Source organism: Sapajus apella, unplaced genomic scaffold, assembly GCF_009761245.1.
Source record: "Sapajus apella isolate SASKATOON/1434 unplaced genomic scaffold, GSC_monkey_1.0 scaffold9, whole genome shotgun sequence".
In the NCBI taxonomy this organism is placed as follows: domain Eukaryota; kingdom Metazoa; phylum Chordata; class Mammalia; order Primates; family Cebidae; genus Sapajus; species Sapajus apella.
Window position 1 is genome coordinate 31,335,437 of NW_022436949.1, and position 72,089 is coordinate 31,407,525.

Consider the following 72,089-nt stretch of genomic DNA (forward strand, 5'->3'; position numbering starts at 1 on the left):
GCTTATTCAACATTTATAATTCAAATAAAAATCTATTTCCACATCTACCACTTCTAATAAAATTATTCCTACTCATGTTGAACATTATCTTTCAGAACATCCCTGTACTAAATGACCCTCTTTTAAAAAAAGTTTTGGTACATCATTCTATCCTTCTTATACCACTGTTCCTTCTATCACAATATTGTTTGTTTTGCTGTAATCCTTTTCTCTTCCCTTTGCTTTTTAAAAATATCTTCCAGTTGTCTCCCTTAACGCTCCCATGTGTAGGAATCCTCCCCCTGCCACATCCAACACTATCTTCCTTTTCCCACAATATATGCTCTCAGAGATGCAGTTGCTGGTTGCACACTATGCTTTCCTGGAAAAAGAAGTACTCACAGTCCCTGAACTTGTGAGTCTCCTTACCTTGCTGTTCTGTATCCCTTGGGTCATGGAAGCAATGACTCACAAATTCTGCATGGATACCAAGGCCTCCTTGATACCAGATGGAACAAACCTGTACCTTCTGGTATGTCCCCCTCCCCACTTTTGTTTTCAAGTCTGTTCAATTCTGACTGCCTCTGGAAATTCTTCAAGATATTCAAACCGATAATCTTGTTTTTTCCTTTTTGACATGGAGTCCAGAGTCTCGCTCTTGTGGCCCAGGTTGGAGTGCAGTGGTGCAATCTCAGCTCACTGCAACCTCCACCTCCTGGGTTCACGCTATTCTCCTGTCTCAGCCTTCTGAGTAGCTGGGATTACAGGTGCCGGCCACCATGCCAGGCTAATTTTTGTACTTTTAGTAGACACAGGGTTTCTCCATCTTGGCCAGACTGTCTCAAACTCCTGATCTGATGTGATCCACCCATTTCAGCCTCCCAAAGTGCTGGGAATACAGGCGTAAGCCACCGCGCCCAAACAGTATATACCTTTTATGGGAAAGTGGTTGGCCTCCACTCAGTTTAGTATTTTATCAGATTCCATGGTGTTGAAATGTAAGCTTTTAGCCAAGCTTGTGGCTACCTGGGGAGTCTCTTGAGATTACTTGAATGAGTTCTTAATATTTTGTGGACAGTATTGAACCCAGGAATGTGACAAAACTCAGTGAAGAGATGCTGCTTTTCATCCCTTCTGCTTTCATCCCTTAAACGAGACTTTTCTGATAAACGACCAGACCCAAATGACACAACTGGCCAAACCTTAGGCAGCTATCGGTGCTAGATGTCCTGGCTAATCAGCCCCACCTGAACACTTTTACAGATTCTTGGGCTACTGCATGAAAGTTACCTCCATTAAGGTTATGAATTCTGGCAATCTCCTGCCTTATAGAAATCCAAAATATAAATCAACTTAACAAACAACACAACATAGGCTAAATATACTAAAGCCAAGATAGAAGATCTCACCCAAACACATTTATCCATTTCAGAGTTCTAAATATTATTAATGTGACCAAGGCACTCATTTCACTTATCAAAATACACAATGCAGAGATCTTAATAAGACATTCAATGGGAACTTTCACCTTCCTTACCTGCCTCAGGATGCAGGCATTGTAGAGCATTTCACTTATCGAAATACGCAATGCTGACATCTTAATAAGGCATTCAATGGGAACATTCATCTTCTTTACCCACCTCAGGATAAAGGCATCATAGAGCATCATAATGGCTGATTTAAACATTTCCAAATTCAACTAACTGCAATACGGCATGTTACAGTCAGCAGTCAAAAAGCAGGGTTGAAGCATAATAAAGAATCTGTAACCATGTTTTCATAGTTGACTGCTATCAGTTTTCTATTTTGTACTTCCTTCTTTCCCTTGCTCCGCACACATGTACAAGCTGATGATAAAGCCTAGCTTCTCTGTCCTTTGCTGCCGATGAAAGAATCACATCATCTTAGCCCCTCCCCATGCAGAGGAACTCTTACCCCGAGGTGTACCCCTCTTCATAACAAAAATCTTAAGCCATTCTTCTTTCTTTGCTCTGTCAAGACATTTTGAGATACCTTCCCGTTCCTTTAGACATCAGTTATATACACAGAAAACCTTTTCCTATCCTCCTGGTGTGAGCATGTAGCAACATCAGTCTCAACATCTGAACTGAATTTTTGATGTAAGAGTATCCATCCTGCCTTTCAAGCAGGGCAGAACAGAGTACTAACAGAATGCTATGTATATTAGATAAGTTAAAATATGTGAAGCACTTAGGACAATGTCTGGCCTATAGCCAATGTTCACCCTACCATGTAAGTTGTTTTATTAGTAAATGCCATGCACCACTCCTCTCCCTCCCAGTGTTTTGACATCTTAAACACTATATTAAGGTAAATATGGTTTCTGGCAAGAAGCATAAGCATTTAAAAAATGATTCCTTAACTTTGGAAGCAGTCAATCACTCCTGGGAGAATATTAAGATATATGATTGAAACTACAGTAGCAGCAATAAAACAGTCACGTATCTTTCATATAGTATCCTAACCCCACTGGAAAAGCATTAATGTAAATTATGTACATATGCAGATTTGTGGCCCATTATGTACAGCTCAGCCTTCTAATTCCAGTTTTCCAGCTTTGCCATTCCAAATTTCTGACATAAGTCCTGACTATCTGACACATTATAGGAACTGGAACAGATATTGACCTCAGAGCAATTATTCTTTTAGCCATAAAGCAAATAATGTAGAGAATTTCTAGTTTTACTTACTGTGAGAATGTCCCTGCTCTCACATTCTTTAGTGCCAGTGCTAAATAAGGCTGTAATAACAGAGAAGCTCACTTTGCCACAGTGCTGACATATCCAGCTGAATTACCTATAAACTGACTCAATATGCTTTTTTCTTTATTTATTTCTTTCTTTTCTCTAAAATGATCAGGTGAAGCAGATAATTTAGATTGGTTTGCACAAGATTCCTTCTAACTCTCTTCCAGTATGCTAGGATTCTGGACATGATTTATATTCTGCTAAGCAGTTTCACTGGTACATGACTTGAATTTGTAATTGAGTCATGGAGACAGTGAGGAAGGCAAAATGCATCAATTTTGCTGATATGAATCAGGTCACGGTGGATGTGACTCTGGGACCAGAAGCAGTGATGACATCTTATCTCAATAGGCAGCTTTTATATACTACAACTTTTTACACAAAGTAGGCTCCTCTGTTTGATAGCTTCATTCTGTAGTGTGGCAATGGGGCAATGGAAGAATTTCCTGAATATTTAATTTAGTACATAACATTGCCCCCCAGATCTCCTAATATTAGATTAATAGCTTACTTCATAGTAACAATTATATCTCCTTAAAATTAGCTAGAGTGAATTGTCTTTTCAGTAGTGACAGATCTGCCTGTCAGAGTAATTGTACAGTGCTGTTGCAAGCTACAGATACATGAGAAATGAAATTCTGGGATTTCATGTCAGAGATGAATGATTTTGAAAAAAGCAAGAATTTTGTTAACACTGGTATATGGCTACTGGTAGTCATTACCATGTATTGATGTGTTAGGCACATAGGTACTTACATTATCACCGTGGTTACCTTAAATAAAGAGTATAAAAAAGGCAATACTTTAGCAAAGTGTACGGTCCCTGCAATAAGCTATTTCTTTAATAAAATAAAAAATATGGGGGTCTGTGGAATGAATTGGTGATCTGTAACACACACCATTTAAGGGAAGAAAATTACAAACTAATAATTTAAATTTTCAGGTTAAAAATTTTCACTCGTTCTGGAAGTTTCCGTAATTTCTTTCAATCATTTAACCATCCATAAGTCTCATGTTACAAAAATATCAGATACAGAATCTGCCTTTTCAAATCACTGTTTAAAGCCTAAATTAATTTTGTAGCTTCATAATAAATGTGACGTGGCCATCAAGGTATTAATTGGAACAAGATTGAACATGGAAAATTGGAATAGGGTTTTCAGTGAAAATTGGGAACACTTTGAATAAAGCAAATTAAAAAATCCTTCTAAACCTTTTTTTGACAACAGAAACTGATCTGTTTCCCTTGTCTAATATACCTGTTACAATTTTATTTGAAACAACACATATCTTTATCTAAATCCAAGAGTATTACCTTGCTGTAGGAATTCTATACCCTCTGCCATGGTTGCATTGAGACAAATATCCTAATCTATGATGAGAGTTAGATAAGAGTATGTCCCAGGGGAACAGAACAAGGTCTGGCACCAAAGTAGAAGACAGAGGCTCAGGCTAAGGAGGAAATAAGTCAAACTTAGATAAAACTATTTTTATATGGAAGTACTTAAAATTACTCTTTAAACATGTCAATTCAAGAGTGGGAATGTTTCAAATTGTTTGCTAAAGTGAATGATTAGAGTGTGTATTTCATACCTATGCTAAATGAAGTTGAGATGTCAGATATTATTTGTTGAAAATTAGGAGAAATCTAAGACTTAAGAAGATAGAAGTAGCGAAGGACTTTTACCATATACAAATCAACAACTTACCTCAAAATATCTGTGAATGTGTCAGATGACATCCCCTTGCACTATGTAATGACAAATGCGTTGTTGTGAAGAAAAGTAGTGTCTATGAAGAGTTCTCTAGTTATTTCTTCTTTAAGTCACAGATGAAAGTGGAGAATTCTGCCATTAAAATAGTTCTAAAAATTTCAGAAAGAATAATGGAAAAACATTGTGTCAGAGGCCAAATGACAACACTTAATTATGAGTGGCAAAGTAGCCTATATGGTTAGACTTTGTTTCCCTACCCAAATCTCATCCTGAATTATAATGCCATAATCCCCATTTGTTAAGGGAAAAAACAGGTGGAGGTAACTGAATCATGGCAGCAGTTTACCCCATGTTGTTTTCATAATAATGAGTGAGTTCTCAAGAGATCTAATGGTCTTATAAAGGGCTCTTCCATTTTCATCTGGCACTTTTTCTTGCCACCTTGTGAAGAAGTTACCTTGTTTCCCCTTCATCTTCTGCCATGATTATCAGTTTCCTGAGGCCTCCCCAGCCATGCTGAACTGTGAGTCAATTAAACTTCTTTCCCTTATATATTATCCAGTCTCAGGCAGTTGTTTATAGCAGTATGAAAACAAAATAATACAGTAAATTGGTACAAAGAGTAAGGTGCTGTTATAAAGATACCTAAAAAGGTCAAAGTGACTTTGGAACTGGAACAGGAAGAGGTTGGGAACAGTCTGGAGGCTCAGAAGAAGACAGTGAAAAAGTTTGGAACTTCCTGGAGACCTGTTTAATGGCTTTGACCAAAATGCTGATAGTGATATGGGCAATGAATCCAGACTGAGGTGGTCGGAAATGAAGATGATGAACTTGTTGGGAACTTGAGCAAAGGTTACTTTTGCTATGCTTTCGCAAACAGACTGTGGCATTTTGCCCCTGCCCTGGAGATCTGTGGAATTTTGAACTTGAGAGAGATGATTTAGGGTGTCTGGTGGAAGAAATTTTGAAGCAGCAAAGCATCCAAGATGTAACTTGGGGGCTCCTTAGAAGCATTCAGTTTTATGTATTCGCAAGGAGATGGTTTGGAATTGGAACTTTTGCTCAAAAAGGAAGCAGAGCACAAATGCTTGGAAAATTTTCAATCTGCAATTAAATAGAAAAGAAAAACCTATTTTCTGAGGAAAAATTCAAGCAGGCTACAGAAATTTGCATAAGTAACAAGGAGCCAAAACCTCTTTCCTTTTAAATTATCCAGTCTCATGCAGTTCCTTATAGCAGAAAAAACAAAAAAACCAAAACAAACAAACAAACAAACAAATAAAACACTAAACTAAAACAGTGGTCCTGGACCACTTAACAGAAAGAAGAACTAGATTGGTAATCAGAATGTTTTAATTAGATGGCTTCTTTTTGGTAACAAACTGATAATAGAGACCCTGGAAATGAAATATACAGTATGTTTTATTGGCATCATAGAAAATAACATCAAGTTGTATAAAAAAGTCCTCACTTGAGTCTACAGGGAAATATTAACACTTAAGATAATTAATTCTATAGATGCTTATAATATCTCCTTTGTAAACCCAAAATAAAATAATGAAAAATACATTAAAAATAATATCCTGGAAGAAAAATAAACAACAAGAGATATGATAATAGCAACAAAATTTGAAACTTGGTTAGTAGATGATTAAGAGAGTATTATAATAGTAGTGGATAAAGCTGCAAGCCCAATTTACAATAAAGAATCCTCAGAAGGCTCCAGAAACAACACAGACAGTTATGTCTGCCACTGGTCTAAGGGAACTGTGTTAAGTAAGGAGACTTCAATGACTTTTTATTAAAAAGCACTTAGATTCATGTGTTCCCTTTTCAATTTATGATACTGGATGATTATATCCCACTATAGCATTCTGGAAAGTTACTTTCAAAGTTATGATTCATCACATAAAAGGGAACTTCCATAAGATTATCAGTAAACTTATCAGCAAAAACACTACAGGCCAGAAGGGAGTGGAATAATACATTCAAAAAGCTGTTAGAAAAAATATAAACCTGTCAAAACAGAATACTGTATCTGACAAAACTCTCCTTAAAAAAAAACAGAAATAAAAACTTAGACTTTTCTACATAATCAAGCCAAAAGTGTTTGTTACCATGTTACCTTTTCTAGAAAAAATGTTAAAGGGAGTCTTTCAAGTTGCAATGAAAGTCCAGTGGACAGTGACACAAAGTCATATGAAATATAAAATTCTCTGGGAAAAGTAACCAAATGAAGAAATACAGTAATCTGTACTATAGTAATTTTGGTTTATATAATATAAAAAGCAACGCATTTAAAATGAGAAATTTATGAAAATGGGTATATAATATATAAAGACGTAATTTTGACATGAATAACATAGCATGTGGGCGTCCAGCTATAAGAAAGAAGAGTTTTTGTATGTGATTGAAGTTAATTTGTTCTCAGTTTAAAATACATTGGTATAACTTTAAGATATTGTATGAAATTGCTATTGTAACCACAAAGAAAATAGCTTTAAATATACATAAGATGACATGAAAAGGATATCAAAGTACAGAACTACAATAAAATCAATGAAATCATAAAGGATTACAGTAAGAGAGAAAAGGAGGTACAAAAAGCTTATAAGATCTACAGAAAACAATTAACAAAGTGGCAAGGGTAAGTCTTTCTTTAACGGTAATTAATTTAAATTTAATTAGATTAGACTCCCCAAACAAAAATTGTGGATTGTCTGAATGGATTTTATAAAATGAAAACAAAAACAGTATTCAAGTGTAAGTTGTCTACAACAGACTCATTTTGGATCTAAGAACACACATAGGTTGCAAGCAAAAAGATGGGAAAAATCAATCTATTTATATGATAAACAAAATATACCAGGAACAGCTATATCAGACAAAAATACACTTATAAACATTTTTATAACAGACAAAATGATATATAATGATAAAAGGGTCAATACACCAGTAAGATGTAACAATTATGAATATTTATATACTAAATATATAAAACGAAATATATAAGTATATACTAAATATATAAACCTAAATATATAAAACTCTTTTGACAAAACTGAAGTTGGAGAGCAACAGCAACATACTAATAGTAGGAGATTTTAATATTACAATTTCAATAGCAGATAAATACAACAGACAGAAGACAATGAAAAAAACAGGGGAATTGAACAATACTACAGTCAAATTGGACATAACACAGATACATAAAACACTCCTCCAAACACTACCAAAACAGACATTCTTCTCAAGTGCCTGTGGAACAACCTTTAGGAGAGATCATATGTTAGGCCACAACGCAAGTCTTCACAAATTCAAAAGAAATTGAAATCATATAAAATACCTTTGAAAATAATTATAAAATAAAACTAAAAATCAATATCATAAATAAAATTGGAAAATCCACAAATATGTAGAAATTAAACAACATACTCATCAATGACCAAAAAGTCAAAGAAAAAGACACAAGGAAAGTTGTAAAATATTTCAATTGTTATATCTTCTTGATGAATTAGCCAAATGAGAATGAAAATGCAACATATCAAATTATGGAATGAAGTAAAAATAGTACTAAGAGGAAAGTTTATGATTGTAAATGTATACAAAAAGGGAAAAAGCTAATATCAATAACCTAAATTTATTTCTTAAGAAACTAGAAAAAGAGGAATAAACTAAACCCAAAAGTTCCAAAAAGCAGAAGGAAGGGAACAATAAAGATCAGAGGCTGACAAAATTGAGAGTAGAAAAACAAAAATTCTGTGAAGCTAAGTTTCTCAAATAAAAGAAATTCAGAAATGAAAGAGGAGACAATAGGGCAGATGCCACCAAAATAAAAAGGATAATCAGAGAATGTTACGAACAATTGTATGCCAATAAATTGAAGAGCCTAAAAGAAATGAGTATATTCCTAGAAATGGTCAATCTAACATGACTGAATCAAGAAGAAATAAAAAATCTGGACAGACCAATAATGTGTAAGGATATTAAATCAGTGACCAAATTTTATCAAACATTTAAGGAAGAATTAACACAAATTCTCTTCAAACTCTTTAAACAGAAACACTATCAAGTTCATTATGTAAGGTCAGAATTATCTTGATACCAAAGCCCAAGACTCTACAAGCAAAGAAACCTAGAGACCAATATCCCTTAGAAATATGGATGAAAAATCCTCAATAAAATGTTAGCAAGCCAAATTTGGGAGCATATTACATGGATTATATACCATGACCAAGTGGGATTTATTCCTGGAATGCATACATATTTCAAGATGCAAAACTCAATCACTGTAATACACATAAACATAATGAAGAAAAAGAATCCATATCATCATAATCTCAATTAATGCAGAAAAAGCATTTGACAAAATTCAGCACCCTTTCATGATAAAAACCACCTAGGAATAGATGGAAACTATTTCAACAGGATGAAGGTCATTTATGAAAAGCCTGCAACTGTCATACTCAATGGGAAAGACTGAAGGATTTTCCTCTAAGATTAAGCACAAGGCAAGAATTCCCACTCTGCCATTTTTATTCAACATACTATGGGAAATTCTAGCCATAAAATTAGACAAGACAAAGAAATAAAAGGCATCTAAACTAGAAAGGAAGAAGTAAAATTATTTTTGTTCATAGACAGCACAATCTTACAAATAGAAAATTAGAAAGACTCACCCCTCCCCAACAATAACAACAGCAGCAACAACAAAACCTGTTAGAACCAATAAACAAATTTAGCAACATTGCCAGGTACAAAATCAACATGAAGAAATCAGTTGCATTTCTGTACATGAATAGTCATCAATCAGTAAAGGAAATTAATAAAACTATTTCATTTGTAAACCTAACCAAGAAGGTAAAAGACTTGTGTAATGAAGTCTACAAAATATTGTTAAAAGAAATTACAGAAACCACAAATATATAAAGAGACATACCACGTTGATGGCTTAGAAGGCTTAATGTAGTTAAGATGTCCATAGTATCCAAAATAATCCACAGAATCAATACAACTTCTATCAATTTCTCAACAACATTATTTTTGCAAAAATGGAAAAAGTTAACCAAAAATTTATTTGGAATTTTATGGGACACAAATTAGCTAAAACAATAAAAAGAATAACTAAGCTGGAATACTCATATTTCCTGATTTCAAAACATTACAAATCTGCAGTCATCAAAAAGGTATTGTGCTGGCATAAAGACAAATATACCAATAGAATAAAATAGAAAGCCCAGAAATAAAGCCACTTGTATGTGGTAAAATGATTTGACAAAGATACCAAGACTATTCAATAGGGAAAGGAAAATCTCTTGAAGAATTAGTGTTGGAAAAACTGTATACTACATGTAAAAGAATGAAGTTTGACTCTTCCCTCACATGATATACAAAATTTAATTCAAAATAAATTAAAGCCCTAAATATCCAAAATAAAACTATAAAACTTCTAGGGGAAATGCCTCATAACACTAGACTTGGCAGTGATTTCTCAGATATAACACCAAAAGCTCTGGCAATAAAAACAAAAATAGACAAATGGACCTCCATTAAACTTGAAGACTTTTGTGTATCAAAATGCAGAATTAACAGAATGAAAATAATCTCTGGAATGAGAGAAAATATTTATGAATCATACATCTGCTCAGGCACTAATATTCAGAATTTGTTAGAAACAACATCTCGACAATAAAAAAAAGTCAAATAACCCAATTAAAAATGGTGGTTCAAAAACTTGAATAGGCATTTCTCCAAAGATGATATGCAAATGACCAACAAGTATATGAGAAAATGTTCAACATCATTAATCATCAGAGAAATGCAAACCAAAATCACAATGAGATAGCATTTCATATCCATTAGGATGGCTACTATCAAAATGAAAAACAAAAACCAAACCAAACAAACAAACAAAAAAAAATCCAGAAAACTTTGGCAAGAATGTGGAGAAATTAGTACACTCATGTACTCTTGGTGGGATTGCCCAATGGTGCAACTGCTATGACAAACAACATGGAGTTTTCTCAAAATATTTAAAATAGAACTACTATATGAAACAGCAATCTTACCTCTGGGTATATAGCCAAAACTTTTTTTGAAAGCATAGTCTCAAAGTATATTTGTACACCCATATTAAATATAATACTTGTAACAATAGCCAAGTGATAGAAGCAACTCAAATGTTGATTAACAGATGGCTGGATAAACAAAATGTGGTATATACATATAAGAGAATATTATCAAGCCTTAAAAAGAAAGGAAATCTTGTCACATTCTACAACATGGATGGACATTAAAAATGTTATACTAAGTGAATTAAGTCAATTGCAAAAAGACAAATACTGTATGATTCCACATATATGAGATATCTAAAGTAGTCAAATATACAGAGACAGAAAGTAGAATGGTGTTTACCAGTGACTGGGGGAAGAGGGGAAAGCTGAGTTGTTTATTCTTAATGGGGATAAAGTGTCAGGTTTGCAAGATAAAATAATTGTAGACATGGATTTCACAATAATTTGCATATACTTAACACTACTGAACTGTGCACTTCAAAAAGTCAAAATGATAAATTTTATATTACATATCATTTAACCAAACAAAAATTTCTGAAGTGAAATTCTTTACAATTTATGATTTTAAACTCATCTTTACTATCAATCAATCAGCTGAGAGTGTAGAATAAAGGCTTGTTATACATGATCACACGCAGATTAACTCAAACAAATCCTTTCAGAACAAGCTCCTGAAACATTTATTTTCCAAGACAAGCATGAAACAGAGTACAGAAGACCCCCAAATGGAACCTCTAATACAGCAGTTAAAAAATAGAAATTCCCAGGCTGATAGAGAAGGTATATGTCATTATGATAGCTGTGTACTAAGATTAAAGAGGTCCAAAACTTTCTAATCAAAACCCGAGTATGACTCACAATATGTTTCTAGTTTCAGCAACAATGGGCTATGATGAACGGTTCTAAGATGGAGATTTGAAGTAGTCCAGATTTCTTTGAACATCTAGAATGACAAAGAAAAACTAATAAATAAAAAGTGAGCAAATTTATTTTGAAGGAAAATGAGCTTGTCATGGTAGAAAAGTAAGGTAAAATAGGGTTAAATACTGAAAAAACACTGAATTCATAGGGAAGACAATAAATCTGCAATCACCTTTCCCAAAATAAAATGCTTTTAAGAGTGGTAGGAGGAACCTGAACATGAATTCACATGATCAATTTACATACTTACTGTATTAAAAGAAAATAAACTTTGTGGTAGCACTTTTGTATGACTAGAATAAAAACAGTAAGAAGAGAAGCAGACACTCCAAATCAAACAATGTATAATATGACAGAATTATCTGGGCTTTGGCCAAATAGAACAAGAAAACAGTATGTTGATCATTTTGTGAGCTGGATTTTGAAAATGATTTCTTTTATCACACTCAAGACCAGGCTGTATACTGACTTCACAAACATCAGCAGGAACTAAGGTGCTAACATATGGCTATTTTCTTTTTTAATATGCAACCTACAGAGTTTTGCTGTTTTTTGCTATTTTCAAGAATGTTTTCTAAAAATATATACTTATCCTATACCTCAAAGTGGAATAAAGGTGACGGTGAGTTTTGTAAAGAAGAAAAAGAGCAAACAACTTGATAAGAATGTAAAAAACAGTGACTTAGAGTCATTATTTTGTTTGATATTTGCTGTAAGAAAATAGTAGCTAATACTAAATTCAACTGATTGTAACAGATCCCATGGATTAGTTGCATAGAGGCTATTTCGAGAGTCGTCTCCCTTACATTTTTTCTTTTAACACCGTTCTTTTTGCCCTTATTTTAACAAGACAGAGGGCATATTGTGAGCTCTTTCCAATTCCTAAGCTCCAGCAGGAAGCTTGCTTGCAGCTGGAATTTGTAATGTGCTGATGCATCCCAGGACTTTCTTCAGTTACATGTGGCACTTCAAAGGATATTCAGAAAGACCAATAGAGAGGATCCTGGGACAGCATCAGAATGGCAAAGAGATCAACATGTGAGGTGCTGCCTTTGAAGAAACACATGTAGCAGTAGACATCAGAGCTTTGGTACATGTGGTATATTTTACTTGAAGAGTCAACTTAATGTACAAAGAGGAACATGGGAAGAATTAGAGTCCCAAAGAGCCTACTTCATTTAGATGGAAAATAATTTTCTTTGTTATTTAAACATATACAGCAGAACCCCTTATGATATTTACATTTAGGAAATAAAGCACAAAAAATAAAGACAAAAAGAGGAGAAAAAGAAAGTGATTCTGGAAAAACAGCTGAGAGCATATACTCTTCACTTTTAATAAATAAGCTCTTTTCATTCCAAAATACAGCAGTGCCTATAATACCAAAACTAGGTTTATTATTTTCATGAAAAGAAAACATTGTATCATAGCCTGTATTCTCTATAATGCCTATCTAATTTTCTGGTAATTATTTAATGGGGAAAAGGTGCGTTAATTCTCTTGGGTCACTAACCAGAATTTTACCCACTATAACTAAATCTTTACACATGGGCATCTTATTCCTGACACTTAGTAAACAGACCATGTGTGTAGAAGACCATAACACCAAATCTGCTCGAAAAGAGATGTGTTCAAACCAGTTGCCTGGCTTTGGACAATTAGGTAAGTCATTGATTTTTATCAGTAGATTTGTTTAGATTACATAGCATAAACAGTGCTGTTGGAGAAATTTTAGCTCAATCTGCATGATAATTCATAAACTGCAAAGTTTTAGTGAAGCACAAAGGATGGACTATGAACTTTAGTAATATATGGGAAAGTTGATTAAAATAAATCTTCATTATTGTGTTGACTAGAAAAATTACTTATTGTTTTCAATTTATAATTAAGTTTACTAGCAATGTTAAGTGTCTTCCAATATGGACACTAAAAATCAAAATGGATTCATCTTGAGAAAATCAGCAATATTAACCAACAAATCTTATAGGAAAGGTTAAATTGGTGGTAACTGGAACAAGCAGTACAGTATCAATTTTTTTTTCTGTCACTAGTCTCTAGAAATATATTTAAATTTATCAGAAGATGCTACTCACTCCAATGAAAAGAATATAAATAAAATATTCATTAAATATATTGTGATTACAAAGCTGCCTAATAAAAAATGAGACAATGATGAAACAGCTAAAATACCAAGAAAGAAGAGAATGCCCCAAGACTGAAGAGATCCCTTGACCTCTTAGCAACTTGAAGACCTTGGTTATCATTGGATAAAGGCCTGTATCAAAATGTAACATTTAGTAATTGCCTAGTTCAGGCTCAACTCCTTAAAGTTGCAGATAACATCCAAAGCTTAATTTCTGTTTTCAGTTTTAAAAAAAATGAAATACATGACATAGACATATTAACACAGACAGTACATTAATGTATATTTAATAATAAAACATATATTTATCTTCCCACTATCTACCTTAAAATATAATACATCCCCTTATCACTCAAGCTGCTCCTGAGTTACTCATCTGTATCTCATTTTCCCTTCAAGAAGTAACTATTATTCTCAATTTGGTGTTCTTGTTTAACTTTGGTATGTTTTGTAGACTTGTTATAAATGCATTTATCCCTAAACAATGCAACGTTACTTTTAAGTTTGCCACAAATATCATATATTTGTTTTCTGATGACTCCATTTTCTCTATCCTGTTGCCTAACAATTCCTCAGAAAAATAGTCTCACATGTTGTTATATACAAGTGTATATGTGTTGTATGCATTTGTGTGTCTATTCCTTTTTCAGATCTTAATCTTATGGTACATTTCTTTCTCAGTTATGAATAGCCTTCCTATTTTCTAGCCGACACATATTTCAGAACCTCTAGAATTAAACCAATTACTACTACTATAAACACATATTTTGAATCACAGTTTTTGAGAACATACTTTTGTGTGACAAGTGAGAAAACTGAGGTAGAACTGTAATAAACAGTTTGTAAAAATGATGCAGATACTGAGTCTTCATATTTTGGATATATTGATTCAGGTCTCTTTATGACTATCATCACTTCTGTATTACCATCAGCTTTTATTTACTGTTCTTTCTACAATGAGATTAGAATTTGGGAAGATAAGACACAGAGACAAATATGTCGAGACAATAATATTCCTCTATCAATTTAAAACCTATTCTACACTTTTTCTCTGCTTTATATAAAATGTTCACTGGGCATCTGGAGTGAATTTGCATATGATATATTATACTTGAGAAAATAATGCCATCAGAAGAGGAATCCTCTCATTTTATGCAAATTAAATTATCAGTCTTACCTGAAATTACATCTAGACTTCCTCTCCACAGATACAGGGCAAGAATGATCTTTTATTTCTGACACAGGATTTTTTTGGTGACCCTTCGCCAGCCAGAGACATCAGTGGCCGGCAATGTCCCTGCCTGGGCCTCACTCAGCCCTCAGCTCACCACAGGAGGCACCCCGCCCACTTGGCCAACAGCATGCACTCCAGCCCAGATCCTATGCTTACCACAGAATCTGTACTCAGCCAGCAGCTGGGCCAGGCATGCCCCAACCTGCCTTTGCCCTGTGTGCCAGCATCTGGATGATGGGATCATGTGGTGGCTGAACAGGGATGCCAACACTCCAAAGCCCCAAGGGAGGTGTTACAGCATGTTAACAGCCCTTTCAGTCCACCATTTGCAACCTGGCCAATGGAGGTATGTTAATAGCTCTTTCAGTCCTATGGCCCCCAATTTGGCCAGCGGGTCTGGGGCTGGCCTAGCCCCAGTAGACCTTCCCATTGCATGGAATGGCTGCCCAGCATCAATGGAGGGCCAACGGCTACAGTGTTACTGCCTTTTTCATACCTGCATTAAATGAGTTGTGAGTTCTTGTCCCTCGTCCAAGAAGAATAAGGTTATGCTGATAGCTGAAGGGTGAGCAGGGTGCAAAGTTTTATTAAGCAACAACTCTCAGTGGAGAGCAGGCATGGAGAGGGCAACCCCCTACTCCACCTGAAGTTGGGTAGCTGCCCCCATTGCCTGAAGGCAGGCAGTCCCTAAGTGTGGATGAGTCCAGGACTTTTATAGGCTCAGAATGGAGGAATCGATGCCGATTTACTGGTTTGTGAGTAAGCAAAAAATGGCTAAAACAAAAGCACCACTCAAAGGTGGGCATGACAGTGTACAAAAACAATTAAGGAAGGGTACGTATAGGTAAAATGGGTGAAAGGTGGGGATCAATCAGAGGAAAATGCACCAAATGGGAAGAGAGGTTCTCAAGCTGGTTTGTGGATTTATCTGAGACTTGTAGCTTGGCTTTCAGGCTTTAAACTGTCTTTGGTTTGAAGGTGGGGTTTCACAGGGGGTCCGCCCCTATCTGCCTAGGGTTTGCCTGCCTCCTGCTGCTATCAGTTCTAAGACCAGTCCCCCACTATAGACAAAACGTATTTGCAAATATATATACACGCAATGGCTTATACACACACACACACACACACACACACACACACACACACACAAAATGACTTAATTAATTAATTAATATGGTCTTTCTGTTTTGCCCAGGCAATAGCGCAATAGTACAATCACAGCTCACTGAAGCCTCGACCTCCTTGTCTCAAGTGATACAACCACCTCAGCCTCTTGATTAGCTCTCAATATAGGCACACACGCACCACCACACTCAGATATTTTTTTTTTCTTTTGGAGAGACGGAGTTTTACCATGTTTCTTAGGTTGGTATAGAATTCCTGGGCTCAAATTATCCACCTGCCATGGCCTCCCAAAGTGCTGGGGTTACAGGTATTAGCCATCATGCCCAGCCCAATTAATTTTTAATTTTAATGTATTAAGGCACATTTTAAAAGGAGCTTATTAACAACAAAAAATAAATTATAGAAAAATAACTATATAATGAATAATTAAAATCTAGCAAGATTAAAACTACTTAGATATCATATAAATAAATCATTCTAGTAATGTTTTACATAAACCTGAGAAATACTTTACATTTGTCATTATTAAAAAAAAATAATTCTGCATGATATGTGCCTAAAATGAGAAGAGATAGGATTAAAGTCACTGATTTTTTTCTAGATGTGTATATTTGTGTACACATCAGTACATGAGCATATATTTAATTTGTTTCTAATTTTGAAAGTAATTACATAGTAGGCAAAAAAGCATATTTTTCTATAGATAAAATTAGACTTAAACTTTTCCTATAGATGTATTATAATGAGAAAGGCATATTTAGTTAGGAAACAAATCAGTCTACTGCTAATCTATAAATGCTTTTGACATTTGTTTATTAATGAGGTAGAATTTAATAAATACTTTTCTAAGAAAAAAATTCACTGAAAATAAAATAGACACTTTATTGATTTGTATGGTATAAAATGCTTTAAACCCCTTAGTGAAAAACATTCAGTGACATCTAAACTTTGTACAGTCCTCCCTCACACACCATACACTGGTAATTGTCCCATGTAGCTTGAAATTTTGGTAGTCTTGAAAACCTTTAGTTATTTCCAAAAAATCAGCATCACTTTTAGATCTTTGGAATAGTTTTTCTTTCAAGTTAATAATACGTTCTAGGGCTGTGAATTGAGAATACATTTTAAAAAATAGGTTTTGCTCAAGTACAGGGATCAAACCACATTTAACATTTATTATCCCTTACAGATACGTTTCTGCACTACTCAAACTCTCAAGGAAATATTTCTCAAACATGATTCCTATCACAGTATCTGACATTTTTCTGAAATAGTTGTAAAGGAATCAGTTGGAGAATATAAAATTCATTTAAGGAAAGTGTTCTGCACTTTATTCCTACAAACATCTTAACTCACAACATCTCAACATGGATGAATATGCCACTTTTCTAATAACAGTCTTCACATTACTAGAGATATATTAGACAGACAGACAGACAAACAGATAGACAGACAGGCAGACAGACAGATAGATATATAGACAGGTCAACAGAGAGATAGATGATAGATAGAGATGATAGATAGATAGATAGATAGATAGATAGACAGACAGATAGGTAAAATGTAGACGGAACATGAAACGTGAGAAACTCTAGACTGAAATATTGAATTATCATTAGATAGCCTTACTATTTGGTACTCTAGAAGTAATCCATCACAGGATAATATACTATATTAGGATTTTGAGTGACACCATTATTGGAGAACAAACCTGTATCCTGAGCATAGATAAATGTTTCAGAGACATAGTTTTAGAAAAGTTCACATGAAAATTGAGTTGCTGGAAATTGATTCCTTTCAGTGGAAAACCTGTCAATGCTATAATTCTTTGTGGTAATCTTTTAACTACCCAGAGGAACATGAGTTCCCCAATGTACAGAAACATACTGAAACCCATCTTTTTGCCACTGTAAGAAATTTCACTTTATCAGATCTCTATGTGTCTTCTGCATCATCAGTCCCTTTTCTATTCTGGCTCCTATTGATCAGCACAAATAGATCTTCTAGTATAGGAATATAACAAGTCTTCCTCAACTTCCAAATCAGAAAACCTGAGAAGATCTAAAAAGGAAAAAAAAGCTTTCAAACCTGATCTGAATTAACGCAAAGTCACTTACAGTCTTTATCTTACTTGGCATGAATATCTTTACATTTTGTTGCTGAAATATTAATATGTTTTATTAAAGTGTTACTTTAGACTCATTAAAGGTGTTTCATGGTACACAGTTTATAAAGCATATTTCCAACTTGACTCGTGACCAATTGAAGTTTTTGAATTATATCTGGCCCACGGATTTCAGAAAAGTCTTGTGAACTTGTATTGCTGAAAAAGTAAACAAACTAAAATACATCTTTTGAGCCCTTAGAACACTCCATATTGAATTACGTTCTCCATTATTCAATTATGATTTTTTTCCCCCTGCATTCTCTCTCTGCTTCTTAATTTTATTTATGCAAGTGTCTGCATTTTGGTTTCTTTTCCCTCATGTCTTTTTGGGCAAAAGTTGTTGTTTGTTTTATTTTCATATATGTATGTAATACACATATATAAAAATAAAGTGTACAAACATGTACATACATGTATGTACATGTTATGTCTACACACATGCACATACATATGTATGCAAACATGGGTGTATATTATACAGATGTATATACATGTGTATACACACATACACACATGTGTTGTGTAATATATACACACATATAACATATTGTGTGTATATATACATGTACTATATATACACACTATATATTTTACACAATATTGTGTATTATATACACACACAACATATATAAACACAACATATACAGCGTATTATATATACATACTATATATACACACACAACATATATGTAAATGTGTTGTGTGTCTATATAATACACACAGGTATATATATACCTCTGTGTGTGTGTGTGTGTGTGTGTGTGTGTGTGTGTGTATATACACATACATAGCTATGGGTATATTATATATATACACACACATTTATATATATGTTGTGTGTATATACATAATACACATATATGTGTATGTACATATGTGTGTATATTACACACATAGATATACAAACAACATATATATGCATATAATATACATATGTATATATACACAACATGTGTGTACATGTTATTACACACATATATACATAACACATATGTATGTACACATGTGTATATTATGCACATTATATACACACAACACATGTGTATGTACACATGTGTGTACATTATGCTCTTTGTATGTTGTGTGTATATTACACACGTGTGTTGTGTGTATATTACACACATAAATATATATGTGCATATGTATGTACATATGTGAATATATGCCACAATTTCTCTATTCTTGCTATAATTATTCTAATACATTTTCACATTTTGAATACAATCAACATGCTCAAAGGTCTCACCTGACAGTTCAAGCTTGTGCTTTCGACTTCTAATACAGTTTTCAAATTTAACAGTTCCAAACCGACCCTTTGCATGACTCTGATCTTCTCTTCATATATTTCATGGCTGGATGTTTGGTAATCCCGATTTTTCAACTTTTGTCTCAATTTTTCAGAGAGGCATTCCCAGACCACCCTAAAAGCATTCCCTCTGTCATATTCAAAGAGAGAATTCTTAAAAAAAAAATCCATTACAGCATTATACTGTTTGCATTTATGTTATTTATATTGCTCATGCCTTTATTTCCGTGAGTTCAGGATACATGTCTGTTCTTTTTAATATTACATCTCGTTGATACATTACTAGAAGATAATGAGGTGTTTTATAAATGTTTCTTAAAGGCTAGGCACAGTGGCTCACACTTGTAATCACAGCACTTTGTGAGACTCAGATGGGAGGACCACTTGCTCCCGCCATCTAGACTCCATCTCTACTAAAGAAGAGGAAGGAGAAGGAGAAGAAGAAGAAGAAAGAAATATGTAAAAGAAAACTTATCCAGGCATAGTGGCAGCATGTGCCTGTAGTCCCAGCTACTCAGCAGGCTGAAATCAGAGGATAACTTGAGCCTAGAAGGTCAAAGCTGCAGTGATCCATGATCATGCCACTGCACTCCAACCTGGGCAGCAGAGGAAGATCCTGCCTCAAAAAATAAATTAATATAAAAATAAATAAATGCTTGTTAAATGCTAAATAGTTGTTGAAGAAATGTATCAATATAAAGAGGACTATTTGGTGCCTTTATACTTAATGAAATATTTCAAAAATACTTGTTTTTATAAAATACAGGATTTTTTACACCTGAAAACAATTTGCTTTGTTCATTTGTTTTAATATATAGAATATTTGTAAGACTTTTAAAAAATTGTGGGGCTCTAAAAAATAATTTTTCTTAGGTGATACCCACACTAATGCTCTAAAATTTAAGTAAATGTAGAAGTCTACTTTTATATTTTGTTACATAAAATTGACCTTTTATGGATAATTTCCTCACTTGCTATTTTAGAATCATAATTTTATGTAATTATAGCAGTTAAATTTAATAGCTAATTATAACATCTTATCTTTTCACATTTTTCTACTTAACTGGAAATAACAACCTTTTTAAGCCTTTGGAGTGGAGACACACAAATCTTCACGCAGAAACACTCATTTGACTGATGTACTTCTGAAAGCTATTTCTAACAATAAAATAGCACTAAATCTGATAATTTTTTACTTCTGCATGTCATAGCATAGATGTTGACGATGATACAGGAAATTGAAATTGTAATTTGACTGAAATGTCCAATTAGATGCAATTAAATGGGAATGTTTACATCAAAAGACATGAGAAGAGTAGATTCTTTCCTACTTAATCTACATTCCACAGAGAAGAAGGATATAGCAAAACCATTGGTGTATTACAGAGATCTATACATTCTGTATCTTCTCCACAAATTCTTCCTAACATTGTTTTCCGTGGGAGATTTTGGCAAAAGAACTTCCCAAAGATGGAATAGCCTTTAAAAAAAAAAGGCAGGGGCCCTGTAAAAATTATTTTTAAAATAGGAAAAATACAAAAATACTATGAATAATGATTCAGAAGCAATAGGTAATAGACATTTGTAAATTGTAGTTAATATGTGTTTCTGCAAACTCTAAGAGAAATGGATTATTCATAAGTTTTCCTTTTTCATATATTTAGAGTAGTATTTCTTGTTATATCTTTAATATTAGTATTTTCTATGCAAATGATTTTTGAAATAATGTATTTATTTCCTTATGCACTGTACATAGAAATATGTAGAATTTTTATATAGAATATATATTTCAGAAAAAATAAAAGTACAGAATGAATATTAAAGTTAATTAGGAAATACGCTCTTTTTTAAAAAAAGTGTTACTTCTTAATTAGGAAAGTAGCTATATTCTAGATTTATTTATATGGTATTTATATAGTATTAGGTTGATGAATAAGTAATTGCAGTTTTTGCCATTGGAAGTAATGGCAAAAACTGCAATTACTTTTTCATCAACTTAATACTTGTCAGCTTGGGCTCTATGAACAATATTATTAGATATTTTTAATTATACTTTAAGTTTTGGGATACATGTGCAGAACGTGCAGGTTTGTTACATAGGTATACACATGACATGGTGGTTTGCTGCATCCATCACCCTGTCATCTACATTAGGTATTTCTCATATTATTAGATTAAATGAAATTCTTCATGTATAAAGCACAGTGTATGTGCATAATCTACTTTTCATTTCTAGCCCAAAGTTTTCTTAATTTTTTTTTTAATAAAAGCACCTGGTTAGATTCATGTTGCAAACAATCCACTGACAAACAACGCTTCCCTGGGGCCACAGTTTGAAACATTTAAACTCAATACTTGTATATAAACCAACCACTCTGCCTAGGCCTGTATTCACAAAGTGGTCCATTTTGCTTGCAATATTGCTTGCAATATGCTTTCTTAAGTTGGCCAGCCCACTATACAGCTTCTCAAACATGTTCCATGAATGCATCCTGAGCAGTAAGGAGGGGGAATGGAAAGCTAGCACAACACAATATATGGTCTTTCTCATCTGCTTAGAATGAAAAGTCAAACATACTTAGTTCTTCATAACTCATTCTTAACATGTATGCAAATGTACTCTCTGTGTTCTTGTTTTAATATTCAGTGTTTCTCCCAAAACTCTTTGCTTAATCTTGATATTCTGAACAGTTATGTCACAGTAAGTTTAATACAATCCTAGTTAGTTATTAGTTATCAGCAACATTTAAAAATGGTGCCATAAACAAATTCAGTGAAAAATATTTTAATGAAAATAAGAACTATTGATAGATTTTGTAATAGTTGTCTAAAATAGATGATTACTTACCCTAGATATTAAAGTAAAAAAATCCAAATATTAGTATTAGCAATTCCTTGAATCTCTTTGCAAAAATAAATAAATAAATAAAGCACTATTTTTAACTGCTAGCCTAGAGCAGGAAGCTGCTTCTATGTGATAATTAACTCTGACATTAAATTATTTAGTATAAGTTAGAAAACGTTTTGAGGTAGCTTAAGATAGGATATACAGTTGACGTGTCCAGTACTTCTATTAATCAGCCTTAGTTTAATATGTAACATTTAGACACACTCTATGTATCAAATGGTGTTGTTTATGTGAACGTAGAGAAGTGATAGGCCACAAGAGAGAACTGGTCACAGAAAAGTGCTGAAATGGGTGGAGACCAATACTCTCTATGCAGCTATTACAAGAACTTCTTTCAATAAATTGGATCTTTTACACTGTCAAATATGCTTTGCAAGGAAAACATTCTTTTTTAAAAAAAAAAAAAAACACTAGCACAAAATAAATCACTGGAAATTTATCCAATTAAAGAAAAAAACCTGATATACCTTTTTTTCAATCTCCATTTTCATTCAGCCACAATTACTTAGGATGTAAATTGCTTCTCAACGTATTTTGTCATTGCAAGGACACACTTTTATGCCTTACAGCAGTAATATTAAAAATGCTAGTATTATGACCTGAAAATGTTCAGAGCAATGCAAAATTAACACATTCCCAAATACCCACGCATAAAGGAAAAGGAAACCATTTGCAGAAAGGCAGAAAATGATGCAGGGATAGGGATGATGGCATTCATTGCACCCCAAGTTTTTCTACACACACACACACACACACACACACACACACACACACACACAATTTCCTAGTAATGGTTCATGCTGATAGTAAGGACATAAATATATATTTATTATGAGATTAATAAATGTATGCTGTTCCATCCTTGTGTACCAGCCATGAGAGTAAACAAAGGTAAACTCAATGCAATTGAGGAGTTAGGGAGTAAGGTAAAGAAAGGATACTACCTAATTCACATGATCAAATTAGTATCTTAGAAAATCATTCTGGCTTCAGAATGGAAAATGGGTTACAGAGGGCTATGAATCAAAGTAATGAGATGTTAGGATGCTTATGATACAGTCAAACCATAAAATAAGAGCAGTGACGAAAGGCTGGAGAAAATAAGTGTATTAAAGTCCACTTTGAGCCAGACAAAGTTATTTTTTCTCTATTTGTTGTGAGTTCTGACATGGACCAAATCTTGGTTGGTTGACAAAACAGATCTTGATATGAAATACAATTGAAGATTACTGCATAAATAATTACAGACATGGATTTTTAAACTAGAATCCATGAACTCTGATGGAATCCCTAGATAAAATTAAGAGTATCAATATACTGGATATAAAATAATTTAAATATCTTCTTTTCGCTGACTTCAAACTGGAATCTAGCATTTCATTCATTATGTATTAGGAAACAAACCACAATAGTTTTAATTGTATTTGTAAATTTGTCAGCCATATAAATTATATTTTTATATTACATTGCAGTTGTTACAGATTTATCTAACTATTGTTTATACTCTTCTACTATTTCTATAGCTTTCAAATTACAGTATGTATTAGAAGTGCCAGTTGATCTTAGTCATATGTATGTATGTTAATAAACAAGCATATATATTGCTATATCATAAATTTGTTTCATTGAGATTTGATAACAATATTGTAATGTAACTGGCTCCTGTGTAATCTCAGGCATTTTTTTATGCATTGGGAAAACAATTTTCCATAGCTTTCTACTGGCCAATGAAATGTGAAACCCTGCTAATAGCAGTAGAACTGTACATATTAGCTTTGTTAGCAGAGGCTAACTTTGACCATATGAAAAACCTACTTGAATTTTAGATAGTTCACCACAAGCTGAAACTGATAAATGTTTGTTTCATTTTGCTTCGTTTTGTTTTTCCTACCTTCTCAATTCCACCTAAAGCTACAGAATACACACACAGCAAAGTACTGCAAAATTAAACATCTGAATCTGAGGTGTGGCTCTGAATTGAGGGAAAATTTTAAAGAAGTTAGATACATAGAGGAGTCATGGGAATGGGTAGAAAGAATGTCTACAGTCGGGCATGGTGGCTCAGGCCTGTAATCTCAACACTTTGGGAGGTTGAGACGGGCGGATCACCTGAGGTCCGGAGTTCGACCAGCCTGATCAACATGGAGAAAACCTGTCTCTACTAAAAACACAAAATTAGCCGGGTGTGGTGGTGCATGCCTGTAATCTCAGCTACTTGGAAGGCTAAGGCAGGAGAATCACTTGAACCCGGGAGTCAGAGGTTGCAGTGAGTCGAGATTGCGCCATGGCACTTCAGCCTGGGCAACAAGAGTGAAACTCCATCTCAAAAAAAAAGAATGTCTACAGAATGTTTTTTTACTAAAGGATGGGGAACAGCTCAGGAGACAATTTCCAAAGTCTCCCATGGCAAGAGCTGGAGGGAAATGTGGTCAGAAGTCATATTAACTCCAATTGTCACAATGCCTGCAATAACCAATGAGTTTGAATATATCACTAAAATTTACAATGAAATTTTCAATAAATATTTTGTTTAGATCCTTGTTTGGGTATATCCTCTATATCTAAAGCAAAAAATATTATTCTGTTGTCTTTTTGGTAGAAAAAATATAGCCCTGGTTTCATGCTATATTTTCATGCTGATAGTAAGGGGATACTGTATGAAAATACTTTCATGCTGACAGTAAGGGCATACATATATATTTATTAAGTGATTAATAAATGTATGCTGTTCTACATTAGTGTACCAGACACAATTAGAAACAAAGGTAAACACAGTGCAATTGAGAAGCTGGAGAATAGTTTTTTTTCTACCAGAAAAATTATTTTTAAAAAATTTTATTTTATTGTTAAAAAATTATCCTATTCTTTTGATACAGTATCTGTATCTGCCTACACTTGAAAAATAGAATTGAGTCAAGATATGCTAAATGCCATGGAATATAAACCATTGGCACACTTGATCCTAGCTGTAATAGCAGTCCAAACATGATGGTGATGGATGTTGGTAAGTAGAAATCTCCATCATTTATCTCTGGAGTCTCTGAGTGTGTGTAATGTTCAGGAAAAAAATATTTTAAACTGATAGTTGAAGATAGTGTATCTCTGAAAACTGATTAGGCATTTTTATGATAGGGAAGAGGTCCTTTAAGACAATGGAGAAGCCAACATCATATTATTGGTAGTTAATTATGTGTGTATATATGTATATGCTTCCCAATAACACCATTTATTGTGTTGTATATATTATGATATAACATATAATGATTATGTATTATATATAATACCAGTATGGTATATTGCAATAATTGGGCAATAGGTATGCTTAATTGCTGCTAGGCCCTCTCAGCTGACAGACCTAGAATATATATGTGTATAACCCTTCTATATACATGCATGTATAAATATTTCTATATGTATTTATCTGTATCTATATTAAGCTCAGAATGAGCTTAATTGCTTCCAATTCTAACCCTTTACCACACAGATCATTCAAAGCTTCTCCCATTTCAAAGCTATAGCTATAGCTTTGGAACCAGGGATCCCTGGAGAAATGGCTTAATCTAGGATGGGGTAAGCCTATACAAGATGAGCATTTTATAGTGACAAAATATAAGACTTACTAAAAATAAAATGGATAAAATCATATCAACAGGACACAGATACTAACTGACACAGCTCCCAGTGTCCAAAATTGTAACGATTTGAGCATGAAAATAAATAATATTCAATTACACACCAAGTCATATAAATAAATATTTATGAGCTAACAGTAATGTGAATACATATTTTAAATAAATAAATAGAGAATGGACAGCTCTCTATTGCAGAAATCAGAAATATTCCAAATTATATACTCATAATACCATGCTCAAAAGAAGTAAACAAATAACTCTCCACTCCTTAATTGTTGGTTGCTCATAGCGACTTTTTTTTACAAAGATTTAAATGAAAAGGGAGAACCAGAAAGATAATCTGCCTCACCCATCAGTTATCCACCTTTCTCAAAGCATGCAGCCAACAACTGGCTGTCACTAGGTCAGATGACTGTCACTGAATGAATAAAGGATAGAAAAAGGGGCAAATTCTGGGTGTACTACATGCACTAGAGCTTCCATGGGTGGATCCAGGCAAGTAAGACCACATTTTTGCTTAGTTATGTGCATCTTCTCTGTCCTACTTCTTTTACTACTTGTACCCAAAAAAGCACTTAAAACATACCTTGCACAAGAATACTCCTTTCTGGCCATGGTTCTAAAAATTCAAACTAAGTCAATCCTAAGAAAAAACTCTGACCCATTCTTAAAAGCAGAAGTTAATGAATTTTAAAATTCAGAGCCCCTCACTTGTACATGTGCCTTCAGTCCTATGAGAGGGACCTTGGTATTGTGTTAAAGTGATCATATGGTTTTATAAAAATCTGTAATAAAAATACAATAATTATACAATATTGGGTAAAACTGCACTGTCTTTCCACTCCAATTTCATTGACAGTATCTTCTCATCCCATATGGGAACCTACTGCATTTTTGAGAACTAAGATATTACTATTAATACCACACATTGCACCAACTCACTTAGCATTGCATTGTGTAAGTAAGGGGCTACAGGTTGTAAGGTAACATAAATGGGTTCTTTTGCACTGTTGTTGCAAGTGGAAATATGTCAGTAATAAAGGGAAACAATGTTTAAAATGTATGAAACCAGCACTAATCTGTGGAGAACACTGCTAACCATAAAACTGCAAGAATTTGGAACCTTGTCAAACACTGGTTATTAAAAAAAGCTAGCTCCATTCTCAGCCTGGACGATATAGCAAGACTCCATATCTACATGATTTTTAATTAGTCAGGCGTGGTGGCATGAGCCTGTAGTCCCAGCTACTCCGGAAGCTGAGGCAAGAGGATTCAGCCCAGGAGATTAAGGCTGCAGTAAGACAAGATGATGCCACTACTGCACCCCAGCCCAGGCAACAGAACAAGGTCTGGTCTCTAACAACAAAAAAAACCCCACTCTATTCAGTCAGGTCAATGTTCACTAATAATGGAGTATATGCCATTGTAACACCATATATGTATGTATGTATGTATGTATGTATGTATGTGTGTATGTATGTGTGTGTGTGTACCTATTTATTTTCTTTCCCTTTATTGATGTAATCTCATTACAATGATCAGAGTTTTGTATCCTGCTCCATTCCTAAAAACTGGAAGAATATCAGTAAGTCAAACATTTCACCTATCCCAACTATTTATAATAAAAACAAATTTCAATCAACCATGCTAAAGGAAATACTAAGTTACTTTTCTTCTACAGATCATGATATTAAAAGTAAACATCAACTGAAAATGAGATTAAAGAGTATTTAGGAATAAAACATAAGAAAAAGAGTACTGTAGAATTATGTTAGGCAGATTATTTAAAGTTTATTTTCCTAGATTTTGTGATTTTTGTAGCACTAGTGGAATTAAAAATGTATAATGGGGTGGACATGTTGGCTCACGCCCATAATTCCAGCACTATGGAAGGCCAAAGCAGGTGGAACCTGGAAGGTGGAAATTGCAGTGAGCCATGATGGTGCCACTGCAGTACAACCTGGGTGACAGAGAGATTCTCACAAAAAGTGTATATATATATATATATATATATATATATAGTGTGTGTGCTTTTTAAAATTTGAAATAAAAATGTAACAAAGTACAGTAGAGGCAAATAGAAAACAAATAGTGAAATGGTAGATTAAAATGAAAACACATTCATAATTGCATAGAACCTAAAAGGCCTCCTGTTTTGTCCAACATGGTAGCAACTAGTCTTATGTGGCTATTTCAACTTAAAACAATTGAAATTTTTAAATAACTAAACATTCAAGTCCTTAGCCACATTAACCACATTTGAAGTTTTCGATAGTGACCAGTGGCCAGTGGCTATCATGTAGTAACACAGTGCAGAATAGAACATTTCCATCAACACAGAAAGTTCTATTAAACAATATTTTCTAAATATCCCAAGTATAAGGCAGGCATTATCAGATTGGATAAGAGAGCAATATGAAACTATATGTAAGGAACCCTCTTTAAATATAAAAATGCAAATCAGTTAAAATTAAAATGTAGATACAAACATCCAGAGACTTAATCTCCTGCTCTTTCAATCAAATTCCATGTTCTTGAGGTCCATCTTGACAAACATGTATGAAATTGCATTCTCTCACTCCCATAGTCTGATTATCTACCAATGCCTGTATCCTTGTATCTTCTTGCTGATTTTATTTTTATACTTTCAATAGCACTTCAAAATGACATGTATATTTAATTTTCTGTCTCTTCTCTCTAACAGGTAAATTCTTTTAGAGTAGGTATATTTACCCCCTTTTTTTTTTTTTGAAGCACATATACTAAGAAGCCAGTACAGAGGCTAGAAAATAGTAGACACTCAATAAATATCTATTACATTAACTAATTAATTTTCACACCTGAAGCTCAGCACATCATATTGCTGGAGAAAAATATAGCTGTAATTTGAAGTATACACGAAGGATGCAATGAGAAATATGGCTAAATTAGGGCCTAATATGTCATGCAAAGATATATTTTCACTCCAGCAAAAATTTCATTTTTCTAGAAAGTTATACATTAAATATATTTATTAGAAAAAAATACCTATTTTTTTAAAGATGCATTAAAAAAACAAGATATAAGCAAAGGTTTAGTAGATTTTCAATAGGAATTTAAGGACTTGGGATAAAAAGAAGAGTGGAAACAGCAGTGACGCATGAGTGTATGACCATCTCTTTTCTTTTAGAACTCTTGGGAACTCCTTAGAGATGAAACTATAGGCAAGGGCTGAAAATAAAATATATTGTATTTTGCTAAAAGAATTATCAGATCAGAATTGGAGATCCTCAGTACAAACAACATAAACTGATGGTATCCTGTAAGTAATACCGCAAAGCCTACTGTGAGTCCAACGAAGTCACCCAGTAAGTCACTGAATCAGGGAGGATTTTGAGTACCGCTTGTTGTCTCAAATGTCAGCACCTATTCACTGCGAGAGGGCAGTTTAAAAGCTTAATTATGAGGGAAAGTCTGCTTGACAGAGACATATTTTCTTTCTTTTTGCCCATCAATAACAACAAAAAAAAAATAGAGGGGGGACACTACAAGATCCATGAGTTTGTCTTTTTTTTTTTTATCTGAAGAAATTTGTATCTTTCCTATTGTACCGATAAAATGTCCCTGAAAAACCATCTGTTGTCCATGAGGAAGAATAATGATAATGTCTTTGAAAAATTCTAATGAAATTATTAGCAAATACGGCAGGAGAATTAACAGAGACAGCAGCATCAGAAATGTGGAGGAGGAACTGTAAAATAACCCAGGCACTCTGCACTATTGCTCCTCTACCAGTGGGGGTGGTGACCACTGTTACTTGCTCAGAAAGTCATTTGCTGAACATCAACTGGCCAAGTTGTTCTATCTTTCTCTGTTTTTATCATGATTCATTAGAGTTTCAAGCAGCTGGGAAGAACTACACAGATGTGGAGATAAAATCTCAAACTTGGAAAGAGAAGACAACAAAACACTGACTAACATTTTCAAATGAAAACCCTTCATCTACGAATTTATTTGGTGTTTTTCATGGAGAAGGTGACCTCTTTCTATGAAGAATCAAACTGTTGTATTCCGATAGAATTGTCAAGAAGGAATACTGGGCTGTTCCTTTACAGAGGGACATAAAGAGCTGACTTTAAAATAATGCTGCTTCCTGCTCTTGAGAATTTCTTAACAACTACAGTCTGTTCTGCACACATAGAAAATGACAGCTGAATAGCAAAGTATGGACAAATCCTAATGGAATTAAGTTTTTAGAAGTGTCTCTGTGTGTGTGTGTGTATGTGTGTGTGCGTGTGCGTGTGTTTGTGTGTCTGTGTGTGTGTGTGTGTGCCAGACAGAAAACTAAAATTATGATATAAAAAATAAGAACAAGATCTTTATTTCTCACATAATACTGAAGTAATTAGAGAGATATACTGAAACTTGGTAGTTTTTTCTTAAATGGCATGACTATTGTTTATTAAATATTTTTTCCTTTTTCTTTGCTATTGTTCTCCAATCCCCAATAAAGATAAAACATACCCTATATTAATGTAATTTATTTTAGCATTTAAAGTAATTTGAATTAAAATCTATAATAAGCTCATTATTATAGTGCTTTGAAAACAAAGAAATTGAAGCTACTATTCTTTTTAGGTCTCACAGTTACCTAGAGAGGGAACTTCTAAATATAAGTACATGTCATTATATTTAAAATTTAGCATTATTTTTTCATGAGAAGAAAAATTAAAGTGGCCAGAAAGCTGAGTCATCCATTCACTCATTTATTCATCTTACAAATATTTATTGTGCCTTGACTAGGAGGCAGGCATAGTTCTAGGGACTTGGAGAATACATTAGTAAAAAAAATGATTGAAGATTATTGTTTTGTAAAGCGTATATTCTAGGGTGAAGAATATGAAATAAAGAACATAATAAACACATGACATGTTTAGTGAGGTAGCATTTCAAGAGCTGGGGAGGGGTGGGAAAAGGAAAGAGAACAGGGGCTTCACAGAGTATTATGGAAATTGCAATACAGGAGGTGCAAGGGCCTGTTATGATCTGGGATAAAAGACACATGAATCCTAGTGACTTCAAGACTGACAGTAGTGGCAAGGTTTATGTGTTGAGGGCCGGGAAGATTGTTCAGGGACTCCTCCTTCTCATTTGATGATGGAGGCAAAAGATTTAGTAAAGTCTTGCCTCAGTGCACAGGCCCTCTCTTAACCCTGCGGTGGTAAAGGCTTAGGGTTGGTGCTGCTTTATACTCACAGCAATACTCAGACTCATTTATTTTAATTCATTGACAGATAAATGTCTTTAGCCTGAGTGTGTATGCTTTATCTTGACCACTGTTTATGGGCTGAAACAATTCTGTAGAAGCAGCCTTCTGTACCAAGAGCAAGTATTGTACCTTCACATGTTTACTTCGTCTTTTTATGGGAGAAGTGCAAAGTGCCTAGTACCTCTGAATTATTAAGTTATGAATAAAGCATCATAGTGTTTAGAATATTAGTGCAAAGTGCCCAGCACCTCTGAATTATTATGAATAAAGCATCATAGTGTTCAGAATATTTCATTATCTACCATGATGTTTGAAGATAGATGGAATACTCTTAGATTATAATCTTGATACCCATGCTTGATCAAGATATTTATCTCAATTATAGAGCTTTGTTAGTCCATTCTCACACTTCACACTTCTATGAAGACATACTTGACAGTGGGTAATTTATAAATTAATGAGTTTTTTGGCTCCTGGTTCTGCAGGTTATATGGGCTTCTGCTTCTGGAAAGGCCTCAGGAAACTTACAATCATAATGGAAGGTGAGTAGGAAGCGGGCACATCTTCACATGGCCAGCAGGACAGAATGTGGGAGAATGGGGAGGTGCTATATGCTGGTATTTATTTATTTATTTATTTAGACAGATCTCACTCTGTCAGCAAGGCTGGAGTATAGTGATACAATCAGCCCACTGAAGCCTCAAACTTTTGTGCTCAAGTGATCAATCCTCCCACCTCGGCTTCCAGACCAGCTTGGATCACAGATGCATGCCACTGAACCTGGCAAGTTTTTTGTATTTGTAGAGATGAGGTTTTGCCATGTGGTCCAGGGTGGTTAGGAATTCCTTGGCTCAAGCAATCCACCCACTTCAGCCTCCCAAAGTGCTGGAATTACAGGCATGCACCGCTGCACCCAGCCACTGCATGCACACTTTCAAACAACCAGATCTTGTGAGAACTCACAAAAGAACAGCAAGGTGGAAGTCGGCCCCCATGATCTAATCACCTCCCACCAGGTCCCTTTTCCAACACTGGGGATTACAATTTGACATAAGATTTGGATGGGGATACACAGCCAAACCATATCAAGAGCCTAACAGAATGGAGCTGTTTTTCTTTCTTGTTAAACATTCTTAACTGCTAAAGTCATAAGGTATTGTACTAGTTTCCTAAGGGTGCTCTGACAAATTACCACAAATTTGGTCATTTAAAACAACAGAAATTTATTGTCTTACAGTTCTGGAGGCCATGAAATCCAGCACGCCAGGTCCCCTCTGGGGGATTCAGGGAAGAATCTGTTTTTGTTTGTTGGTTGGCTGGTTTATATTTATTTGTTTTGCTTCTTTTAGATTCTAGTTGTTGCCCTGGCATTCTCGGGCTTGTAGCCTCATCACTCCAATCTCTGAGACCATCTTCAGGTTGCCTTCTCTGTGTGTGTCTGCATGAAATCACCCTTTGCCTTTCTCTTATAGGCACACTTGTGATATCATTTAGGATCTACCTCGATAATCTAGGATAATCCTGGATATGGCTCTTTCTGTTTATTTATTATTTTTTTCTATTATCTCTTTTGAGACACGATCTTGCTCTGTACCCCTGGGAGGAGTACAGTTGCGTGATCTTGGCTCACTGTAACCTCCACCTCCTTGGTTCCAGCAGTTCTCCTGCCTCAGTCTTCTGAGTAGCTGGGATTATGGGAACCTGCCACCACAGCTGGCAAATTTCTGTAATTTCAGTAGAAACAGGGTTTCACCATGTTGGCCAGGCTGGTCTCAAACTCTTTACCTCAAGTGATCTGCCCTACTCGGCCTCTCAAAGTGCTGGGATTATAGGTGTGAGCCACCGTGCCCAGCCTATTTCTTTATTTTTGAGACAGGGTCTCACCCTGTCACCCAGGCTGGAGGGCAGTGGCACAATCTCAGCTCATTGCAACCTCACGGGCTGAAGTGATCCTCCCACCTCAGCCTCCTGAGTAGTTGGGTCTACAGGTGCCAGCCACCATGTCTAGCTAATTTTTGTATTTTTTGTAGAGACGGGGTTTCACCATATTGCTCAGGCTGATCTCATACTCCTGGACTGAAGTGATCCACCCACCTTTGTCTCCCAAAGTAGCTCTCTCCTTAGACTATTAACCTAACCTTTCACCTTATAAGATACATTCCTAGGTTTATGAAATTGATGTGGTTATCTGAAGGAGGGACCATTTTTCTTCCTGACACAAGTAGGATAAAAACAAAACCCAATTACTGGAGGAAACTTAGGTGTTACTACTTTGACAAGAGAAAAAGTGGCAAAGCAAAGGCTGTAGGAGATACTGAGGAGATTTTCAGCAGAGAAACTGCCAGTGTTATGTTACCTTTGCCATTTGTAGTCAGGCTTTCAGGATCTTATCTTTACCAGCTCTTGGAATTAAATATATTTACATCTTTCCATAAATTATTAGGAATGCTGAAAATAACAGATTCTTGACCCATGATGTCAAACCATAAAACAACTAAGTGTATACATGAGATAAGAAAAAATTAAACTGCCTTCTTCTTTATGGAAGTCTTATTTAAATATTTATGTTTTATAAGAGTAAGCCCCATGTAATTATGTTCCATTATATCATTTTAGCAAAAATATGCTAATATATTTTGAAAGATATTATGTGCTAGACACTATTCTTAGAATCTTCGTGTATTAAGCTATTAAATATACTCAACAACTTAACAAGGAAGGATGTTATTATCCTCATTTTTCACATGAGGATCCTAATATGGAGAGATGCTGGGGGTGGGAGTCATGCTACATTCAAGTCAATTTGCACAAAGTCCTACCAGATCTTCTCAAACACAAACTTTTGAGTCTTCCCTCCTGACTAGCTGCACTAGACTAAGAGTGAAGTCAGTGAGACCAGTAAAATGAGATATATTTCTTTTCTTTTCTCTCTCTCTTTTTTTTTTTTTTTTTTGCAACGGAGTTTTGCTCTTGTTGCCCAGGCTGGAGTGTAATGATGTGATCTCAGCTCACTGCAACCTCCACCTCCCTGGTTCAAGTGATTCTCCTGCCTCAGCCTCCCAAGTAGCTGGGATTACAGGCATGTGCCACCATGCCTGACTAATTTTGTATTTTTAAGTAGAAACAGGGTTTCTCCATGTTGGTCAGGCTAGTCTCAAACTCCCGACCTCAGGTGATCTGCCTGCCTTGGCCTCCCAAAGTGCTGGGATTACAAATGATAGCCACTATACCCAGCCACATATATCTTTAATAGAAACATTTTTAGCTTATTTATTTGGATAGAAATGGATGTAGCAACAGCATTATGCTGATTTGTCAGTCAAAGCCCTCTTGCCTCCCCAATCCCAAACTGTGAATAAATCTAGTCGTTCTATTTTCTTCAATTTTACTGTTAAGTCTATACCAAAATTAGGTTGAAATGTTAATTGTCATAATTTTACACTTAGTATTTATAACATTTTTATTTAAATAAATTGTAGGACCTATCAACATCATAAAAGAATTTTAAAATTTTAGAATGTAATATATTCATTTTAAAAACATATTTGTTTTAGTAGTACATATTGCTTATATCTTATAATGGTATAAAATGTATTCATAAGCAAAACTGAGATTGTGAACCCTATGATATATGAAATTATATAAGGAAGAAAAGAAAAGTAATCATTATTGGGTTCCTATTATAGGCCAGGCACTTTTCACTGTAAGGTAGAGTGGATGAAGTAGTCATTTTATAATCTAATATATATACATATACATATACATATATATTTAAAAGGAATATATATAATAAAAAATATATACACACATATGTTTACACATATACATACATAACACATACACACACCCATACATATGTGTATATATACATGTTTATAGACATATAGATACATACATATATAGATGTATATATACACACATATACATATATACATATATGTCTATGCCAGTAGAAAAAACATATATATGTTTTATATATACCATATATATGCATATTTTTTTCTACTGGTTTGCTTTCTCTGGAGATCCCTGACTGATATAATAGTTTAGCCTGCTAAGTAAATCGTATACAAAAATGCATATGTGTGTACATATATATATATATATATGTACACACACACACACACATGTATTTTTGTATACAATTTACATAGCAAGCTAAACTATTGTATCAGTATAATAATATATACACATATGTGTATAATTATATATACACAAAATACCTTGTGTGGGCTGGCATAAGAATGTCTCTCTCTCTCTCTCTCTCTCTCTCTCTATATATATATATATATATATATATATATGTAAAATACACATGTATTTATATACATGGATATGTATGGATGTCTGTGTATATGTCATATATGCATATATATATGTTTGTATGTGTGTATATGTGTATGTGTGTGTACACACACATCTATCTATCTATCTATCTAATCTATCTATATATATATATAGAGAGAGAGAGAGAGATTTTGTTTATCTCATGAAGGGGGGCAAGTCCAAAATCTGTAGATTACTACAGCAGTCTGGACACTCTAAGTCAGCTGATATTGCAGAAATTCTTCTTTCTCAGGGAACCTAAGTTTTGTTCTCCAGGCCTTTAACTAATTGGATGAGACCCACACATATTATCCAGACAATCTCCTTTCTTTAAGTCAACTGATTGTGGAAGTTACATATTTACAAAATACTCAACCCAAGACCTAGATTTGTATTTGAATGAATAAATAGGTACTATAGCCTTAACACATTTATAGATCCAAGTAATGACCACATCTATTTTTCTTTATGTGGAGGGAATACATTTACTTAAAATTATGTGCTCTTTTCTATCATGATATTTCCATCACATCTTTGCCACTCACTAAAAAGAAAACAAAATGGTGGAATACTTTTACAAACTAGTATCAGTTTTCCTTTTCTATTTCATACTCTTCTTTCATAATTTCCCAACACTATTTCTTCTCTTCCCTATTTAAGGAGCAATTGCTTGCAAACCAAAGCTTGCAATCAAAGCTTCTGTTAAAAGAACTAAGCCACAACAATTCTTTTGTAATTCTAAGAAAAAAAAATGACAAGGATTTTGACAATTTTACAAAAAGGCACGTTATACCTTGCTCAGGCATCCTTATTTTTTCTTCTTAGATTGAACATAATGGAATTTTATTGCTTTAAACCATGCACTTCTTGTCACATAACATTTAGGACTAGCCTGCTGTCTTTGTTCAGCAAGCTTTAAACATATAAAGATAAGATGTGATCTGTTCCATAATGACTAATTTTAACAATGAACTGTGGGAGGGTTAAATATAGGCATCAGCATGCCATTATATATAATCAGTAACAGTGGGTACAGTAAGAACATGGAAAATAGCTGGAGGATAGGTTTATTATAAGCATCGTGGCTTGAACAAAGTGGAAAGAATGTAATATTTTGACTGATGGAGTCTCTCTTTCAAATGCCTATGGAGACAAAGCTAAATTAGTTTCAATCTTGTCTACATCTTCAGTAGATATGCACACAGCTTTAGGGTTTGCCACAAGAGAAAACAAAAGAAGAAACAACCTTCTAAATGTTATGAATAAAGTTGTTAATGTGTAAGACAAATAAATATGCTATTGATGTCAGAACATGATGTCTTTGAAGCAGTAATATTTGAATAATATTCACAACCATGTAAGGGTCATTCCCAGATTATGCTCATTTAAACTTGAATTGTCTTTTCATTTGACATATAGGAATTGGATTCTCGGCTGGGCGCAGTGGCTCACGCCTGTAATCCCAGCACTATGGGAGGCTGAGGCGGGCGGATCACGAGGTCAAGAGATCGAGACCATCCTGGCCAACATGGTGAAACCCCGTCTCTACTAAAAATACAAAAAAATTGGCTGGGTGTGGTGGCACACGCCTGTAGTCCCAGCTACTTGGGAGGCTGAGGCAGGAGAATTGCTTGAACCTGGGAGAAGGAGGTTGCAATGAGCCGAGGTCGCGCCACTGCACTCCAGCCTGGCACCCGCCTGGTGACGGAGTGAGACTCTGTCTCAAGAAAAAAAAAAAAAAAAGAATTGGATTCTCGGCCGGGTGTAATGGCCCACATCTGTAATCCCAGCAAGTTGGGAGGCTGAGGTGGGTGGATCACAAGGTCAGGAGTTAGAGACCAGCCTGACCTACATGGTGAAACCCTATCTCTATTAAAAATACAAACATTAGCCAGCTGTGGTGGCGAGTGCCTGTAATCCCAGCTACTCAGGAGGCTGAGGCAGAAGAATCACTTGAACCTGAGAGGTGGGAGGCAGAGGTTGCAGTGAGCTGAGATTCACGCCATTGTACTCCAGCCTAGGCAACTGAGCAAGACTCCATCTCAGACAAAAAAAAAAAAAAAAAAAAAAAAAAAAAAAAAAAAAGGATTCTCTTTAAATACTTTTTTACAAAAATAATTGACTGGGAAGTCTAAAAGTTTTAAGCATTCCTAGTAATTTTGCTACTGCTTTCTTCCCTCAAAAAATAAATAAATAAATAAATAAATAAAACTAAGACAGCCTCCAAAGTAAGGTATATGTTTTGAAGAAAACCAAAGCCATAAAAAAAGAGCAAAATTCTGTATTTCTGTTACCCTAGCACCAGTAGGCCTGCAGATAGTTCTGATACTTAACATACCTGTTCTTTCTTCTGCATATCCTTGTGAAAGTCAAAGATAGAGAAAGCTGCCTGATCTCTAATTGGACTCCCATGTCTATTGAATGATATTCTTCCCTTTGAGTTGGTTTTGTAGCTAATATTATGCTTTTAGAAATTCAGACTGTCTGACTTGGTACCCTCACTTCAACATTTCCTAGCCAGGTGACCTTGGGAAGATTATTTAAGCACACTCTGCCTTAGTGTCATAATTTATAGAACAGGGAAATTTATAAACTCTATCCACATAGAGTTTTTCAGTATTATTTTTTTTCTTACCTTGAATTTGTTCCACTTTAAGTTCCTTTAAGGTATTAAACATGTTTGCTCTTTTAAGCAGTCCTAAATTCTTAGGAAAGTTGGTGCATTATAAATTATGGATGGCCTATTTAAGACTATCTCTCTCCAAATCTGTGGATTAAGGTCATTCTTAGACTCCTATCAGATGTTTTTTCCTGCTGTCTTGAAAGAGCTTCTCTTTCACTATTTTGTGTCAATATTGTGAATAGCTAATATCTTCTAACACTTACTATGTGATGGGCATCATTCTAAGAATTTTTTCCCATCTTATAATAAACATGAGTAAACACCTTAATATTAGTTTTTTACAGATGAGGCAGCTAATGCTTGTTTGCTAATATCACTTGCCTAAAGTCACATGGTTAGTAAATTGAAGAAAGAAAATTTTATTCAAGTCAATCAGGCTCTGCAACTTCCTGTCTTTAGTCTTTAAAAGATTCTGCTGCTGAGTCTTCATCATTGTTCATGACATTATATAGTTCCTCTTCTTCTTCTATGATAAAATGCTTTACTTTTATCTGGGCTGATGGTCACCTAAAATAAGACAACACTCCCACTTCCATCTGGCCTATCAAATGGCCATGTGACAAGTTCTGCCCTGTTAGACAAAAGCAGACGGGTCATGTGGTATCTATCAATTTTCTCAACAGAGAAGTGTTAAAATCTTACCTTCCTCTGACTTTTTGTTTGTGCTATATATTAAATTTTTGTGATCCTAAATGTATCAAAATGGAGTCACTTAAGACAAGTGACTCAGCCCACAGAGAAACTACCGACTACTCAAAGTGAAAAACATATGAATAACTGACTGAGGTGAGGACAATGCCTGCTGTGCCCAGGCATCCCTAAGATCAAGTAAGAAAGTGAAGCGAAAAGGTAGCTTAGATAATGACCCTGGACATTCCTACAGAGGGCCGTAACACATCAAGGAAGCCGATCATGGCCAAGATGCCTGCAGAAGCTCTGCTCATGAAAACTCTGAGGCCCTCTCTCCACAGATGCCACAGAAAACTCTTCTTCGAAAGAGCAGTCAACCCCCTCCCCAAGCCCCGTCAGCATGTCATGGGAAATCCAGAGCTGCCCTGCTCATCACTTAGTGTGCTGGTCTCCCACACTACTTGCTATGGTTTGTTACCTCTTCTCTTATTACTAAATGTGTGTGTGGTGAATGTATGTGCATGATTGCTGGTGTGTAAAAGCCTTTTAATAAACCATAAATTCGAATGTATTTCATTGGCAACTGATATGGTTTGGCTCTGTGTTCCCACCCAAATCTCATCTTAAATTGCTATAATCCTCACTTGTCATGGGAGGGACCTGGTGAGTCATGGGTGGGAATTGAATCATGGGGGCAAGTTTCCCCTGTGCTGTTCTCACAATAGTGAATGAGTCTCACGAGACCTGGTAGTTTTATAAAAGGGCAATTCCCCTGCTCACACACTCTTGCCTGTGACCATGTAAGATGTGCCTTTGATTCTCTTTCACCTTCTGCCATTATTTTGAGGCCTCCCCAGCCATGTAGAACTGTGAGCCGATGAAACCTCTTTTTCATTATAAATTAACCAAGTCTTGGGTATTCTTTATTAGCAGCATGAAAATGGGCCAATACAACATCTGAGTCAATGTGAAGAGTTAGCAGAACTAGGCTGATTGAAACCTAAGAGGATAGTCTGGAACAAGAATGCAATGGAATAAGCGTTAGGATTGTTAACCAAAAAGTGACCAAGCCAGATGCCTCGAATATAAGAGGGTTGTTTAGTCAAAGATTGAAGATGCACCCTGGAAAACACAAGTCACAGGAGCCTCTGTGACCTGTGTTTTTTTTCAAAGACTTGGGGAACTTCTATATTTAAAGGGGAAAGAGTAAGCAAGAGGCCAAAAAAGAAGGAAAGGTAGGCAGTGAGGCAAATGGTTACATTATTGTGAGGCTCTGATTAGGGCTCCTTACATCCACATTTTACATGTGAAAAGAGGGAACAGAGGAAAAAGTCAATTATGCATTTGTCTGTACTCAGTACATCTACATTTTACATAAGATAAAGATGTGAAAAGAGGGAGAAGAGGGAAGTCAATCATGCATTCCTCTCAGTGTAGGTGCAAGGATGATTTCTGGTCTTGTCCTGTAGCTGTGAAGATAAGCTAGTAATTGACATCATCATGATTCAACAGAACGCAGTTTCAGGCTAGTTTACAGGTAGGATATGTATCCTGAAAGATTTAGGGGCTCACAGTGAATTTCACTGTGAGCAATCTGTGGGGGAGGCCATCGAGGGAGATATGTGGCCTTCTATGATTGTGGGAACCTGGCTTATGAATGAGGGTAAAACACACATGAGGCTAACAATACAAGTGTTGTTAAATGACAGCTCTGTTTGGGAACAAAGGGAAAGTAGTATTGTGTGACTCAGTTCCCAAGCCTAACTTTCCCTTTGGCATAGTGAGTTTGGGTCCATAGTTTCGATTTTCTTTCACAGTGCTTATTTTGGCCCATAAGGTGGGAGCCACTGTATAGGAATGTCAGAGTAAAACAGATGGAAGGAAACAAATTATATGGAACTACTTAATATCATCAACTACCTAAATGAAGATTCTCTTTATATGAAAAAAGAGATTGTTAATTAATAACTACCAACTTTTTTCATTACATGCAATCTAATAAAGTTCTGATAGAATACATTTGGTCTGAAAAAAATTAGATCTGACAAAGCACATATGAATTGCAGACATGCTTTGCTTGGGCCACTCTTTTTAAAAAAAAAAAAAAAAAAACAGTATTTCACATAAAATTCCAGATTTTAGGCTACTTCTGGGATATTATATCCAGCAACACTGAGATACACATGTATTCTGTTGTGCAGCCCTGTGTGCCAGCTTTCTGTGCCTTTAATTCACTTTCCTTTCTCTTAAGCCTCGAAATTGTCTGCCCATTGAACATAGCTGTTGTTGGTGTTATCAGCATGGTGTCATTTCTTTGTGCAACTTGCTTTAATCTGCTACTGTGGATTAATACCCCAAAACAGCAGTAACTAAAAATAATCTCTCAGAACCACAAATGATTCTTAAATATGGAATAGGGTGCATTTGTTTGTTCAAGAAGTTCTAATATAGATAAAATATTACTCAAAAGTGAAAGGTGTGAATAAAAAATGCAGGGATATAAAATGTCTCCACTTTCCACTTTTCTTTGAAAAGTAAATCATTATTTCTAAGCCCTATGCCTATATACTGGGCTCCCAACAGTCCAGTAGGAGGAGTTGTATCTAATTAGATTTTCTATACGCATAAAATGCATTTCAAAAACCTGTGGCATAAGACATATCCCACTAGCTTGTAAGCATACTATGGAAAGATAGTGATTTATTAAGAATATGGCACATTAATTGCTTTAATTATACTTAGAAGCAGCACGACACAAAAGTTCTATCAAGGACAAAGGGTAGCAGTGCCTCTTAGAATGAAATTTAAATATGATTAGCTGCTTCAAGACTCATTTATAGTTGTGTCTACTCTTGTTTGTTCTCAGATATTCTTTAAGAAAAGTTAATTTCCCCCAACCATTCTCGTTTAACTGCTCTTCCTGGCAGCTATTAATTTGATAATAGGACCTCCAAGTCTATGCAAACCATTTCTATACTATGTTTTAGATAAAAAGGGAACAATTTGCATAGGTTCAAAAATTTGTAAAGTGCTTTCACAAGCATTAATGTCTTAGGTTGTCATAAAAATAGGGAGTACTTGGCAGTGTTTATTTCTCATGATAAGGAAATATTTCCTTAAACATAGTCCCTTCTCAACTGGCTTTGATTTACTCTTCTACATGCTAGACAAAAATTTCCTTCAAATGCCATTATCATATAGCTCACCACTTAGAGCACTTCAACATAATTACATCTCAAGAGTGAAGGGCTTTTAGTGATATATGTTTAAGAATTAGCTATGGGAAATTTTTTCTTATTTAAACACATATTAAAGCTAGAACATACCTTTTTCCTTTTGTAGGCTGGATGACTTTCTTGCAGCCAACTAATGAGGCACATTTTCATAAAGACTACATCAATCTTTAATATAGCTGATCTTGATCCTAGAGGTAAAGATAAAAAGACATTAAGGGCTTCAACCAGCTTCTTTATTATAGCTCTAAATTTAAGAAAATTCACATTGCCATAAAAAGGAACAAGGAAAATAATCTCACGTTTGTGAAGATATATGGAGTTGCCACAATATAAGAACTCAGCATGAGCTGATAACATAAATGATTTGAGGTTCACAATTGAGATACGGCTTTTATATGGTACAATTTTTATCACAGGCTAAGACAAAATGTATCCTAAAACCCACTATTTTTGAAGAGAGGTAACACAAAGCTATTATCATTCACTGGCAATAAGCAACGAGTATTCGATTATAATGATACACTCAAGTCATCCAAAAGAAAAGTAAAAACATGAAAATAAATAGAAAGAAACAAAAAAATTGAAATAATAGTTGAGATATAAAGAAGAGGAGAGACAATAAAAAGACTGAAAATAGATACGGCTGTTTTAGAGCAAAGGGTGAGCCAAGCCATTGAAAAGAGAGCCACTGAATATCAGAACTGTACATTTAGTTCATATTTTGTGAAAGTTTCAAAATACAAATTTTAAAATATGCAATCTTTACAAAAACAGTGGGTTTTTTTTGCTGATTAAAGTAATAATATATGTGTAATTTTTCTAAAATTATAGAAAAAATTTCCCCAAACATTATTTATTAAGTAATTAATTTGTATTATTTATTTATTTATTGTGAGATGGATTCTCACTCTGTTGCCCAGGCTGGAGTGCAGTGGTGTGATCTCAGCTCACCACAACCTCTGCCTCCTGGGTTCAAGGGATTCTCCTGCCTCAGTCTCTTTAGTAGCTGAGGCTACAGGTGCATGACACCACACCCAGCTAATTTTTGTATTTTTGGTAGAGACAGATTTTAACCCTGTTGGGGAGGCTGGTCTCCACTCCTGACCTCAAGTCATCTGACCACCTCAACCTCTCAAAGTGCTAGGATTATAGGCATGAGCCACTGTGCCCAGCCTATTTATTTTTGAACATTAGAAAAAATAAAAGGTGATGATAAGGTTCTGTAAAGCAGGGTTTTGAGGTTAATGGAGTTATGGATATCCTGTTAAGCAAACAAAATTTATTAAATTTTCAATTTATAAATACAAATAATAGACATACATGGACTAAACTTATGAACAAAGGGATAAATTAATAGAGTGGAAAAGATTCAAAAATATTGAGCATTAGAGAGATGACTATACTTTAAGAGATGTCTTTTCTATCTAAGGCATCACTATGTTGAAAAATGACTTTATATCTGTACACAAACTGACAGTAAGCATGATAATAATGAAGATTCAAATGACTGAGTTATACTTTATTCATTTGTTTATTCATTCAACCAACTAAGCATTCTAGAGTCAACTTTTTTTCCATATGAAAAAAAGGATGCTCACTGCTGTTCTAATCCAAAGAATAAAAATTATAAGTATGGCCAGGCACAGTGGCTCACGCCTATAATCCCAGCACTTTGGGAGGCTGAGGTGGGTGGATCACAAGGTCAGGAGTTCAAGACCAGCCTGGCCAAGATGGTGAAACCCCATCTCTATTAAAAATACAAAAATTAGCCGGGTATGGTGATGCATGCCTGTAATTTCAGCTACTCAGGAGGCTGAAGCAAGGAACTGCTTGAACCCGGGAAGCAGAGGTTGCAGTGAGCCAAGATCATGCCACTGGACTCCAGCCTGGGCAACAAAGCAAGACTCTATCTAAAAAAAAAAAATATATATATATATATAGTATTTATAAGGAGCAGATAATCTAGCTCTGATTCAATTCTTAGAACTGCAATCCTCCTTCGTACCTATGGGGAATTGTTACCAGGACATTCTGCACACACCCAAATCTGCAGATACTCTAGTTCCTAATATAAAATGGCATCATATTTGCATATAACCTATGCATATCCTTCTGTATATATTAAATCATTTCTAGATTACTTATAATACCTAATACAAGGTAAATACTAAGTCCATAGTTGTTAAGAAAAAATGTACATAGTACAGACACAATTTTTTGAACATATACATACATTTTTAGATTCAGGGAATATATGTATGGATTTGTTACATGAGTGTTTTGTGTAGTGCTGCGGTTTGGACTTCTGTTGAACCCATCAGCCAAATAATAAACATCATACCCAGCAGGCAGTTTTTCAGTCCTTGTCCCTCTTCTTCTCCACCGATTTTTGGAGTCTGCAGTGTTGATTAGTGGTTGGTTAAATCCACACACGGAGAATCCACAAACACAAAAGGCCAACTGTATTCTAAAACAGAATATTGCATTAGCAAGAAAAAAGTGCTTGCTCCTCATGTAAATGTCTCTCATAGCTCTAAGATTAAATGTTAAACTCAAATATACTTATTTTTGGTGTCATAATAAACATATTCTCAAACATACATTAAGATTTTGAATTGGGAATAGAAATTATATCAATCATGATGTCAAGATTTAATATTTATTAAGTAAAATAAATTATGAATTACCCATATGATTCCATACTTAAGAAAATATTGCTTCTTTTTAATATGTGAACTATTAAAATTTGATAAACTATAAAACTAAAATGACTGAATTGCAATACTTTAATATGTTTTTGGCTTAAAATATATTTCATAAATAAAATGTTTGAAAATGCTATATCATAATATCTTCACATTGGTTCTATTAAGAGAACAATTTTTATGGAATTTTACCTTATAGCATAATTTCTGAGAGATCTGTAATTCATCTTTGGTCCAAATATATAGATTTTTTTTGAATGTAAAGTTGAATGAAATTTCAGCTATCATGTTGTCATGTTCTTTTATTCTGCACATAGAAATGGAAGTAGATAGAAATTATATGAGGATATTTTTTCCTGAGAAAATAGCTGAACTCAATTAATTTTAAATGCAGTTCAATTTTTTTGCATAACAATTATCTGCTAAAAAATTCAATGAATTCTACTGAGTCAGTGTGTGACTTTACAGACTAATGTCATGGCAACATTTTTAAATGATAACATATTTTCATTGATTTTACAATATGCTCATACAAATATTGTTTGGCTTTGTGGTTGCAACGGATACTTTTATAAAGAAACTTCTGTTCACAGATGTGTTCACACATTCCTGCCCATTTAGTAGTCAATTTAGCTAATTAAAATTATGTACTCTTTCTTTTATTTATGTTCAATAACTGGTTCAAACATCTGCAAAATGTTAAAGTCTTAATTAAATTTGACATGTTTTTAAAATAACTATGCTAATAAGTTTACTGAGCATTTCTATAATTCCAGTAGAGTACTTGCTGATTGTACATGAATGATGGAATTACCTAGTAACAATCTGAGTTATTTGCTTACAGTTTAGTTTTTTTTTTCTATATACGGTTTCACTAAATTTTAACAACAGTAACTCTGAGAGGTAGTTATGATTCACTCCATTTCCAACTGATACTCAAATGTTAAAGCTATGTACTTAGACAGCCTTACATCTGGAAGAGGAACAGAGACCTCCAGTCTCCAATTCAATATTTCTCAACTTATATGGTGATACATATTAAATGACATATGCATGATTTTCTGTCTTTAAGAACTTGTACATAATTAAGCAACAAAATATTTTCATAAGAAACAAAGACTTCCATCGAGTGTACAAAACTGTTACATTGTCCAATAAGTCAGTAGTTACCAGAATTTTTAATTATTTGCATCCCTTCAGAGAATGAATGTAATACATCATTTATTAGAGAATATATCCCTCCAATATGCACACAAATATGGAATATTATGCAGCCATCAAAAACGATGAGTTCGTGTCCTTTGTAGGGACATGGATGAACCTGGAAACCATCATTCTCAGCAAACTGACACAAGAGCAGAAAATCAAACACCGCATGTTCTGACTCACAGGTGGGTGTTGAACAATGAGAACACATGGACACAGGGAGGGGAGTACTACACACTGGGGTCTGTTGGGGGGGAAACAGGGGAGGGACAGTGGGGGGTGGGGAGTTGGGGAGAGATAGCATGGGGAGAAATGCCAGATATAGGTAATGGGGAGGAAGGCAGCAAATCACACTGCCACGTGTGTACCTATGCAACAATCTTGCATGTTCTTCACATGTACCCCAAAATCTAAAATGCAATAAAAAAGAAAAAAAAAGAAAGATCTTTTTATTCTGTTAAAATATAAAATAGATTTCTGCTTTATGTCTTCCAAAGTTTTTGTCTAAAAAGAAAGTAATAAAATATTTAATCTATCATTCAACATATGTGAGGGTTTATGCAGTGATAGAAAATGAGCACACAGTAACTTGTGAACAAATCAAGCTAAATTAAATTCACCACAGTAAAGTAGAATAGAGAGTTAAATATGGTAATATAATCTTTCTTTCTTTCTCCATGCTCCCTCCTCCTATTCTGTCATCCTTTCTTCCTTTTTCTTTTTCCGTCTTCCTTTCTTTTTTTCCTTCTTCTTGCCTTTATTCTTTAATTCTTTCCTTCCTTTCTTTTTATTATTCTCTCTTTTTCAGGTGTTTTGAAAAGCAAATGTATTTGCTTCTACTTTTTATGTTACAATTCTATAACTTCTTTAAAATAAAATAGATGTTACCTGTTTCTCATTAAAGTAAATTTAATTTTTATTGTATTAATTTTAATTAAGTAAAAACTAAAGTTAAAAGAAAGCATCTGCCATCCCAGAACCTGTAGATAAACATTTTATACAGAGAGATAGATGCTTAGATAGATAGAGGGATAGGCTACACAGATGGTAATGGAAAGAGGTTCATATATTATTTCATTACTCTGTCATTTGTTTTTATCTATCTTATATCAATAGACATTATTCTAAACATTACTTAAAATAGCAAAGCTAAGTATGCAGTCATTTAACCAATCCATATTGTAAAAATTCAAAATGATTCCTCTTGTTACTCTTAACCACATTGTGATGGCCAATTACTATAAGTATATATATTTGTGCACATGCATTTGCATTTCTTTAAAGACCTAACAATAGATAGTTTTGGTCAGATTAAAATAAAACATGGTGTTTAATATTTATTTTCAGATGGGTATCCTGAAAGTTTTATCAATTTACCATCTCTGTCATTCATGAGACTGTCCAACCAAAAACTGTTCAGAATTTTGAGTGGCATTATCACATACCATACTCTCACTAAATGTGTCACAGTGGTGCACAGGTTCTAAGACAGTCCTCAGTGATCCCTCTCCTGGTATTGAAGCAAGATGGATAATCCCCACCCCTTAAGTGTGAGCTACATCTAGTGACCCACGTCTCAGGAATAGAATAGTGCAAAAGTGATTGTATGTGACTTATTAGGTCACAAAAACACCATGGCTCTCATCTTGCTAGCATTTTCTTACACATTCTGTTTCTCTGGTTCTCGCTTGCTTGCTGTGTTGAACCAAGCTGCCACGTACTTCCTGCCTTATGGAGAGGTACATGCTGTAAAGAACTAGGACAGCCAGCAAGGATTTGAGGCCTTTGTTCCAACAACCCAAAATGGAATCTTGCCTACAAATGCATGAGTGAGCTTGGAAGCTAATCCTCGCTGGTTAAGCTTGAGCTGACTGCGGTCCTGGCTGACACCTTGATTGCAGCCTGTGAGACCCCGAACAAAAGGGCCAAGAAAAGTCACACTCAGACTCCTCAGGCAAAGAAGCTACGACATAATAAATGTTTGTTATTTTAGGGTCTAAGTTCTGGGGTTATTTGTTACACAGAAATAGATAAATAAGACAGTTGTCAAAAACAAGAAACTTTTTAAAAAATGATTTTGAGATTTAAGAGTTTTAACTTTGATACACGTTTCTTTATATTTCTTTTTTTTTCTTGTTCATTTGCTTAAATTTCAACCAGTAGTTTTTTTTTTAATTGCGTTTTAGGTTTTGGGATACATGTGAAGAACATGCAGGACTGTTGCATAGGTACATACATGGCAATGTGGTTTGCTGCCTTCCTCCCCATCACCTATATTTAGCATTTCTCCCCATGTTATCCCTCCCCAACTCCCCACCCCCCACTGTCCCTCCCCTAGTTCCCTCCCACAGGCCTCTGTGTGTGATGCTCCCCTCCCTGTGTCCATGTGTTCTCATTGTTCATCACCCTCCTATGAGTGAGAATATGCAGTGTTTGATTTTCTGTCTGAATTACTAATAATTTTTTTATAGTTCTGCTTTCTTGGATTAATTTATAAAAGGAATAATTTCCACTATATTTTCAACCACCTTTCTGATCTTTCCCCTTAATCATAAAATGTTTCTCCCAGTATTTATTATAATTATTAGTTATAATATAAACAATGTGAGACTGCATACAAATTTCAGTTAGATAGAAAATTAACCTAATTTAATATCATAGCTTAATGAATTTTATAATTTAATGTTCAGCTTATTACTGTTTACTTATTTCAATTTTAATTTTATGAAATATAACATGTTAAACTCGTCCTGTTAAGAAATAATTTTTAAATGTGTTTTCATATGTGTTATGATGTATATAATTATCACAATTACATAAAGAAATAATTATCTGGAGAAAGTGAACAGTGTTTGTATATACCTGGATGATAAGATTGTTAATGTTGTCATATTTTTTGTCTATTTTTAATGTCTATTTTTAATATTTTGACAATATGTATACAATGCATCAGACCAAAAATCATCATAACAGAATTAAAATGTAAACAAGAAATGCTCAAACAATCCATTTATTTTATTTATTCATTTTTTTGAGACGGTCTCACTCTGTTGCCCTGGCTGGAGACCAGTGGTGTGATCTTGGCTCACTGTAGCCTCAACCAATCTCCCAAGCTCAAGTGATCCTGCCACCTCAGCCTCCCAAGTAACTGGGATTACAGTCCTGTACTGCCACACCCAACTTTTTTTTTTTTTTTTTTTTTTTTGTTTGCAGAGATGGGGTTTTACCCTGTTGCCTGGGCTGGTCTTGAACTCCTGAGCTCAAATGATCTGCCCACCTTGGCTTCCCAAACTACTGGGGTTACAGGCATGAGTCACTGCACCCAGTCAATCATTTTAAAATTTTGTATTAAAGACCATTTTTTTCATATCATATTCCTAGAAATGATTCCTAGAACAGTATTTCCAGAGTCCAAGGTATAAATATGTATGGAGCTCTTTTTTAATAGCTAATGTATTAAAATTTTGTATTCCAGAATACATATATATGTACATATATACATTTTAAAACATCTATTAACTTTTTTTTTTTTTTTTCACTGAAGTGAGTAATTTTTTGTTAGTTTGTATTTTGGAGCTGAGGGTCTCTCTATGTCCAACCTGGGCTGGACTCAAACTTCTGGGCTCACCAATTTTCCTTCCTCAGCCCCCCTAGAAACTGGGTCTGCTGAGCTGAGTAATCCTAGCTGCAGTAAATATACTCCTCATTTTATGAATTATAACATGTTAAACTCATGTGCTGTTAAGAAATAATTTTCAAAAATGTTTGTATGTATATAATTATCACAGTTGCATAAACAAATAATTATCTGGAGAAAGTGAACAAACAAAATTCAATGCATAAAATATGCTTTTTGAAATCTTAGATATTTTCACGTAGGAGAAAGAATTTATACTGCTATTTTAAGTCACATTTATATGACCACTTATATTTAAAATTTTTTAAAGTATTTATTTATAACATGTTTTAAAATTTTTTTCAGCCATATTTCCTTTCTTTCTTGTCCATATATTAAGTATTTAGTAGGTTATTTTAATATGTATTCCATTAGCATCTTTTTAGAATTTTTAATTTTAGCATTTTTATTCAAAAGTGATAGTTTTATGTCTTTCTGTTAATTTCTTCAATCTTTAGAGTCACACATTGAAGATTTTCATAAATAAACTGAATATATTTTTTTCTTTTTCTAGAAACTTGAACTCTTTATAAAAACTCAAATTATCTACTTTTTGAATTTAGTTTTTGATATTTCAATTAATACTAAGATTACTGATCTGTTTCAGTTTTTTCATTCTGTTTCTATAACCTTTTTATTATTTCTGCATCTTATGAAGATATACAATATATGCATTAGCAGTTTTATTTTTTCATGCTTTATTTAATTTTATGGTTGTCATTTTTTTGTGTGTGTTTATATTTGAGTTTTTAGATATTTTTCCTGTTTTATCCACTCTTACCAACCATCATTTCTATTTGCAAATGTGCCACTGCTTTCCTATTTTGTTGCAGATTGGAAAGCATAGCTAGGGGTTTTCATTATTTTTGAAGCTTCGGTTTGTTTTAACTTGGGTTCAGCAGAATTTAGTTATAAGCTATTTTCCAAAGATTGCATATATAAGATATTTAAATTTAAAAAAATGCTTCTTACAATATTAGACTATAGCATTTTCTACTAATATGGTCATCCTTATTCTTTATTTTGTGGCATTTATTATCCTCAAAGGGAAATATGGGCAAGTTTAATGCTTATTTTTATACAAGTATACTTTTTTATTGCTTCTATTATTTTAGAATAATTTTAATATTATTTACATGAAATTTCTATGCCATTTCAATAATGGTTTCACAAAGATGATAATTCAGTGGTTGACCCAGACCTACTGCTAGGTGTTAATAACAGAAAGCTTTTATCAAGCACTTATTATTTCTTAGGTATTGTATTATGTCAGTCATACTCCAAATGTGTTCCATTGACCATCACTGGTCCATGAACATGTCTCTACAAAAGTTGAATATAACATTTGAAAATTGTATAGAAACTTGGCTGGGCTCGGTGGCTCACGCTTGTAATCTCAGCACTTTGAGAGTCTGAGGCGGGTGGATCATTTGAGCACAGGAGTTTGACACTAGCCTGGCCGACAGGGCGAAACCCTGTCTCTACTAAAAACACAAAAATTAGCCGGGCGTGGTACCAGGAGCCTGTAATCCCAGGTACTCCGGAGGCTGAGGCAGGACAATCACTTGAACTCAGGGGGGGGGGGGGGGGGGGGGGGGGGGGGGGCGGAAGGAGGCGGCAGTGAGCTGAGATTGCACCACTGCACTGCAGCCTGGGCGACAGAGTGAGACTCTTTCTCAAAAACATAATCATAGTAAAATAAAATCTTTAAAAAACTGCGTGGAAACTTGACAGAAAAAAATTACAAATTGAATGTTTAAATAATCTTTAGATAACAAAACAACAGATTTAGAAAATATTGTTTTACTTCCATCTCATATTTCTTTCCATTGACATAGTACAGACTTAGACTTATGCTCATAAATAAAATATAAACTTTTATTATGTGTTCATACTAGGTAGGTCACCAGAAATTCAAAGACCATTTAGAATGCATCTGTAAGTAATCTCCTGTGTCCATGCTCTTTTTTTTTTTTTTTTTTTGCCTTGAGCTATTATACAGCCCATTAATTATTATCCTTTCCTCTCTTTCCTCAAAGTGCTGGTACTCGATATTAAATACTTTCAATAAAATACTTTTCATTAAAATAATAAATCAATTTTCATAAGTTTTCAATTTACCAAATTGACTTTAAACCTTATTTTTAGCAGGGAAACTTCTTTTCCAAACAAAACCTCAAACTAATCTCTAGCAAGTAAAACACAGAGAAGCTGAGGTGCATTAATCAATCAAGTTACAGTACTCGTGATGGGTTCTTCCTTCCTCCCTTGCTTACTCCTCTTCCTTCCTCCTTTTGTCTTGCTCTGTTGCCCAGGCTGAAGTAAGCTATTCTCCTGCCTCGGCCTCTCTAGTAGCTGGGACCACAGGTATGCACCACCACAGCTGGCTAATTTTTAATTATTTGTGTGGAGATGGGTTCTAGCTGTATTGCTTAAGCTGTTGTCTCTAACTCCCTGACTGAAACAATCCCCCAACCTTGGCCTCTCAAATTACTGAGATTATAAGCATGAGCCATGGTTCCCAGCCTTAACAATTCTGCTGATTGATTAGTTTTTCTTTCTTTTCCTTGCTGAAGAAACACTCACAAAATCACACCTCTTCATACATACTCCATCTCCATACATACAACACCACCAGCACCACTAACAACATCTAGGACTCTGAAAACTGTTTCTAAACAGCTTTTACTTTAGTATAGATGATTGATATACTATCAACCTCTAGGGGTAAGTTGCACGTGATGGTGATGCAGGGCCATGAAACATGAATGGGACCATAGGCCAGGTTTGCCACAAACAACAGCATTCTGTATTTGTACACAGTCTGCTAAAATTACTTTATTTATAATATTTTGAGATAATTATGTAAATGTATAAATATGTGAAAATTCTAGGCACATATTAGGTGGTCAAATACAAAGATGACTTGTGAAGATTAGCATAATAAGATAACCTGTGGCTTTAAGTAAACTTTTAATTTAAAATAGTCCTATGTTTGATGGAAAATTGCAAAAATGGTACAGAAGTTTCTATACAATACACATCCAGTTATTTTTAATGACTATTATCAATTATTAATATTTTATATCCATTATTAATATCTCACATTAGCATGGTACACTTGTCACAACTAATGAACCAGTATTGAAATATTAGCAGTAATTAATGTCTCTACTGTATCAGCTATCCTTAAGATTTACCTAATGTCATTTAACTGACCCAGTATCCCATTCAGGATACTGCAAGACATTAGTTGCCTTCTTGGCTATGACAGTTTCTCAGAATTGCTTATTTTTGATGATCTTGACAGTTTCATGAAATTCTGGACAGATAATTTGTAGAATGCCCCTCAAGTGGCACTTGTCTAACGTTTTTCTCATGATTAAATTCAGCTTATGTGTTTTGAGGAGGCAGACCAAGAAGTGACATGTTATTTTATTACATTGTATCAAAAATATTACCTGCTGTCACCAAACTTATCACTATTTGTTAACCTTCATCACCTTCAACCTGGTTGAGGTAGTGTTTCTTTGTTAGGTGTCCCACTGCTAATTACATTTGTGTAATTTGTGTAATAGATATTAGAATATATCCCATTTCCATATATTCAGTGAATGCAAGTCACTGTACATGCCTATAGTTAGGAATCGGGAGTTATAATCCACCTCCTTGATGGCAGAGTATCCATGTAAAGTGTTTGGGGTATTTCTGCACTGAAGATGTGTCTCTTCTTCATATATTTATTCAATAATTTACATCAGTGTGGATTCATGGATATTTATTTTATACTTTATTTCTTTTGCTGCTCGAATTCATCCAGCTTTCACCATTGACAGCTTTCTTTGGGCTCCTGTGCCCCTTTGACATACCCATACCATTGTGTGTACATGTTTGTTTCATTTTTTTTTCTGAGAACTTTTTGTTTTATGGCATGAGAAGATGTTCAGGCTCATTTGCATATTACTTGCCCTAGTCTGAGTCAGCCATTTCTCTATAGAGCCCTATGTCTCATTATTGGATAATCGTATAGTAAATTAAGATCCTGGCATCAGGTTTGTCACTACCATGTTCCCATAGCTTCTAGCCCCTCGCACCTAATAGAACAAGGAATAGATTTACACACACACACACACACACACACACACACATATATATATATCTCCACACACACATATATAAAAAAGTGTGTGTGTAGACTATATATATGTTTGTGTGTGTAAGTATATATATGAACATGCACATACATACATATATAGGTACTTATGTATTAGCCCATGTTTATACTCATATAAATGTATTTCTATTCTACACAATGTAAATCTATTTCTACAGGTAATTATGTATATTCATATTAAGTTAAACACAGTTCATATTAATATCTCCATTTCTAATCAATTTCCAAATCATTCTAGCCACCTTCTCAATTTTGTCTTTAATCTTTCAGTCCAACAGTAAAAAACTTGGTTCCCACCATCCACCATCTATTAAATGTTCAATTTCAGTACCAGGATTATTAAATATTTTCCCTGGGGGAGATAACTTTACCAAATAGTTTATGTATAATTTCTCTTGTATTTAATATTATATACGCCACTCATTTCCAGAGTCACTTAAGTGAGTGCCTTTTTCCCCACTTCTTTTAGTGAGGCCATTTCATATACTTATAACACAGTTTTGTTGTTTTTCTCTAATTCTAAATGCCATCCTGGAATCCCTTCTATCTAAACTTCTTTTAAAATTTGTATGAATCAAAATGTTCTTTTAGCTGTAAAATTTTATGCATTTTTGTCTAATGTATTGTATCATGTATCCACTATTATAGTAACATACAGAACAGTTGCACTGCCCTTACAAAACACGCTATACTTCATGTGTTCAACTTTACTACCCCCTAACAATTTCTGATATTTTAATGTTCTTTTTAAAAATCATATACTAGGAATGATTATGTAATTTTTTTCAGGCTGGATTCTTTCACTAACTAATATTTATTTAAGATTCACCCATACCTTTGTGTTGTTAGGTAGCTCATTCCTTTTTATAGTTGAGCAGCATTACATTGTAATGTATATATTTTGTTTTGTTTATTCATTTAGTTTCCTGATGCACCCCCCCAAAAGTAATCTATTTTCAGTTTGTTTGGCTTTTTCTTATTGTAAGAATGGAAATGGCAGGTTCCAAGCTCTTTCCATGCTGGAGGTAAAAACAGAAGTCTTACATACCTGTTTCGTGGGTGTGTGTGTGTATTTTAATAGGAAATCCAGATAACACAGAATAAAATACGATATAAAAAAGCACAGAATCAAATTATGTTCTGATATTATCATCTTATTCCAAAGTTATCATTAGAAAAGGAATACACAGGCATATATGACTTCAAAAATAAACTCCTACTATTGTAACAGGAGATAAATGTAGACTATAAACAAGTTTCATCTCAGGCAGTACATGGAAACTCTATCAAGAAGCAAGTTTATTTTAGTACTTTAAAGAATAGCTATGGTAAAGCCACAAATACAGGTTTCTTTCCAGCTAGCCATCCATAAATATGTATTTCTTTTTGCAACCCAGGTAATCAATGTTTTGAAACAGTACTTTTCTGTGGATTTTATTTCCATTTCTGTAACCCTAATAATATGTTTTGTAAAATAAGCTAGTTGACTTTTGTCAGTGTAAGTAATATAACAATACAGATAAGAAGATTAATTCCCAATAAATGCATAAACTAAATAAATCAATAATTATCTGCTGATTTAACGTATCCATTGAAAAATTTGTCAAACAATATAAACCTTTAAAATATATTCTGCTTTCTGAGTCCTGAATTCCGACAATGGAACTGATTATCTTTTTCCTCAAAATTCTCTATGGGTACATAATATTCAGAATGCACTCAAGATCTCAAAGTTCAAACTTTGAGAGCTCTTTAAGTCCTATTCTTCATTTTCTTTTAGACAGTGTTTTGCTCTTGTTGATCAGTCTGGAGTGCAACAGTGCAATCTCAACTCACTGCAACCTCTGCATCCTAGGTTCAAGCGATTCTCCAGACTCAGCATCTGAGTAGCTGGGAATACAGGCGCCCTCCATCTGACCTGGATAATTTTTTTGAATTTTTAGTAGACAGGAGATTTCATGTTGGCCAGGCTAGTCTCAAACTCCTGACCTCAAGTGATCCACCCTCCTCGGCTTCCCAAAGTGCTGAATTACAGGTGTGAGCCATTGTGCCTGGCTAAGTCCTATTCTTAATATACCTTTACAATATAAATTTTTTGTACTATTGCTTGTCTCTTTCTGTCATTCTCTATTCTGTTCTTGATAGATATGGAAGAGAATAAGATATATACAGATGTATAAATACACACATGTGTAGTCGATGTATATTTTACCTATCGCAAATATCTACCAAAATTCCCCAAAATCAGTTAGCACCCCTTAATTTTTTTTATTTTATTTTTTGTAATTTCAACTTGTATTTTGGATTCAAGGGGTACATGTGTAGGTTGTTACATGGGTGTATCGTGTGATGCTGGGGTTTGGGGTACTGTCCTTTAGGTATGAGCATAGTACCCAACAGCTTTTCAATCCTTGCCCCCCTCCCGCCCTCTCTCCCTCCCCCTTCTATTCCTTCCAAGTATCTGTTGTTGTCATCTTTATGTCTTATGGTTACCCAATGTTTAGTTCCCATTTATAAGTGAGTATATGTAAAATTTGGGTTTCTGTTCCTGCATTACTTCAATTAGAATATTGGCCTCAAGCTGCATCCACATTGCTGCAAAAACATGATTTTGTTCTTTTTCACAGCTGTGTGTATATACCATATTTTCTTTCTTTAATCCACCATTGATGGGCACATAGGTTGATTCTATGTCTTTGCTATTGTGAATCATGTTGCAATAAACAAACGAGTGTATATGTCTTCTTGGTAAAATTATTTCTTTTGTTTTGGATATATGCCCAGCAATGGGATTTCTGGATCTATTGATAGTTCTAAGTTCTTTGAGACATCTTGAGACTGTTTCCACAGTGGCTGAATTAATTTACGTTCCCATGAAAAGCATATAAATGTGTCCTTTTCTCTCCGGGCTTGCCAGAATGTTTTTTTGACATTTTAATAATAATGATTCTGACTGGTATGAGATGGTTTCGATTTGCATTTCTCTGGTGGTTAGTGATGTTGAGCATTTTTTCATACGTTTGTTGGCCACCTGTATGTCTTTTTTTTTTTTTAAGTTGGTTTTAACTTAAAAAAAAAAACTATTATACTTAAAAAACATTTAATTTATTATATTTATTATAACTTTTTAAAAATTATTATACTTTAAGGTACATGTGCTGATCGTGCAGGATTGTTACATAGGTATACACGTCATGGTGGTTTGCTGCATCCATCCGCCCATCACCTACATTAGGTATTTCTCCTAATGTTATCCCTCCCCAATACCCCCACCACTTGCTATCCCTCCCCTAGCCCACCGACCCTCCAACAGGCCTCGGTGTGTGATGTTCCCCTCCCTTTGTCCATGTGTTCTCATTGTTCAATCCCGCTTATGAGTGAGAATATGCAGTGTTTGGTTTTCTGTTCTTGTGTCAGTTTGCTGAGAATGATAGTTTCCAGCTTCATCCATGTCCGTGCAAAGGACATGAACTCATCATTTTTTATGGCTGCATAGTATTCCATGGTGTATATGTGTCACATTTTCTTTATCCAGTCTATCATTGATGGGCATCTGGGTTGGTTCCAAGTCTTTGCTGTTGTAAACAGTGCCACAATGAATATACCTGTGCATGTATCTTTATACTAGAACAATTTTTAATCCTTCCAGTATATACCACCCAGTAATGGGATTGCTGGGTCAAGTGGTTTTTCTATTTCTAGATCTTGATGAATTGCCATACTTTCTTCCACAATGGTTGAACTAGTTTGCACTCCTAACAACAGTGTAAAAGCGTTCTTCTTTCTCCACATCCTCTCCAGCATCTGTTGTCTCCAGACTTTTTAACTACTGTCATTCTAAATGGCGTTGAGATGGTATCTCAATGTGGTTTTGATTTGCATTTCTCTAATGATCAGTGATGATGAGCATTTTTTCATATGTTTGTTGGCTGCATAAATGTCTTCTTTTGAGAAGTGTCTGTTCTTATCCTTTGACCACTTTTTGCTGGGGTTGTTTTTTCTTGTAAATTTGTTTTAGCTCTTTGTAGATTCTGAATATTAGCCCTTTGCCAGATGGGTGGGTTGCAAAAATTTTTTTCCCATTCTGTTGGTTGCCTGTTCACTCTAATGCTTGTTTCTTTTGCTGTGCAGAAGCTGTTACGTTTAATTAGATCCCATTTGTCTATTTTGGCTTTGTTGCCAATGCTTTTGGTGTTTTAGTTGTGAAGTTCTTGCCTATGCCTATGTCCTGAATGGTTTTGCCCAGGTTTTCTTGTAGAAATTTTATGGTGTTAGGTCTTATGTTTAAATCTTTAATCCATCTGGAGTTAATTATATATATATTTATGTTCTGCATGTGCAGAACATGCAGGATTGTTCCATAGGTACAAACATGGCAATGTGGTTTGCTGCCTTGATCCCCCTCATCACCTATATCTGGCATTTCTCCCCATGTTATCCATCCACAACCTCTCCACCGCCTGCTGTCCCTCCCCTAGTCCTCCCCAACAGACCCCAGGGTGTGATGCTCCCCTCCCTGGGTCCATGTGTTCTCATTGTTCAACACCCGCCTATGAATGAGAACATGTGGTGTTTGATTTTGTTTTCTTGTGTCACTTTGCTGAGAATGATAGTTTCCAGATTCATCCATGTCCCTACAAAGGACACAAACTCATCATTTTTTATGGCTGCATAGTATCCCATGGTGTATATGTGTAAAAATATGTAATGCTTCATTAATTTGCATGTTATCCTTGTGCTGGGGCCATGCTAATCATCTCTGTATCATTCCAATTTTAGTATATGTGCTGCCGAAGCGAGCACTGGAGTTAATTTTTGTATAAGGTGTAAGGAAGCTGTCCAGTTTTAAATTTCTACACATGGCTAGTGAGTTTTCCCAACATCATTTATTAAATAGGAAATCCTTTCTCCATTGATTGTTTTTGTTAGGTTTGTCAAAGATCAGATGGTTGTAGATGGCCTTACTTCCAAGGCCTCTGTTCTATTCCATTGGTTTATATCTCTGTTTTGGTACCAGTATCATGCATTTTGATTACTGTGGCCTTGAAGTATAGTTTGAAGTCATATTGCGTGATGCCTCCAGCTTTGTTTTTTTTTGCTTAGGATTGTCTTTGCTGTGTGGGCTCTTTTTTGGTTCCATATGAAGTTTAAGGTGGGTTTTTCCAGTTTGTGAGAAGGTCAATGGTAGCTTGATGGGGATAGTGTTGAATCTATTAATTAGTTTGGCAGTATGGCAATTTTCATGATATAGATTCTTCCTAACCATGATCATGGAATGTTTTTCCATCTGTTTGTGTCCTCTCTTATTTCCTTGAGCAGTGGTTTGTAGTTCCCCTTGAAGAGGTCCTTCATATCCCTTTTTAGTTGTATTCCTAGATATTTTATCCTCTTTGTAGCAATTGTGAATGGGAGTTTTCTCATGATTTGGCTCTCTTGTTTGTCTGATATTGGTGTATTGGAATGCTTGTGATTTTTGGACACTGATTTTGTATCCTGAGACTTTGCTGAAGTTGCTTATCAGCTTAAAGAGGCTTTAGGCTGAGAAGATAGGGTCTTCTAAATATACAATCATATTGTCTGCAAATAGAGACAGTTTGACTTTTTCTTTTCCTGATTGAATATGCTTTATTTTTTTTTTCTTGCCTGATTGCTCTGGCCAGAACTTCCAATACTATGTTGAATAGGAGTGGTGATAGAGGACACCCTTGTCTAGTGCCAGATTTCAAAGGGAATGCTTCCAGTTTTTGCCCATTCAGCATGATATTGGCTGTGGGTTTGTCATAATAGCTTTTATTATTTTGAGCTATGCTCCATTGATACCTAGTTTATTGATAGTTTTTAGCATAAAGGGCTGTTGAATTTTGTCGAAGGTCTTCTCTGCATCTATTGAAATAATCATGCAGCTTTTGCTTTTGTTTCTGTTTATGTGACGTATTACGTTTATGGATTTGCATATGTTGAACCAGCCATGCATCCCCAGGATGAAGCCTACTTGATCGTGATGGATAAACTTTTTGATGTGCTGTTGGATTCGTTTTGCCAGTCTTTTATTGAAGATTTTCACATCAATGTTCATCAGGGATATTGGCCTGAATTTTTCTTTTTTGTTGTTGTTTCTTTGCCAGGTTTTGTTATCAGGATGATATTGGTCTCATAAAATGAGTAATGTAGGATTCCCTCTTTTTGTATTGTTTGGAATAGTTTTGAAAGAAATGGTACCAGCTCTTCTTTGTACGTCTCGTAGAATTCACCTGTGAACACAGCTGGTCCTGGAGTTTTTTTTTTAGTTGGTAGGATATTAATTGCTGCCTCAACTTCAGACCTTGTTACTGGTCTATTCAGGGATTCAACTTCTTCCTGGTTTAGTCTTGGGAGGTTGTAAGTGTCCAGGAATTTTTCCATTTCTTCTAGATTTACTTGTTTATGTGCACAGAGGTGTTTGTAGTAATCTCTGATGGTAGTATGTATTTCTGTGGAATTGGTGGTGATATCCCCTTTATTATTTTTTATTGCATCTATTTGAAACTTTTCTCTGTTCTTTTTTATTAGTCTGACTAGTGGTCTCTCTATTTTGTTGATCTTTTCAAAACACCAGCTCCTGGATTCATTGATTTTTTTTTTGAAGGGTTTTTTTTATGTGTGTATGTACCTCTAGCTCCTTCAGTTCTGCTCTGATCTTAGTTATTTCTTGTCTTCTGCTAGCTTTTGAATTTGTTTGATCTTGCTCCTCTAGTTCTTTTAATTGTTATGATAGGGTGTTAATTTTACATCTTTCCTCACTTCTCATGTGGGCATTTAGTGCTATAAATTTCCCTCCAGACACTGCTTTAAATATATCCCAGAGATTCTGGTACATTATGTCTTTGCTCTCATTGGTTTTGAAAAGCATCTCTATTTCTGCCTTCATTTCATTATTTATCCAGGAGTCATTCAGGAGCAGGTTCAGTTTCCATGTAGTTGTGCGGTTTTGAGTGAGTTTCTTAATCCTGAGTTCTAATTTGATAGCACTGTGGTGTGAGAGACTGGTTGTTATGATTTCCATTCTTTTGCATTTGTTGAGGAGTGATTTACCTCCAATTATGTGGTTGATTTTAGAGTAAGTGTAGGTCATTAAGAACTTGCTTTATGTATCTGGGTGCTCCTGTATGGGTGCATATATATTTAGAATAATTAGCTTTTATTGTTGCACTGATCCCTTTACCAATATGTAATGACCTTCTTTGTCTCTTTTGATCTTTGTTGTTTTAAAGTCTGTTTCATCAGAGACTAGGATTGCAACCTCAGCTTTTTTTTTGCTCTCCATTTGCTTGGTAAATCTTTCTCCATCCCTTTATTTTGAGCCTATGTGTGTCTCTGCATTTGAGATTGGTCTCCTGAATATAGCACACAAATGGGTCTTGATTCTTTACCCAATTTCTCAGTCTGTGTCTTTTGATTGGGGCATTTAGTCCAATTACATTTAAGGTTAATATTGTTATGTATGTGAATTTGATCCTACCATTTTAATATTAGCTGGTTGTTTTGCACATTAGTTGATGTAGTTTCAACTACATGATGGTCTTTACCATTTGGTATGTTTTTGCAGTGGCTGGTACTGGTTGTTCCTTTCCATGTTTAGTGCTTCCTTCAGGAGCTCTTGTAAGGCTAGACTGGTGGTGATGAAATCTCTCAGCAATTGCTTGTCCAAAAAGGATTTTGTTTCTCCTACTCTTATGAAGCTTAGTTTGGCTGGATATGAAATTCTGGGTTGAAAGTTCTTTTGTTTAAGGATATTGAATATTGCCCCCTACCCCACTCTCTTCTGGCTTGCAAGGTTTCTGTGGAGAGATCTGCTGTGAGTCTGATGGGCTTCCCTTTGTGGGTAACCCAATCTTTGTCTCTGGCTGCTCTTAGCATCTTTTCCTTCATTGAACCCTGGTTGAATCTGTGCCTTGGGGTTGGTCTTCTTGAGGAATATCTTTGTGGTGTTCTCTGTATTTCCTGTATTTGAATGTTGGCCTGCCTTGCTAGGTTGGGAAAGTTCTCCTGGATAATATCCAAAAGGGTGTTTTCCAACTTGGTTTCATTCTCCCTGTCACATTCAGGTATATACCAATCAAAGGTAGATTGGGTCTTTTCACATAATCACATATTTCTTGGAGGCTCTGTTTATTTCTTTTCACTTTTTTCTCTATTTTTGCCTTCTTGTTTTATTTCATTTGAGTTGATCTTCAATCTCTGATATCTTTTCTTCTGCTTGATCAGTTCAGGTGAAATTTGTGTATGCTTCGTGAAGTTCTCATGCTGTGTTTTCAGCTCCATCAAGTTGTTTATGTTCTTCTCTAACCTAGTTACTTTAGTTACCATTTCATCTAACCTTTTTTCCCTTCTTAGTTTCTTTGCATTCAGTTAGAACATGCTTTTTTAGCTCAGAGATGTCTGTTATTACCCACCTTCTGAAGTCTTCTTCGGTCAATTCGTCAAACTCATTTTCCATCCAGTTTTGTTCCCTTGCTGCTGAGGCGTTGTGATCCCCTGGAGGAGAAGAGGCCTTCTGGTTTTTGGTGATTTCAGGCTTTTTGCACTGGTTTATTCCCATCTTTGTGGATTTATCCACATTTGGTGTTTGAAGTTGGTGACTTTCAGATGGGGTCTCTCGGTGGACATCTTTTCTGTTGATGCTGAAGCTATTTATTTCTGTTTTTTAGTTTTCCTTCTAACAGTCAGGTCCCTCTGCTGCAGGACTGCTGGAGGTCCACTCCAGACCCTAATTGCCTGGGAATCACCTGTGGGGGCTGCAGAACAGCAAGGATTGCTGCCTGTTCCTTCCTCTGGTAGTTTTGTCCCAGAAGGGTACCTGCCAGATGTCAGTCAGAGCTCTCCTGTATGATGTTTCTCTTGGGATATATGGGGATCAGGGAGCCACTTGATGAGGCAGTCTGTCTCTTTTCAGAGCTCAAGTGCTGTGCTGGGAGCTCCATTGCTCCCTTCAGAGCTGCTGGGCAAGGACATTTAAGTTTGCTGAAGTGGGACTCACAATCACCCCTTTTCCCAGGTGCTCTGACCTGGGAAGGTGGAGTTTTATTTTTAAGTCCCTGATGGGCTACTGCTTTTTTTCAGAGATGCCCTGCCCAGCAAGGAGGGATTCTAGTCACAGTCTGCCTGCAGAGCACTTGCTGAGCTGCCGTAGGCTCTGCCTGGCTGCTATGTAAACTTCCTTGGGATTTTGTTTATACTGGGAAGGCTAGAACTGCCTCGGTAATGGCAGATGCCCCTCCCCTCTCCAAGCTCGACAGGCCCTGGCTAGAGTTCAAACTGCTGTGCTGGCTGCAAAAGTCATAAGCCAGAGGGTTTCCATTTGCTGGTCTTTGTGGGGGTGGGACTCGTTGAACCAGATCACTTGGCTCCCTGCCTTTAGCCCCCTATTTTTTCAGAGGAATGGGTGGACCTGTCTCATAGGCATTCCAGGCACGAGCTAAAACGGTCACCCAGTTTTGTGCTGGAAACCCATGGTGCTGGCTAAAATGCCCACCCAGTTTTGGGCTGGAAACCCGCAACACTGGTGTTGGCACGGGTGGGAATCTCCTGGTCTCTGGCTATAAAGACTGTGGGAAAAGCATGGTATCTGAGCCAGAGTGCTGGAGTGCCTGGAAAAGTACCCAGTGGCCTCCCTTGGGTAGGAGGAGGAGTTCTCCATTCTCTTGCACTTCCCAGGTGAGGCAACACCCGACCCTGCCTTGGTTTGCCCCCCTTGGGCTACTCCCACTGTCTAACCAGTCCCTTTGAGATGAACCTGGTACCTTGGTTGGAAATGCAGAGATCACTTGCCTTCTGTGTTGCTTTTACTAGGAACTGTCCTCCAGAGCTGTTCCTATTTGGCCATCTTGGCAGAAGTCCCAACTCTCTTTAATTTTAATCTAGTGACTTCTGCCACATTTATCCAGTTATAAAAAGTTATCTATAAAACAAAATTTTAAATATTCTGTATGAACTGTAGCCATAAGCTGCATAACAACATTCTGGTCAATGATGGTCTGCATACTTGATGGTTCCATAAGATTATAAGACTATATTTTGACTGTACCTTTTCAATAATATGTTTGTACATGTCTAGATGCACAACTACTTGCCACTGTGTTAGAACTGCCTATAGTATTCAATAGAATAATATGTTATATAGCTTCATAGTCCAGGGGCAATAGGCTGTTCCATACAGTCTAGGTGTGTAGTGGGGTCTACCATGTTGGTTTGTGTAAGTACACTATGATGATCACACAATGACCAAATCACCTAATGATCCATTTCCTAGAATGCATCCCCATCCTTAAGCAATACATGACTGTATTTAAATAGTAAATAAAATAGAATTAAATAATTAACAAGCCAAATACCCTTTCATTAAGATAAAACCACAGGGGCTTTTCTATTTCAGTGCAAAATTAGCTTGTTCACAAAATAAGATTAAATCAGGTGTCAATTTCTTAATGCTTACACACAACTTAATGTTCTAAAATCTCTAGAAAATTTACGGTGAATTTCATATGCCAATTTATTTTCTCCCATGTAATTTAGCAAGGCTAAATAGTGTTATTTAATTTGCCTTTATCAAAACTTCTATTCACTTGAAATAATAGAAATATTACTCAGAATCAATAGGGAATTTTAATGTAATCCACAAAAATGGCTTATTCTTTATCTACTTTACTAATACAGGCAGTTCAAGATTTATAACTGTTACTGAAAATGCCAAGGTAAAAGCATGCTTCTCTGGGTCTCTGTTCTATGCAACTGTGCATTTCTCTTTTCTCTTCTCTCTTTCTCTCTTACACACACACACACACACACACACACACACACACAGTCACATATAAAAACATGCATGTATACACATGTATTTTTCTGCTCAATTAATATAGATGGGATTCTAGGATAGATGCCAAAGTTTACATTGAATATAAATAAAGCAAACAAATACTTTCTATAGTTCAGAAACAGATATATTCTATTGTTGGAGCAGTAATTGCTATTTGTTGATAGACATTTATCAGAGTCTTAATATGTTAGAGTAGAAAGGCATCTAATCATGCCATAATAGGGCACATACAAACACAACCCAGTATATCATATATTATATAACAATGATGCACAGTAATTCAAATATTCCTTTATCAGCATTCACCGTGAAGTGAACACAGGTGCAAAATGCTTTTGAATTTGTTGCTCTTTCAACTTTTAATATCTTGCATCTGTGATTCCCTTCTATATAGAAGTCAATGTCATCTTATATTGAGACTTCTCTGACCAATACAGGGGGGAAAATGTTCACACCACTCATAGTCTGTATGGATTATAACATGAATCATTACAACACTGAAATATAATTTTCAGTTTAGTTCCCTGTTTCATCATAATGTCAGGTTCTTCAGAGAAGGATCTTAGTTTATTATACCTCTGATTACATTATATTTTCCCTAGAGTCTAATAAAATTCATTAATATGGCTGGGCATGGTGGCTGATGCCTGTAATCACAGCACTTTGGGAGGCTAAATTGGGTGGATCATGAGGTCAGGAGTTCAAGACTAAGCTGTTCAACATGGTGAAACCCCATCTCTACTAAAAATACAAAAGTTAGCTGGGTGTGGTGGCAGGCACCTGTAGTCCCAGCTACTTGGGAGGCTGAGGCAGGAGAACTGCTTGAACCTGGAAGGCAGAGGTTGCAGTGAGCCAAGACCATGCCATAGCACTTCAGCCTGGGCAACAAAGTGAGGCTCCATCTCAAAAAAAAAAAAAAAATCATGAATATTTTTATTTCTATAAAAGAAACAAAATTTAATTTTTTTTTATTTCTTTAAATATTATTTCTATACATGGTGTTTTAACAATTTTTAGTATATAGTCAGCATTTTAGGTAATTGTTTTCCCCTTTTTTTGGCTTCCTGTTGCAACAGATCTCACCCTAGGGAAATAACTGCATCGGTATCTCAGTGTTACAACTACCCAAAGTAGTGTCACGGTAATGAATAATTTGATTATGAATGGTAGACTATAAGCTGCAATTTCACGTACATATTTTATTGTCACTCACATATTAGATGAAATTCATACTCTGAATTTTCTTTTTAAAAAATATTTTATTTTTGAAACATTTAATTCAAAAATATAGATTATACACATTCTAAGTGTACAATGTGATGATCTGACATGTATATACTATGCAATGATTACCACAATCAAATTAATTGACACATCTATCACCACCCATGCTGTACCGTAGATACTCAGAACTTGTTCATCTTAAAACTGAAAGGTTGTACCATTTGACTAATATCTTTCTATTTCCCCCACTTCCCAGCTTCTAGTAACTACCAGTCTAATCTCTACTTCTATGGGTTCAACTTTTTCAGATTGTATCTATGAATGATATCATGTAGCATTTGTCTTTACATGCCTAGGCTATTTTCTCTTAAACTAATATCCTCCAGGTTCATCCATGTTGTAGCAAATGACAGGATCTCCTTTTTAAAGGCTGAATTGTTTTCCATTTTGTGTATTTTCTTTATCCATTTATTCCATGATGGATACTTAGGTTGTTTTCATATTTTGGCAACATCAATATTACTTCAACGGAAATGAGTGGTGCGGGTATTTCTCTGACATATTTATTTCATTTCCATTGAATGTATATCCAGAAGTAAGACTGCTAGAACATATGGTACTTATATTTTTAATGTAAAAAAAAAAAAAAAACTTCCATACTGTTTTCATAATGGCTATGCCAATATACATTCACACTAAGGGTCTACAGAGTTCCCTATTCTCTATTCAGACTTTTGCTCATTTTTTAATTGTAGTGTGTGTGTGTGTGTTGCTAGAAGTGTGAGTTCCATACATATTTTGAATATTAACAATTTATCAGATATACAGTTTGCAAGTTTTTTACCCATTCCACAGACTGCCTTTTTATTTTGTTCATTTTTTCCTTTGCTTGCAGAAACTTTTTAGTTTGACATGGTCTCACTTTATTTTTGCTTTTGTTTCCTGTGGCTTTGATGTCACAACCAAAAAAGCGGTAGTGCCAAATCCAATGCCAAGGAGCTTTTTACCCATGTTTTTAAAGTTTCAAGGTATAAAATCAACATACAAATCAGTTGTATTTTTTATACTAGCTGGAAACAATGAGAAAGAAAATTAAGAAAATGATTCCATGTACCATAGCATCAGAGAGAAAAAAATATTTATGAATAAATTAAACCAAGGAGGTAAAAGATCTATACCAAAAAAAAAAAAAAAAGAACTGTAAGAGATTAATGAACAAATCTGAATAAGACACAAATAAATGGAAAGATTTCTCTTGTACATGAATCGAAAGAATTGATATTGTTAAATGACCATATTACCCAAAGCAATCTATAGATTCAATACAACTCTACTGTTACAGAAAGGGGGCAGGAAAGTGCTGGGTAGAGAAAGGCAGGTCCCTGGCTAGAGGCCTATCCCTGGACCTGTGTCCGTAGACCTAGGTGAGGACAAGCTCCTGCCTTCATGCCCAAATGTTGCATTTTCCAAGACCACCCTGGCCCGCCATGCCCCCATCCTGTGCCTATAAAAACCCTGAGACCCTAGCTGGCAGAGGCACAGCAGTTGGACATTGAGAGGAACACATCAGTGAAGAAGACAGAAGTGACTGGATGTTGGGAAGAGCACTCCTGTGGAAGAGCACAACAACATGCCAGCTTGCCATCCACTGGTGGAATCACATGGAGTTTGGCCAGGGCATTCAGAGGAGAGCCCAGGCCACTCCAGGGGAAAACCATCTCCCTTCTGGCTCCCCCATCTGCTAAGAGCTACTTCCACTCAATAAACCCTTGCACTCATTCCCCAAGCCCACCTGTGATCCAATTTTTCCAGTATACAAAGGCAAGAACCCCTGAATACATAAAGCCCTCTGTCCTCGAGATAAGGCAGGGGGTCTAATAGAGCTGACTAACACAGGCCGTTTACAGACAGTTAAACTATATTTAAATACAATTTACAGTGTTCACAGTGGTGATATCTGTAGCAAATGAACTGACCAATAGATTACAAAGTTAATTTTCCTGGCTTACTATGTGTAGACGATGAAGAAGTACAGTGTAGAAGCTTTATTTAAAGCTGTAACACAATGTGGAAGTAGATCAGATGACTTATATAGCCATGAATATCTTGTTCCAGTTTCACTAACATATTGAAGCCTCATATAAAACTAGTCTTCAGATAACTAATAAAACGTTACTAAGCATTACTAATTCCTACCATAGAAAAAAATAAATACAAAGAAGGAAAACTCTAAATTTATGCCCAAAATGATTTATTTTATTTTCACTGTATTTATGTATTGGCTATCATTAGAAAGCTAGTACCTGTGCTAAACTTGGTTGTTTATGTTTTAGAAACAAGCTATGTTTATCAGGCCAAAATACTTGGAGAAATATGTAATGGCTACCTTAAAACCCAAATAAGTCTACCTAATGGTCATATTTAACAATGAAATAATAAAAATATCCAGAAGGTTTTAACATCCCAAACATAGATGGTTTTTCAGATGAAGAGCCTAGACAGTTGATATTCTAGATTACCTATCTGAACTGGAAGGAGAGTAGAAGACCTTGCTAAAATAACTATTGGACCTAACTTTAGACTCTTGTTTGTGGATAAACCTAGCTCGTTAACACATTTTAAAATATTCTATATGACATGTTTTCCCAAATTGTTTAGGAAGTTTCATAAATAGCATTTGGTTGTACTCTAATGAAATGTTGTACATTTAAACTTGTTTATATTTTGGTGAAATAACATGTCAGGATATTTATTCATAGTTACAAGACTATAGCTAAATTATTCCCTGATTATTCAATTATTTTTTATATACAACAGAATGAATTCAGTTAGAAATGATTTAATGTGCATAATGAAGCATTATAATTAACATCAAGATCATTCTAATCTAAATAGTCTCTGTTCATGTTCTCAACAATAAAAATATTCTAGTCAGATAATGCAGTTTGAATTGAGCTGGCTGATAATGATTAATTAGATCAATATAAATATTTAGAATTTGTTGACTGAATCAGAGAGAATAAAATTTGAGAAATGATTTTAAATGTTTTGAGTATTGCAAATATATACATTTAAAATATTTTTATTCAAATACCACTATTTTAATCCTTAGTCATACAATCAAACACATGTGTAGTCAAGCATCCCTTCCTCTTCACTTCTTTTTAGTTATGGGAAATATTCCAAAGTAGGTAAAATTTCTCTTTAGGGAATTACTCTCTGACCTACAATTTCAAATATGACGTTCACACTTACTACCCCTATGTAATCACTGCCATTCCCTCTCCCATCTCTTCTGCTTCCTGCATGGGTTAGGTACTTCAGGTTCATCTCACTCACATATTCACCATTTTAGCAAAGACTTGAGTGGTTATGAATGTGTTTGGTGTGGATGAGAAAAAGTTATATACTTTGTTGCATCTTCCCAAAAATCTAACTTAGTTTAATGATGTGTTAATGCCTGTAGATTTCTATAATGAAGTAAGAAAAACATGGTTAGTGTTTTAAATATGAAGTACCATGGTCTTTAGGCAGGGTGATGGGCCATTTTTATTGATATATAAACATACTCCTCATACTAATTGTATTAAAGTAAAAGAATATTTACTTCTACTAGAAGTAAAATTAGAAGGCAGAACACCAATAGTACTTCACAGTATTATAATATACGAAGACAATATAGTTTTTCTAGATCACAAAAATGCTTAATTTGTGATATAATCAGTTTACATATGATACATTATATAAATCAGTTTATATATGAGAGATTAGAAAACAAATTCTTCAACATTTATTTTATTCTTTAAATTTAGTAATTTTAAAATGAATTAAAACAAAAATTAAACAATATGTCCAAAGGTTTTAGATTGATACAGACAAAGGTTTTATGGAATTTGATATATATAAGAAGTAATAAAATAGGTATTAAATATATACTTGGCTAGGTATAATGTAAGGAAAGATAAACAACAGGTTAGTCATAATTTAATAGCTCTATAAATATAATTGTTAAAATTAATCTATTTGAGATGTCTTCACCATAAACTGAGAGATTACTTATAGAACTTACAACGAATAAAGCTGGACAAAGTAAGTTAGTTTTTCTTTATCTTTTGATTTTTAATAATTATTGGTTATTAAGTGCTGTACATTGGCTACTAAATTGTATTATGTTTTTTTTGAGTTGCTATAAAGGAATACCTGAGACTGGGTAATTTATAAATAAAAAAAGTTTAATTAGCTCATGGATCTGCAAGCTTTACAGAAAGCATGATGCCAACATCTGCTTCTGGCAAGGCTCAAGAAGCTTACAATCATGGCAGAAGTGTGAGGAGGAGCAGACACATCACATAGTGTGAGTGGAAGCAGGAGAGTGAGAAGGGAGATGCTACACTCTTTTAAATAACCAGCTCTCATGTGAACTAACAGTAAGAATGCAGTAACTATCATGAGGACAGCAAAAAGTCACTCATTAAGGACCTGCTCCCATGACTAAAACACCTGTCACCAGGCCCCACTTTCAACATTGGTGATTACATTTCAAAAATGACATTTGGAGGGGACAAACATCCAAACCATGTTATTCAACCTGGGCCCCCTAAATCTTATGTCCTTTTCACATTGCAAAATACAATATTTCCTCCCAATAGTTTAGTACATTCTTAATTTGTTTCAGCATTAAGTCCAATGTTCTAAGTCTCATCTGAGAATCATCTCCTACTACCTATAAGCCTGTAAAGTAAAAACAGTTATTTACTTCCAAGATAAAACAGTGCTACAGGCATTGGGTAAATGCTTCCATTCCAAAAGGGAGAAGTCACCCAAAAGAAAGGGTCAAACAGTCCCCATGCAAGTCTTAAATCCAGCATGGCAGTCATTAAACTCTAAAGCTCCAAAATAATCTCTTTTGACTCCATGTCCCACATTCAGGACACACTGGTGCAAAGGGTGGGCTCTCAAGGCTTGAGCAGGTCCACTTCTTTGGCTTTACAGGGTACAGTCCCTGTGGCTGCTGTCATGGGTTGGACTTGAGTGCCTGCAGCTTTTCAATGCTTAGATTATAAGCTGCTAGTGACTCTCCCATTCTTGAGTCTGGCAGGTGGCATCCCCCTTCCCATAGCTCCACTAGAAAGTGCCCTGGAGAACTCTGTGTGGGGACTCCAACTTCACATTTCCCCTCTGCACTGCCATAGTAGAGAATCTCTGTGAGGGCTCCAGCCTTGTGGCAGCCTTCTGCTCGGATACCCAGGCTTTCTTATATATTCTCTGAAATCTAGGTGAAGCTGACAAACTTCTTTTTTCTTGCATTGTGTGTGCCTTCAGACTTAACAAAACGTGGAAGCTGCCAAGGATTACAGTTTGCGCCTTTCAGATCAGTGGCCAGAGATGTTTCTGGGACACTTCAAACTGAGACTGGAGCCAGAATAGCCTCAATGCAGGGATCAATGTCCCAAGGCTGCACAGGGAAGCAAGGTCCTCAGTCTGGCCTCCCAAATTAATTTGTCTTATGCCTTTGGGCCACTGATGGGAGGAGCTGCCTTGAAGTTTTTTGAAATGCCTTTGAGTCTTTTATCCCATTTCCTTGGATAGTAGTATTTGGCTCTCTTTTAGTCATGCTAATCTCTCTAGCAAGTGTTTGCTCCATAGCCTCCTTGGATTTCTTCTCTGCTACAGGGCCAGGCTGCAAATTTTCTAAACTTTTATACTCTGCTTTCCCTTTAATTATAAATTCCAACTTTAAGGCATTCCTTTGTTTTCTGGGTATCTAATCGTAGGTTATTAGAAGCTGCTCAGGTCACCCCTTGAACACTTTGCTGCTTAGAAATGTCTTCTTCCAGACACCCTAAGTCATTACTCTTAATTTCAACCCTCCAGAGATCCCTAGGTGTGGACATAATGCAGCAAAGCTCTTTACTATGGCATACTACAGGTGACTTTTACTCCACTTCCTAATAAATTCTTTATTTCCATTCAAGACCTCATTAGCCTGGCCATCACTGTCCCTATTACTGTCAGCATTTTGGTCACAATCATTTAACCAGTCTCTAAGAAATTCCAAACTTTCTCTCATCTTCCTGTCTTCCTCTGAGTCCAACAAACTCTTCCAGCCTCTGCTCATTACCCAGTTCCAAAGCCACGTACACATTTTCAGGTATCT

General features: G+C 35.1%; 1 long non-coding RNA gene and 1 other non-coding gene across 2 annotated transcripts; both read right to left on the minus strand.

The window, feature by feature from the left end:
- Nucleotides 1-4,460: 4,460 nt before the first annotated feature.
- LOC116551336 lies at nt 4,461-45,109 on the minus strand. Its single transcript, XR_004268858.1, has 4 exons — nt 44,993-45,109; nt 44,437-44,562; nt 42,186-42,283; nt 4,461-4,611 (listed from the first exon to the last, which is right to left on the minus strand). It is a non-coding gene; the product is annotated as an uncharacterized LOC116551336 (long non-coding RNA).
- Nucleotides 45,110-58,552: 13,443 nt separating this feature from the next.
- Nucleotides 58,553-58,659, minus strand: LOC116551414. Its single transcript, XR_004268913.1, has one exon. It is a non-coding gene; the product is annotated as a U6 spliceosomal RNA (small nuclear RNA).
- Between the last annotated feature and the right edge of the window lie 13,430 nt (nt 58,660-72,089).